At 39.9% G+C, this 62,102-nt stretch overlaps 2 protein-coding genes across 2 annotated transcripts; both read right to left on the bottom strand.

Annotated features, from left to right (window-relative positions):
* Positions 1-8,529: 8,529 nt before the first annotated feature.
* On the bottom strand, positions 8,530-11,102 carry LOC130712499 (uncharacterized). Its single transcript, XM_057562331.1, has 10 exons — positions 11,076-11,102; positions 10,719-10,977; positions 10,536-10,605; positions 10,203-10,256; positions 9,974-10,109; positions 9,729-9,883; positions 9,511-9,628; positions 9,322-9,402; positions 8,946-9,020; positions 8,530-8,820 (listed from the first exon to the last, which is right to left on the bottom strand). Exons 1-10 carry the CDS (start codon positions 11,100-11,102, stop codon positions 8,530-8,532), a joined length of 1,266 nt encoding a protein of 421 aa, XP_057418314.1.
* Positions 11,103-43,026: 31,924 nt separating this feature from the next.
* On the bottom strand, positions 43,027-46,291 carry LOC130712498 (uncharacterized). Its single transcript, XM_057562330.1, has 7 exons — positions 46,148-46,291; positions 45,939-46,062; positions 44,442-44,500; positions 43,641-43,751; positions 43,425-43,556; positions 43,211-43,315; positions 43,027-43,092 (listed from the first exon to the last, which is right to left on the bottom strand). The coding sequence occupies exons 1-7, from the start codon at positions 46,289-46,291 to the stop codon at positions 43,027-43,029; spliced, it is 741 nt and encodes a 246-aa protein (XP_057418313.1).
* Positions 46,292-62,102: the final 15,811 nt, after the last annotated feature.

The raw sequence follows: 62,102 nt of genomic DNA, 5'->3' as shown, positions 1-62,102 counted from the left end.
ACTGAAACATTTGCTCCAGTAGCAAGACTGGAGGCAATCAGACTATTGATTTCTTTTTCAGTAAATCACAACATAGTTCTACATCAGATGGACGTAAAGAGTGCCTTCCTAAATGGTTATATCTCAGAGGAAGTCTATGTTCATCAACCCCCAGGTTTTGAAGATGAAAAGAAACCAGACCATTGTGTTCAAATTGAAGAAATCACTCTACGGTCTGAAGCAAGCTCCCAGAGCATGGTATGAGAGACTTAGCTCATTCCTTCTGGAGAATGAGTTTTGTAAGGGTAAGTAGATACAACTCTCTTTTGCAAGACTTATAAAGATGATATCTTAATTGTGCAAATTTATGTTGATGATATTATATTTGGTTCTGCTAATCAATCTCTATGCAAAGAATTTTCTGAGATGATGCAGGCTGAATTTGAGATGAGTATGATGGGAGAATTAAAGTACTTTCTGGGAATACAAGTTGATCAAACACCAGAAGGAACATATATCCATCAGAGCAAGTACACTAAGGAACTTCTGAAGAAGTTCAATATGCTGGAATCCACAGTGGCCAAGACTCCAATGCATCCAACATGCATTCTGGAAAAAGAAGATATAAGTGGTAAAGTATGTCAGAAGCTCTATCGTGGCATGATAGGTTCACTTCTGTACTTAACTGCATCTAGGCCAGACATATTATTTAGTGTTCATTTATGTGCTCGTTTCCAATCAGATCCAAGGGAAACCCACTTAACTGCTGTTAAGAGGATCCTAAGGTATCTGAAAGGCACCACTAACCTTGGCTTGATGTATAAGAAAACATCAGAGTATAAGCTTTCAGGTTATTGTGATGCTGATTATGCTGGAGATAGAACAGAGAGAAAAAGTACTTCTGGAAATTGTCAATTTCTGGGAAGCAATCTAGTCTCATGGGCAAGCAAGAGGCAATCAACCATTGCTCTATCAACTGCAGAGGCAGAATATATCTCAGCAGCAATATGCAGCACTCAGATGCTCTGGATGAAACATCAGCTGGAGGATTATCAGATCCTTGAGAGCAATATCCCAATCTATTGTGATAACACTGCTGCAATTTCGTTGAGCAAGAATCCTATCTTGCATTCAAGGGCAAAGCACATTGAGGTAAAGTATCACTTCATTAGAGATTATGTGCAGAAGGGCGTACTTCTTCTGAAGTTTGTTGATACTGACCATCAATGGGCAGATATCTTTACAAAGCCCCTAGCTGAAGATAGATTTAATTTTATTCTGAAAAATCTAAACATGGACTTTTGTCCAGAGTGAAGATAGATCAGAACCTCTGACTATGATACTTCTTGATCAGAAGATGTCTAGTCCAGAAGGTAACTCAATCAGAGTGTGTGTGCCCACTGGTACTGACTCTGAAGCTGAGACAACAACACGTGCGTCAGAATTTCTGATGCATAGTTCCTTGTGCCCGTGTGACAGTCTGTTGTGATTGCGTGTAGATATGCTTATCTTCTGTGTGTGATTGTGTATTTTACTGTTACTGTCTATCTTTAATTTTCAACCGTTGATCTTAAAGTGCTTTTTGAATCAACAACGGTTATTTGATAAAACCCACTATACACACACGTTCTCTCTCACTTCCGGTTTTCACTCTCGCAATCTCTGTTTTTCAAACCGCCTTTCTCTCGAATTCTCTCTCGATCTCTCTTCATCCTTCAAACCTCATCTTCTACCTCAAACCTTCAACCTCTTCAAGATGGTGAGACAAACCAGAAGAGATGCACCTCAGTTCCCTCACATGGTAGTCGGTTTGGCAACGGGTCAACGGGGTCCTGAGAACCCAGCACAAGAACAAGCTCAAGCTCAAGAGGAGATTGTTCCTATTGCAGAACGGGGCTGTGCCGTTCACTGTGTCTTTCCTCCTGAGGAACTCCAAGTCCTGGCAGAATGGAGATTCAACCTCGACAACTTGGCTGCAAATGGGTTTGATCTCCGTCCTGAAGTCCAAGCTCAAGGTTGGGGAAACTACTTCAATCGACTTCGAGGACCGGTGTTTGAGAAGCTAGTAAAGGAATTCTGGAAGCACGCTGATTGTGATGACACTCAGGTGGTTTCTTACATCCTGGGTAGGAAGATCATCATCACGGAGAAGTCCTTCGTGAATCTGCTAGGTGCAGAAACTGCTCATGGGTATCGGTTCTCACTGACGGAATCGAAGCTGAAACCCAGAACCAAGGACATCGTCAACAAGGCCCTGTACACCACCTTCAAACCGGGCAAGACGAGCTACAAAGTGATGGATCTTCACCCCAAACTGAGAATCTGGCACAAGATCTTGCTCCACTGCATCAATCAACGACCAAAGGGCAGTTCTCCAGACTACATCAACTTCAATCAGAAGGCGATGCTGTTCTTCATTCAAGACAAGGAGAAGATCTGCCTTCCCTACTTCCTGTTCTCCTATTTGAAGGAATGCATCCGGAAGTCTCGCACCACCTCCTCCATCAAGTCAGCCATCAAATATATCCCTTTTGGGAGGCTGCTCTCAGACTTTCTCATTGAAAGCAACCTGGTGCAAGATTTGATCGAGACTGGTTGCACAGAGGACCTGAGCACAATCGTCAGCGATGTCTTCACTGCCAACTCTCTGAAGAAGATGGGTTTGGTCCAGAAGAAGATTGCTCCTGCTCATGAGGACACATCTTCTGAGATCAGAGGAAGAAGAATGCCTCTGAATGACTACCCTCTGTGGACTCAAGCAGACCATCCTGAAGCCATCAGATGCTATGTTGAAGACCTCAGGGCTCAAGGATTCGAGATTGACCTTGATGATTTCGTCAGCAGACTTCCACCAGCTCCAGAGTTTCCTTCTCCTCCCAAGAAGAAAACCAAGAGGAAGATGGTTCTGGACGAATCCTCAGAGGAATCTGATGTCCCTCTGGTCAAGAAGGCGAAGAGCAAGCCTGATGATGATGATGGTGATGATAGTGAGGATGGTCCTCCAAAGAAGAAGCAGAAGAAAGTCAGAATTGTGGTGAAGCCTACTCGGGTGGAACCAGCTGCTGCAGAGGTCAGAAGGACTGAACCTCCTGCCAGAGTGACTCGATCATCAGCACATACAAGTAAGCCTGCACTTACCTCTGATGATGATTTGAATTTATTTGATGCACTCCCAATTTCTGCCTTACTCCAACACTCTTCAAATCCCCTCACTCCTATTCATGAATCCCAGCCAGCCGCACAAACCACCACTCCACCACATTCCCCAAGATCTTCATTCTTTCAACCTTCTCCTACTGAAGCACCACTCTGGAATTTGCTTCAGAACCAACCCTCTAGGTCAGAAGATCCAACCTCTCTCCTCACCATTCCATACGACCCATTACTTTCTGAACCCATCATCCAAAACCAACCAGAACCCAAACCAACAGAATCACAACCCAGAACGTCTGATCACTCTGCTCCCAGAGCATCAGCACGTCCTGCTGTCAGACCCACGGATACAGACTCTTCATCAGCCTTCACACCTGTATCCTTCCCCACCAATGTCTTTGACTCTCCTCCCTCCAATACCTCTGAATCACTTAGAAAATTCATGGAGGTTAGGAAAGAGAAGGTATCTGCCTTGGAAGAACATTACCTTACCTGTCCAAGCCCTAGGCAATATCCTGGCCCTAGACCTGAACGTCTAGTTGACCCAGATGAACCTATCTTGGCCAATCCTATCCAAGAGGCAGACCCCTTAGTCCAACAGGCTCACCCTGTCCCTGACCAACAAGAGCCAATTCAACCAGACCCTGAACCTGAACAATCAGTATCTAACCAATCCTCGGTTAGATCACCTCACCCTCTGGTTGAAACTTCAGACCCTCACCGTGGAACCTCTGAACCCAATGCTCCCATAATTAACATTGGTTCTCCACAAGGTGCCTCTGAAGCTCATAGCAGCAATCACCCAGCCTCTCCTGCACCCAACCTCTCCATCGTTCCCTATACTCACCTTCAACCCACATCTCTCTCTGAGTGCATCAATATTTTCAATCATGAAGCCTCCTTGAGGCTCCGCAATGTGCACGGTCAGACTGACCTCAGTGAGAATGCTGAAAATGTGGCTGATGAGTGGAACAATTTGAGCACTTGGCTGGTGGCTCAGTTTCCCGTTATGCTGCAGCTCCTGCATGCAGAGGGAAGTCAGAGCATTGAGGCTGCAAAGCAAAGGTTTGCTAGGAGGGTGGCTCTTCATGAACTCGAACAGAGAACCAAGCTTCTTGAAGCCATTGAAGAAGCCAAGCGACAGAAAGAACAAGAAGAAGAAGCTGCCCGTCAAGCAGCAGCTCAGGCTGAACAAGCCAGACTTGAGGCAGAACGTCTTGAAGCTGAAGCTGAGGCAGAGCGACTTGCACCAGTTCCATATACTCCTGCTGCTTCTGCTTCCATTCCAGAACCTCAAGCTGCTCAGAACGTTCCTTCCAGCTCTACTCCGACAAGCTCATCCAGACTCGACATCATGGAACAACGTCTTGACACTCATGAATCCATGCTGATTGAGATGAAGCACATGATGATGGAACTTTTGCGCCGTACTGACAAACCTTAGTTTTTAGGATCTCTTTTTTTTCTTCCTTTTCCTTTTTATTTAACGTTGTTTTATTTAAACTCTACTTATTTACTTACTTTAATTTGTTCATTTGTGATTCTATATGCATATATCTATATATAATTGTGTCACATATGTTTGCAAAACCTGTTTTATTCATAATTGATCTATGTTTACATCATAATTCTTTCCATCATACATTATTCCCTATATCTAGAATGGAGGATCCTTCCTCATTCTTCTGCATTCTTGGCGCTGCTCCACTCTTTCCTTCTCCAGACGATCCAATGCATACTCTATGTTTCCAAGTTTGATGCTCAGATCATCTTTTTCTAGACTCTCTTCTGTCGTCTTGAGTCTATTTTCCACAGTCTCCTTCTCTTCCAGCAGATTCAGCTCCCGCTGGCAAAGCTCCTGAATCTCTTCCACGAAGCAGAGGAACTCCTTCAGATCTTTCTCCATCTCTGGACCAAGATCTTCTTCAAGCAGTGTCTTCGTCAGCTCTTGTATGGTCTTTGTACCATCGGGATGCCTAATATTGAGGAACATATCTTCCTCAAACGCCTTCCTTCTGAGCTCTTCTAATGCCATTCTGTATGATGCCATTTTTCTTACTGAAAATTATTCGAGATGTGAAGCTTACCTTTCTCTCCAACGCTTTATATAGGTTTCACTTTCTCTCTGAAAGTTAATGCTCTTACAGTTTCTCGAGGTTAAGTTCTTGGTAACTGACCCTTCTATTTACTCACTTGACCGGTGGTAAACGTTCATCCCTTGCATTAACTCTTCTATTTTTTATCGCCTCACTCTGATTCTTACATCGTCTTCATTTTCTTTAAACTTAGACCTTCTCTAAGGGGGAGTACCTTGTACTTCAAGCTAAGTTTTTCACACCCCGAGCTTTTTGCTTATGACAAAAAGGGGGAGTAAAACCCAGTTTTTGATGTGTAAGATGTGTTAGTGTGACTTATTTTTCTTTTGGAGATTTTAAGAGTTCCACCTTCATGACCATAGATGTGTCACTGGGCAAATACAAGGAATACATTTCACTTCTTCTGAAGTGATTCTAAGTTGACTCTGATACCCAAGACTCTGATACCTTGTCCATGACTCTGATCACTTATGCGCTCTGATTATTCGTTTTTCATCTATGTCATAAGCTTTTCACTCTGAACTCTTATATGATTTAGCTCAGAATCTAGACTTTACTAACGTTTTCATCAAGTATTAGATTCAGGGGGAGCTAAGCTCAGAATCAAGCAGTGACTTGAATTCAGAATGAGCAAGATAAACTATTCACATCAGGATAAGTCTTATTCTATATCTCTAAACTCTGAGTGAATTCAGTTTAATGTTTAAGAATTGTTCATCAAAAATCTTAGTTTTGTCATCATCAAAAAGGGGGAGATTGTAAGATCAAGTTTTGATCTAGTAGTACAACTCTATGTTTTGATGATTACAAGTTAACCTTTTTATATGAACAATTGTGGTACTCTAACGTGTTTTTCTGAGTGTGATATTTACAGGCTCTGACCCTGACTCAATTTCACACAAATCAGAAGCACTGTGTATAAAGGGTAACCCAAGCAACGCTTTCGCATTCACCATGTTCAGCATGAACAGTGGAAAAGCTTCAGAAGATCTGAAGCTATACAAACTCTGATGAGGACTCAGTCGCTAGAAGCTCTGAAGATCCAGAAGTTCTGACAACCAAGAAACACTGAAGGTTCAGATGTTCTGATGGTGTAGAAGACTCTGAAGATCCAGAAGCTGAATAGTGGAAACTCTGAAGTCCAGAAGCAAGAAACTCTGAAGGCCATGTTCTTCCCTCTGAGTTCAGAATCAGAAGATACAATGGTCAGAGGATCTGTGCTTTCCCTCTGACTCTGATCAACCGGCTTCACAAGTTCCAATATGAAGTATTCCTCTGATCAGAAGTCTCCTAGGTTAAAAGGTCAAGTCGCTATCCAAGTACAAAAGCAGTGTACCTTCCTGACGACCTACCTAACGTTCTCAGCCACAGCAGAAGCTGGATTTTCCAGAACTGCCCTCCAACGGTAGCATTTCCCATGCAACGCTCAACCCTAATCCTTGGAGTATATATAGAGGCTGAAGATTGAAAGAAGCGGCTAAGAAACTAAGAAGAAGCAACACGCGCAAGATATTCAAAACATTCTAAGCTTTCTTTCATCTTGTAATTTATTTAGTTTACACTCAGCTTATTCAGAAGCAAACCCTTGTAAACACCAACCTCAAACAGTTGTTTGATTTTCCTTTAGGAGATCAAGGTTGATCGGATCTTAGAGAAGACTAAGAGAGTGAATCTTAGTGATAGCTAAGTCAGTGTATTGTTAGTCACTTGTAGGTTTCAAGTGCAGTTGTAACAATTATCTGATTAGTGGATTGCCTTCATTCTAAGAAGGAAGAAATCACCTTAACGGGTGGACTGGAGTAGCTTGAGTGATTTATCAAGTGAACCAGGATAAAATCCTTGTGTGCTTTTCTATCTCTATCTTTTGCACTTAGTTCTCGAAAAGATTTGTTAAAATCTTTAAGGTGGTAGTTTTGTACTGAAAACGTTATTCAAACCCCCCCTTTCTACCGTTTTTCATACCTTCACTATATATTGATGTGGCTGAGCAATGGAATAGGGATAGTGGTAGTCTAGACCTCTAAATACTATTATATTTAGTGTTGATATAGCTATGGTTACATAGATGTAGTACAACCCATTTTATGCAAAGATATCAAGTACCAAATTTTGTTGCCAAAAGTAAAATACCCTAGCATATATTTATAATAAAGTTTCTCTAATAGAGAAGATATTGATTTTAAAAACAGTAGCTTTGATTACATGTCAAAATATAGATGATTTAAAACCAAAATAAAATAATATAACTCAAGGAGCTAAATATGATATATATCATAACAAAAATCTTCTGTATCTTATAATTTTAAATGATGAATCAAACTCCAAATTTTACAATAGTTGGTCCCAAACCTATTAACAAACTCGTCCATACCTAGTCAAACAAATATATCAAGACGATTTCAAAAGAAAGTAAATTTAAATCCATAAGGATCAGATTAACAACATAACATTTGAAAAACAGCAAACACTTCTCTCTATATCTCTCTAAAAAAAAATTGACTTATTTCAATTCATACCACTTAAAGCATTGGAGCCTTTATTTATGAAGTGTGTATGGAATGTATAGTCAATGATTTTAAGAGTTAATGATTAGATAAAGAGCATCTAGATGACATATATCTAAAGTATTATAGTAACATTAACTGAATGTTAGAATGGTGTGTAAATCTATCAATACAAAAGATGTGTAGAAATTGTGCTTTTGTTGAAGTTGTATCAACCATTAGATACATATCTCAGTTCAATAAAAAAAAGAACCTAAATGCTTCAAGACAGAATGATAAAGAATGAAAACATCTATATAATAAAGAAACCATTGCATAGATAGATAGGTTCACAATACAGCATCTACTGGATATACCAGTTACACCATAAAGATGCATATGGATTACAATAATAGATAAAAATAAAAGCATTGCATTGGAATGTGTAACTGTGGTCATAGTACAGTGACCAATTCCAATTCATGCATCAAAAAGGAAGGACTGAAGTTGACACCATTACTAATCCTACTAATATTATACGCAAAAAGATTTTTGGCTGTTGTCATGGAAGACAATCTGCATCCTTTGTCAGCACAGCAGACTACATATAGTCTGAAACTTCCTAGTAATAAGTAGAGCGAAGCTTAGGGAGCAATTTCATCATCTGAGATTACAACCACCTCATCATCATCTGATATTACAATCACATCATCATCCTCAACAACTTTCTTCAGCAGTTTATCATTATCATCATCAACAGGTTCAATCTTCACCTTATATTTAAGACCACATTCATCCAAGTTATCAACCATGTCTTCTCATTCAGAAGAATCGTTGTCTTCCATGATTTCTTCTTCAAACACTATGCGAGTAATGTCTTCATCATCAAATCCTAAATCAATCAGCTCCTTCCCAGCAAAAGGGACTCCAGATTTAGGTACTTCACATTCAACAGAATTAGGAGAACCATCATTGGTGACATCTCTGCCTCCATCTGCAGATAAAGATTTGGTCTCGCCAACATCTTTAGTTTCAATTTCAGCAATTTGTGCTTTGGTATCATCATTTAGATCAATCACACTATCAACAAGATGTTTCTTTCTAAGTTTCTATCAATCTCAGCAGCAGCTACCTCAGCAGCATCAACATCCTCATCTTCTGACTCAAAATCTATCAACAACTTCCTTCGCAGGTGACGATCACCTCTTTCAATAGTATGAGATTCAGATAATACATGACCCTTGTCACTCAATGTCAAACAACTCCCCTCAGCATTTCCCATCTTAGTGAAAGATGGTATGAACTTTGCCTGTTTTGCAGCCACATAAATGAGTACAAATAATATGAATTTTTTATAGAAAAAAGAGGATGAATTACTCCAAATAATTACCATGCTATTCTATTGGGAATGCTAGTGTGAAAATAAATAAAATAAGTCATGTGTTAAGTTTAAAAGACAGTAAAACATCATTTATTTAACAATTAACCTTTTGGGTGTAACTATGGCATCATGGTAATGGAACATAGTAATGATGTCTAAATCAGTGCATATCCTCATAATCTCAAAGCAACCATCCTTTCCATACAACATCCCAACTTTTTTTCTGGACCTTAAAAAGCATCTCTAACCCAGCTATATGGTCTTCAATACCATCAGGACACTCTCCTTCTAGAATCACTTTCTTCTCAAGCTAAAATGTAAAGGAAAATGTTTTGTTATAAATTTTAGAACAGTTGTACAGATTGTGTAAATAAGAGAGGAAACACTAATTTAAAATCAAGAATTAAGAAGAGAATACTTCAATGAAATTCATCAATTCTTCACAGGATAAACCAGTAAGTAACTCTGCCTCAGGATCATATAGAACAAAAACAGCGCTGTCAACACCTTTGAATACTTTGACTTTGAACCGAAACCTGTAAAAAGTATAAGTACCAACGTGTAAAATCATTAGGTAACTAAAGCATAAGGTTAACAATTGAATAAGTTTATAAAATTTGAAGTCTTACTACATACCTGTTAATCATTTTATCAGTGATGCGTCCACACTTCAGACAATCATATTTAACACCATTGATTCTAAGTTCACTATAACATCTGCATGATGGGTAAAACCATTGTCCATCCCTAAGGACTCCAACCATTGAAGCATAAAATATCAATATCCTTCCCTGAATATTGAAGTAGTTAAAGTAGATACAAAACCAATGATCTAAAACACAAATAATGGAGCAAAGTTACAGAAATGTGAAGTTGATCACCTCTTTGTTGTCCAATAGCTGAGTTAATGTTTTCCTAAGGTGAGCATTCAGCATATCATCCCTAAGACTCAGATTAGAGTCATTGGGTCGAATAAAACCAACAAGTCCATGGTAATTAAAACCAAGAACATCCATTCTGCATATAGAATAGTCAAATAAAGGTAAAAGATAGTGCTATAAGAGTTGTTGTAAAAAAAAGATTAATCATGATGTAGTAAATCATTTATACCTTTGAGTTAACTCAACATCTTCTTCAATATCTGGGTTGAAGTGAACTTTGGAACTGTGGGTAGAAGAATTGTGAATACTATTCAAAAGAGTTTGAACAAACCTCTGAAGCTCTTGACCTTAACAAACTGTAATAGAATTACAGGTCTCAAAATCCAGTTGGAAGCCAAATACTCAACAACAATGTTTACCAGACTCCCAATCAGTGTACATCTAATTTCCCCCCTAAGATATGAGGTGGTTGAGGTGTAAGTTCATCATAATGAATTTACTAAATGTAAGCCATAAATTAATTTGACAAAAATACATTTAGTCTTGCATATCAATAAATAACATCTTAGTGAGCTGACTGTCTTTTATGAAAAGCTTTTCATGAGAGGCAACAGAAATAACTCCCAAACAATCTGAAGAGAAATTATAAGAATTAGAGTTGTGTTAGTTCTTTAAATAATATGAAACTTCTAAGACATAAATGATTGAACTGGAGGATGTTTAATGAAATATGGCTTCTGCATACCAATCAAGTGGGTAAATTCATCACTCATGTTACGAATTATCTGAGTGTTGTAAAAGGACCAGCCATTTCGAGGGATGCGGACATCAAAACTTTCAACAATGATGGTGCAGGTATGGAAGATCAATCTGAATTCATGTGGGGTTAGTCGAATATCATCATTCAAAACAACCTTGAAATTAAAGATCCTGTACACTCTGCCATCCAGCATAGCACAAATAGTTGGATGCTTTCTGCACACAGAACCTTGTATCTTGGTCCCCTAACAAAATAGAGAAAACTTATAAGTGAAGAAAACAACACAATATTTACTTTTGTAAACTGTCCATAAATGGTGAAGATGGAGGGATTTCAACTTACAAATTTGTCCATCAAGATCATGTCCATGCAGGAGGGTTTTCGTGTAACACGATCAAATGGAATTCTCCACACAGCAATAGCACAAACCTTGATGCTCCAGGATCGACCCTGTTGATGAATGTAGGAAACATGGTCAATGGTTGACAACCGAGTATCAATTAGACGTTAAGCAAATTGATCACATAAGCAAATTTGAAAGAAAATGAGTTTTGAGAACTCAGACAAGTATGAATGAATTGGAAACATATGTATGGTATTTATAGCAAATGAGAATGACAATTCAATTTACTTGAGTAGTAAATTAAACAAACAAATACACCTCAAACTTGTTCAAAACTGTCAAAAGTTGAGGTCAATGAGTTGTCGGTTCTGGAGGGCTTCTTGCATCACAAAGGACATGAAGATCTTCCGAAACGTTGGCAAGATCAAATTCCAACCCTTACTGATTCCAGAAAATGGGGGATGAAAGTATAAAAAATGTACATAAAATCGAGAATTGGAGTAGAGGTAATGATGCTTCAGCAATAGACTCTAGTGTTAAGCAGAAAAAAAAATAAGAAGATACGCAAACAGTGATTGATTCAGGAATTATCTGCTACATCTGGTTACGACATCGTCGGAAACATCGTTAGGAAACATTCTATTTGTACCCAGAAAGATGATGATCTTCCAACCTTATAACCAACCAAGAGAAGTAGACGAACATCCGGCAACTAAGTCTGCCTTTAAGTAACAGTGATTGTGAACAAAAGATCTTTCTCATTAAGGAGTACAGGCGTCGAATTAGGAGAATGGAAGAGGATAGTAGGTCAATAGATGTCAACAGATAGGGGAGGTTGAAGGTATGAAAAACGGTAGAAAGGGGGGGTTTGAATAACGTTTTCAGTACAAAACTTCCACCTTAAAGATTTTGACAAATCTTTCGAGAACTTAAGTGCAAAAGATAAGAGATAGAAAAGCACACAAGGATTTTATCCTGGTTCACTTGATAAATCACTCAAGCTACTCCATTCCACCCGTTAAGGTGATTTCTTCCTTCTTAGAATGAAGGCAATCCACTAATCAGGTAAGAGTTACAACTGCACTTGAAACCTACAAGTGACTAACAATTACACTGACTTAGCTCACACTAAGATTCACTCTCTTAGTCTTCTCTAGGATCCGATCAACCTTGATCTCCTAAAGGAACTAAACAAACTGTTTATCAAAGAATTGTTTACAAGAGATTTGCTTCTAAAAAGCTAATAGTAAACTCAATGAATTTCAGATGAAAGAAAGCTTAGAATAATTTGAATATGTCTTGCGCGTATGTATTGCTTTCTGGCCGCTTCTTTCAATCTTCAGCCTCTATATATACTCCAAGGATTAGGGTTGAGCAATGCATGGGAAATGCTACCGTTGGAGGGCAGTTCTGGAAAATCCAGCTTCTGCTGTGGCTGAGAACGTTAGGTAGGTCGTCAGGAAGGTACACTTGCTTTTGTACTTGGATAGCGACTTGACCTTTTAACCTAGGAGACTTCTGATCAGAGGAATGCTTCGTATTGGAACTTGTGAAGCCGGTTGATCAGAGTTAGAGGGAAAGCACAAATCCTCTGACCATTGTTTCTTCTGATTCTGAACTCAGAGGAAAGAACATGGCCTTCAGAGTTTCTTGCTTTTGGACTTCAGAGTTTCCACTATTCAGCTTCTGGATCTTCAGAGTCTTCTACACCATCAGAACATCTGAACCTTCAGTGTTTCTTGGTTATCAGAACTTCTGGATCTTCAGAGCTTCTAGTGACTGAGTCCTCATCAGAGTTTGTATAACTTCAGAACTTCTGAAGCTTTTCCACTGTTCATACTGAACATGGTGAATGCGAAAGCGTTGCTTGGGTCACTCTTTATACACAGTGCTTCTGATTTGTGTGAGATTGAGTTGAGATCAGAGCCTGTAAATGGCACACTCAGAAAAACACGTTAGAGTACCACAATTGTTCATATCAAAATGTTAACTTGTAATCATCAAAACATAGAGTTGTACTACTAGATCAAAACTTGATCTTACAATCTCCCCCTTTTTGATGATGACAAAACTAAGATTTTTGATGAACAATTCTTAAACATTAAACTGAATTCACTCAGAGTTTAGAGATATAGAATAATACTTATCCTGATGTGAATAGTTTATCTTGCTCATTCTGCATTCAAGTCACTGCTTGATTCTGAGCTTAGCTCCCCCTGAATCTAATACTTGATGAAAACGTTAGTAAAGTCTAGATTCTGAGCTAAATAATATAAGAGTTCAGAGTGAAAAACTTATGACATAGATGAAAATCGAGTAATCAGAGCGCATAAGTAATCAGAGTCATGGACAAGGTATCAGAGTCTTGGGTATCAGAGTCAACTTATAATCACTTCAGAAGAAGTGAAATGTATTCCTTGTATTTGCCCAGTGACGCATCTATGGTCATGAAGGTGGAACTCTTAAAATCTCCAAAAGAAAAATAAATCACACTAACACATCTTACACATCAAAAACTGGGTTTACTCCCCCTTTTTGTCATAAGCAAAAAGCTTGGGGTGTGAAAAACTTAGCTTGAAGTACAAGGTACTCCCCCTTAGAGAAGGTCTAAGTTTAAAGAAAATGAAAACGATGCAAGAATCAGAGTTAGGCGAAATAAATAGAAGAGTTAATGCGAGAGAAGAACGTTTACCACCGGCCAAGGGAGTAAATAGAAGGGTCAGTTACCAAGAACTTAACCTCGAGAAACTGTAGGAGCATTAACTTTCAGAGAGAAAGTGAAGCCTATATAAAGCGTTGGAGAGAAAGGTAAGCTTCACACCTCGAACAATTTTCAGTTAAAAAAAATGGCATCATACAACGTAGCACTAGAAGAGCTGAGGAAGAAGGCCTTTGAAGAGGACTTGTTCCTGAACATCAGGCATCCAGAGGGTACAACGACCATCTCGGAGCTAACACGGACACTGCTGGAAGAGGACCTGCGTCCAGAGTTGGAGAGAGACCTGAAGGAATTTCTTGCCTTCGTGGAGGAGGTGCAAGAACTCAGCCGGCTTGAACTCAAGCTGATGGAAGAAAAAGAGATCTTGGAAGAGAAGCTCAAGACTTCAGAAGAGAGTCTGGAGAGGGATGAGCTAAAGGTCAGCCTCAACAACATCCAGCATGGACTGGAGCGTCTGGAGAAAGATAGGTCAGAGCAGCGCCAGGAGTGTAGAAGAATGAGGAGGGATCCTCCATTCTATATATTATGATGTAAAGAAATATGATGTAAACATAGAAATATGATGAATAAAAAAGATTTTTGCAAACATATGTGATACAAATATATATATAGATATGCATATAGAATCACAAACGAATAAAATAGAATAAGTAAATAAAAAGAAACAGAGTTTAAATAAAACAACGTTAAATAAAAAGAAAGAAAAAGAAGAGATCCTAAAACTAAGGTTTGTCAGATCGTCGCAGAAGTTCCATCATCATTTGCTTCATCTCAATCAGCATGGATTCATGAATGTCAAGACGCTGTTCCATGATGTCGAGTCTGGATGAGCTTGTCTGAGTAGAGCTGGAAGGAACATTCTGAGCAGCTTGAGGATCTGGAATGGAAGCAGAAGCAGCAGGAGTAAACACAACTGGTGCAAGTGCTTGGCATCGAAGAGCTTCAGCCTCAGCTTCAAGTCGCTCGGCCTCAAGTCTGGCTTGTTCAGCTTGAGCTGCTGCAAGACGTGCAGCTTCTTCTGCTTGAGCCTTCTTTCTCTTGGCTTCTTCAATGGCTTCAAGAAGCTTATTTCTCTGTTCTTGTTCATGAAGAGCCACCCTTCGAGCAAACCTTTGCTTTGCAGCCTCAATGCTCTGACTTCCCTCTGCATGCAGGAGCTGCATCATAATTGGAACTTGAGCCATTAGCCAAGTGCTCAGATTGTTCCACTCATCAGCCACACTTTCAGCATTCTCACTGAGGTCAGTCTGACCGTGCACATTGCGGAGCCTCAAAGAGGCTTCATGATAGAAAATATTGATGCACTCAGAGAGAGATGTGGGTTGGAGATGAGTATAGGGAATTATGGAGAGGGTGGTTTCAGGAGAGGCTGGGTGATTGCTGTTATGAGCTTCAGAGGCACCTTGTGGAGAACCAATGTTAATCATTTGATCATTGGGGTCAGAGGTTCCAAGGTGAGGGTCTGAAGTTTCAACCAGAGGATGAGGTGATCTAACTGAGGATTGGTTAGACACTGAATGTTCGGTTTCAGGTTCTGGTTGAATAGGCTCTTGTTGGTCAGGGACAGGGTGAGCTGGTTGAGCCAAAGGGTCTGCCTCTTGTAAAGGATTAGCCAAGATAGGTTCATCTGGGTCTACTAGACGTTCAGGTCTAGGGCCAGGATATCTCCTAGGGCTTGGACAAGTTAGGTAATATTCCTCTAAGGTAGACACCTTTTCTTTTCTAACCTCCATGAATTTTCTAATGGATTCAGAGTTATTGGAGGGAGAAGAATCAGCAACATTGGTTGGGAAGGATACAGGTGTAAAGGCTGTTGAAGAGTCTGTATCCGTGGTTCTGGCAGCAGGACGTTCTGATGCTCTGGGAACAGAGTGATCAGACGTTCTGGGTTGTGGTTCTGTTTGGTGTGGCTCTGGTTGTTCATGGATGATTGGTTCAGAAAGTAATGGGTCGTACGGAATGGTGAGGAGAGAGGTTGGTTCTTCTGACCTAGAGGGTTGATTCTGAAGCAAATTCCAGAGAGGTGCTTCAGTAGGGGAAGGTTGAAAGAAGGAAGATCTTGGGGAATGTGGTGGAGTGGTGGTTTGTGCGGCTGGTTGGGATTCAGGAATAGGAGTGAGGGGATTTGAGGAGTGTTTGAGCATAGCAGAAATAGGGAGTGCATCAAATAAATTCAAATCATCATCAGAAGCAAGTGCAGGCTTACTTGAATGTGCTGATGATCGAGTCACTCTGGCAGGAGGTTCAGTCCTTCTGACCACTTCAGCAGCTGGTTCCACCCGAGTAGGCTTCACCACGATTCTGACCTTCTTCTGCTTCTTCTTAGGAGGACCATCCTCACTATCACTATTATCACCATCATCAGGCTTTCTCTTCGTCTTCTTGACCAGAGGGACATCAAAGTCCTCAGAGGATTCTTCCAGAACCATCTTCCTCTGAGCTTTCTTCTTGGGAGGAGAAGGAAACTCTGGAGCTGGCGGCAGTCTGCTGACGAAATCATCAAGGTCAATTTCGAATCCTTGAGCCCTGAGGTCTTCAACATAGCATCTGATGGCGTCAGGATTGTCTGCCTGAGTCCACAGAGGGTAGTCATTCAGAGGCATCCTTCTACCTCTGATCTCAGAAGATGTGTCTTCATGAGCAGGAGCAATCTTCTTCTGGACCAAACCCATCTTCTTCAGAGAGTTTGCAGTGAAGACATCACTGACAATTGTGCTCAGATCTTCGACACATCCAGCATTAACCAGATCTTGCACCAGGTTGCTTTCAATGAGAAAGTCTGAGAGCAGCCTCCCAAAAGGGATATATTTGATTGCAGACTTGATGGAGGCGGTGGTGCGAGACTTCCGGATGCATTCCTTCAAGTAGGAGAACAGGAAGTAGGGAAGGAAGATCTTCTTCTGATCTTGGATGAAGAACAACATCACCTTCTGGTTGAAGTTGATGTAGTCTGGAGAACTGCCCTTCGGTCTCTGGTTTATGCAGTGAAGCAGGATCTTGTGCCAGATCCTGAGTTTGGGGTGAAGATCCATCACCTTGTAACTCGTCTTGCCCGGTTTGAAAGTGGTGTACAGGGCTTGGTTGATTGTGTCCTTGGTGCTGGGTTTCAGCTTCGATTCCGTGAGTTGGAAACGAAACCCATAAGCAGTGTCTGCACCTAGCAGATTCGCGAATGACTTCTCAGTGATGATGATCTTTCTTCCAAGAATGTGAGAGACCACCTGAGTATCATCGCAGTCGGCGTGCTTCCAGAATTCCTTTACCAGTTTCTCATACATCGGTCCTCGAAGTCGGTTGAAGTAATTTCCCCAACCTTGAGCTTGGACTTCAAGACGAAGATCAAACCCATTTGTAGCCAGGTTGTCGAGGTCGAATCTCCATTCTGCCAGGACTTGAAGTTCCTCAGGAGCAAATACGCAGTGAACGGCACAGCCCCGTTCTGCAATTGGAACACTCTGTTCTTGAGTTTGAACTTGATCTTGAGTTGGATTCTCAGGGCCCCTTTGACCCGTTGCCAGACCAACTACCATGTGAGGGAACTGAGGTGCATCTGCAGTAGATCTTCTGGTTTGTCTCACCATTTTGAAGTGGTTGAAAGTTTGAGGTAGAAGATGAAGGTTGGAAGATGAAGTGAGATCGAGAGAGAAATCGAGAAGAGCGGTTTTGAAAAACAGAGAGATCGAGAGTAAAAACCGGAAGTGAAAGAGAACGTGTGTGTATAGTGGGTTTTATCAAATAACCGTTGTTGATTCAAAAAGCACTTTTAAGATCAACGGTTGAAAATTAAAGATAGATAGTAACAGTAAAATACACAATCACACACAAGAGAGAAGCACATCTACACGCAATCATAACAGACTGTCACACGGGCACAAGGAACTATGCATCAGAAATTCTGACACACGTGTTGTTGTCTCAGCTTCAGAGTCAGTACCAGTGGGTACACACACTCTGATTGAGTTACCTTCTGGACTAGACATCTTCTGATCAAGAAGTATCATAGTCAGAGGTTCTGATCCATCTTCACTCTGGACAAAAGTCCATGTTTAGATTTTTCAGAATAAAATTAAATCTATCTTCTGCTAAGGGCTTTGTAAAGATATCTGCCCATTGATGGTCAGTATCAACAAACTTCAGAAGAAGTACGCCCTTCTGTACATAATCTCTAATAAAGTGATACTTTAACTCAATGTGTTTTGCCCTTGAATGCAAGATAGGATTCTTACTCAATGAGATTGCAGCAGTGTTATCACAATAGATTGGGATATTGCTCTCAAGGATCTGATAATCCTCCAGCTGATGTTTCATCCAGAGCATCTGAGTGCTGCATATTGCTGCTGAGATATATTCTGCCTCTGCAGTTGATAGTGCAATGGTTGATTGCCTCTTGCTTGCCCATGAGACTAGATTGCTTCCCAGAAATTGACAATTTCCTGAAGTACTTTTTCTCTCTGTTTTATCTCCAGCATAATCAGCATCACAGTAACCTGAAAGCTTATACTCTGATGTTTTCTTATACATCAAGCCAAGGTTAGTGGTGCCTTTCAGATACCTTAGGATCCTCTTAACAGCAGTTAAGTGGGTTTCCCTTGGATCTGATTGGAAACGAGCACATAAGTGAACACTAAATAGTATGTCTGGCCTAGATGCAGTTAAGTAGAGAAGTGAACCTATCATGCCACGATAGAGCTTCTGACATACTTTACCACTTTTATCTTCTTTCTCCAGAATGCATGTAGGGTGCATTGGAGTCTTGGCCACTGTAGATTCCAGCATATTGAACTTCTTCAGAAGTTCTTTAGTGTACTTGCTCTGATGGATATATGTTCCTTCTGGTGTTTGATCAACTTGTATTCCCAGAAAGTACTTTAATTCTCCCATCATACTCATCTCAAATTCAGCCTGCATCATCTCGGAAAATTCTTTGCATAGAGATTGATTAGCAGAACCAAATATAATATCATCAACATAAATTTGCACAATTAAGATATCATCTTTATAAGTCTTGCAAAACAGAGTTGTATCTACTTTACCCCTTACAAACTCATTCTCCAGAAGGAATGAGCTAAGTCTCTCATACCATGCTCTTCAGAGGGTCTGAAGGCAGATCTGGTTCTGACTGGTTCGTCTTTGTTACCCAGAATCAATTCCTTAGGGTGAGCTGCAGTGATTCTGCTCTTCTTCAGAGTTTGTGAGTTAGAGGGACCAGCTTCTTCCTCTGGTTCATCTTCCTCTGGCTCAGCTTCCTCTAGAGCTTTGCCTTTGTCAGAAACATTAATGCTTAAATCTGCAAACTTTTCAACTAGCTTTGACTGGTCAGAGTCAAGCTTATCATTAAATCTAACATGAATAGATTCTTCAATAGTCTTAGCATCAGTATTATAAAATCTAAAACCTTTAGATCTATCAGAATAACCAAGTAATAGACACTTAGAAGACTTAGCATCAAATTTATGCAATCTATCCTTAGTATTGAGAACATAACAAACACAGCCAAAATGATGAAAATAAGAAATGTTAGGTTTTATGTTCTTCCACAATTCATAAGGAGTCTTATTCAGAATTGGTCTCACAGAGATTCTGTTCTGAATGTAACATGCTGTATTTACTGCCTCTGCCCAAAAGTGCTTAGCCATGCCAGTTTCTTGGAGCATGGTTCTAGCCATCTCCTGAAGAGTTCTGTTCTTCCTCTCAACAACACCATTTTGTTGAGGAGTTCTGGGACAAGAGAAATCATGTGCAATTCCATAGGAATCAAACAGACTCTCAAACTTATCATTCTCAAACTCTCCACCATGGTCACTTCTGACACGCACAATCCTACAAGCCTTCTCGTTTTGCACTTGAGCAATGAAGGTAGAGAACACAGCATGAGACTCATCCTTGCGGGTTAGAAACTTTACCCATATCCAGCGGCTATAGTCATCAACGATAACCATCCCATATCTCTTGCCACCTATAGACTCAGTTTTTACTGGTCCAAAAAGGTCGATATGCAGAAGTTCCAACGGCCTTGAGGTTGAGACAACATTCTTTGCCTTGAAAGGGACTTTTGTGAATTTGCCTTTCTGACATGCTTCACAAAGAGCGTCTGAAGCGAACTTCAGATTGGGTAAGCCCCTGACAAGGTTTAGCTTGCTCAGCTGAGAAATCTTTCTCATACTGGCATGCCCTAACCGTCTATGCCATACCCACTGCTCTTCATTAACAGACAGAAGGCACTTCACATTCTGAGCCTCCAACTCAGATAATCTGATCTTATAGATGTTGTTCTTCCTCTTGCTGTTAAATAGAACAGAGCCATCGATCTGACTTACAGCCCGGCAGGACTTTTGATTGAATATAACATCATAACCCTTGTCAGCTAATTGACTTATAGACAATAAGTTATGTGTTAAGCCGTCTACCAATAACACATTATCAATGCATGGACTACTCTCTACACAAATAGTACCAGTACCAACAATTTTACCCTTTTCATTTCCTCCAAAGCCAACTTCGCCTCCAGGCTTAAGTTTTAGCTCTCGGAACATACGCCTTTCTCCCGTCATGTGACGTGAGCATCCACTGTCCAGATACCATGATTGGTGTTTCAGTGGAGCTATCAAGGATATCTGCAACATAGATAATCTTGTCCTTAGGTACCCACTTTCTGGGTCCTCTCTTGTTAGTTACCCCAGAGGTTCTGATCACCTTGGGTGTCTCAACATGATATTTTAAAGGAATATTTGCATGATATCTAGTCATAGAGAAAGATCCCTTTTTAAGAGGGTGTTTAGCAACTTTAGCAGGTAAAGGATCAGGCAATATGGTACCAGAGGGAACAAAGCATTCATACAAGGATTTAGCTTTAGACATAGAAGGCTCATTTCTAATTGGTTTAGAATAGCCAATGCCATGCATTCCATTTCTGCTTACGCCATAGATCATTGAAGCCATTAAGCTTCTATCCACGCTTTTAGCTAGGAATCTTTGAAAAGACTTTTCATACTTAGATTCATTTCTACAATCAGAGGCATCACAGGCAACAATTTCTTCTAACTTAGCAATCTGGTTCTTAAGCACAGAGTTAGAATTTACCAAAGCATGATTTTCATTTTTCAAATCAGAAATAATTTTCTCATGTTCAGAAGGAGTCTTGGAAACAGCAGATAAGTTCTTTTTCAACTTTTTATGCTTAGACAATAAAGAGTTATACTTATCCATGATATCAGACAAAGCATGTTTCAGTTCAGAGGTAGAGAAGGAAGCGAATACCTCGTTTTCATCGTCTGAGTTAGGATCTCCTTCTGATTCTGAGTCAGAGTCAACAGCTTCCTTTGACTCTGCTTCCTTGTCTTTGACAATTGCCATGAGTCCTTGGACTTCACCATCAGAGTCAACATCCTCTGACTCTGATTCATCAAATGTCACCATCAGACTCTTCTTCGTCTTGAAGTGCTTCTTTGGCTTCTTGTCTTTCTTCAACTTTGGACAATCACTTTTGTAGTGCCCAGATTCTTTGCACTCAAAACATGTGACTTCCTTGATTGAAGACTTCTTCTGGCCTGAGGACTCATACTTTCCTTTTGCCTTTCCAGAGCCTTTGAACTTGCTCTGCCTGTGCTTCCAGATGCGGTTGAGTCTCTTGGAGATCAGAGTCAGCTCATCTTCATCAGAATCTTCTGATGCTTCTTCAGATTCCTCTTCTTTAGCTTGAAGAGCCTTTGACTTCTCAACCTTAGCCTTTTCAGATTTGGATTTCAAGGCTATGGACTTTTTCCTCAGATCTTGCATCTCTGAGCGCTTCAGCTCATGGCATTTCAAAATGCTGATGAGTTCTTCTAAACTCATATTCTCAACATCTCTCGTGAGCTCTATTGAAGTCACCAAAGGCATCCAACTTTCAGGAAGACACCTAATGACCCTTATGACATGATCTTTTGTTGTGTAGCTCTTGTTGAGAGGTCGTATGCCAGCTACAAGCAACTGAAATCTGGAGAACATTTCTTCAATGGACTCATTTGGCTCCATGATGAAGGATTCATACTTTTGGATCAAAGACAATGCCTTTGATTCTTTGACTTTCTTGTTTCCTTCATGAGACATCTTCAGAGATTCAAAAATGCCTTTAGCAAACTCACGATCTGTAATCTTCTGGTACTCTTCATAGGAAATAGCACTTAGAAGAATTGCTCTTGCTTTGTGATGTTGTGAGTACAGCTTCTTTTGATCTGCAGTCATCTCTGACCTTGGGATCTTCTTGCCATCTGCATCAACTGGACGCTCGTAGCCATCCACAATAATATCCCAGAGATCTGCATCGAAACCCAGAAAGAAACTTTCCAGTCTATCTTTCCAATATTCGAACCTTTGACCGTCGAACATAGGAGGCTTTGCATTGTAACCATCTCTTTGAGTTTCACTGGTGGTGGCAGCCATTGTTTTTCACACCGGCCCGGATCACTGAACACTGTTAGGTGTGGTAATCAGAACTTGCGCTCTGATACCAATTGAAGGTATGAAAAACGGTAGAAAGGGGGGGTTTGAATAACGTTTTCAGTACAAAACTTCCACCTTAAAGATTTTGACAAATCTTTCGAGAACTTAAGTGCAAAAGATAAGAGATAGAAAAGCACACAAGGATTTTATCCTGGTTCACTTGATAAATCACTCAAGCTACTCCAGTCCACCCGTTAAGGTGATTTCTGTAAGATCAAGTTTTGATCTAGTAGTACAACTCTATGTTTTGATGATTACAAGTTAACCTTTTGATATGAACAATTGTGGTACTCTAACGTGTTTTTCTGAGTGTGCTATTTACAGGCTCTGACCTCAACTCAATCTCACACAAATCAGAAGCACCGTGTACAAAGGGTAACCCAAGCAACGCTTTCGCATTCACCATGTTCAGTATGAACAGTGGAAAAGCTTCAGAAGTTCTGAAGCTATACAAACTCTGATGTGGACTCAGTCGCTAGAAGCTCTGAAGATCCAGAAGTTCTGATAACCAAGAAACACTGAAGGTTCAGATGTTCTGATGGTGTAGAAGACTCTGAAGATCCAGAAGCTGAATAGTGGAAACTCTGAAGTCCAGAAGCAAGAAACTCTGAAGGCCATGTTCTTCCCTCTGAGTTCAGAATCAGAAGATACAATGGTCAGAGGATCTGTGCTTTCCCTCTGACTCTGATCAACCGGCTTCACAAGTTCCAATATGAAGTATTCCCCTGATCAGAAGTCTCCTAGGTTAAAAGGTCAAGTCGCTATCCAAGTACAAAAGCAAGTGTACCTTCCTGACGACCTACCTAACGTTCTCAGCCACAGCAGAAGCTGGATTTTCCAGAACTGCCCTCCAACGGTAGCATTTCCCATGCAACGCTCAACCCTAATCCTTGGAGTATATATAGAGGCTGAAGATTGAAAGAAGCGGCTAGAGAAAGAAATACACACGCGCAAGACATATTCAAAATATTCTAAGCTTTCTTTCATCTGAAATTCATTGAGTTTACAATTAGCTTTTTAGAAGCAAATCTCTTGTAAACAATTCTTTGATAAACAGTTTGTTTAGTTCCTTTAGGAGATCAAGGTTGATCGGATCCTAGAGAAGACTAAGAGAGTGAATCTTAGTGTGAGCTAAGTCAGTGTAATTGTTAGTCACTTGTAGGTTTCAAGTGCAGTTGTAACTCTTACCTGATTAGTGGATTGCCTTCATTCTAAGAAGGAAGAAATCACCTTAACGGGTGGACTGGAGTAGCTTGAGTGATTTATCAAGTGAACCAGGATAAAATCCTTGTGTGCTTTTCTATCTCTTATCTTTAGCACTTAAGTTCTCGAAAGATTTGCCAAAATCTTTAAGGTGGAAGTTTTGTACTGAAAACGTTATTCAAACCCCCCCTTTCTACCTTTTTCATACCTTCAATTGGTATCAGAGCGCAAGTTCTGATTACCACACCTAACAGTGTTCAGTGATCCGGGCCGGTGTGAAAAACAATGGCTGCCACCACCAGTGAAACTCAAAGAGATGGTTACAATGCAAAGCCTCCTATGTTCGACGGTCAAAGGTTCGAATATTGGAAAGATAGACTGGAAAGTTTCTTTCTGGGTTTCGATGCAGATCTCTGGGATATTATTGTGGATGGCTACGAGCGTCCAGTTGATGCAGATGGCAAGAAGATCCCAAGGTCAGAGATGACTGCAGATCAAAAGAAGCTGTACTCACAACATCACAAAGCAAGAGCAATTCTTCTAAGTGCTATTTCCTATGAAGAGTACCAGAAGATTACAGATCGTGAGTTTGCTAAAGGCATTTTTGAATCTCTGAAGATGTCTCATGAAGGAAACAAGAAAGTCAAAGAATCAAAGGCATTGTCTTTGATCCAAAAGTATGAATCCTTCATCATGGAGCCAAATGAGTCCATTGAAGAAATGTTCTCCAGATTTCAGTTGCTTGTAGCTGGCATACGACCTCTCAACAAGAGCTACACAACAAAAGATCATGTCATAAGGGTCATTAGGTGTCTTCCTGAAAGTTGGATGCCTTTGGTGACTTCAATAGAGCTCACGAGAGATGTTGAGAATATGAGTTTAGAAGAACTCATCAGCATTTTGAAATGCCATGAGCTGAAGCGCTCAGAGATGCAAGATCTGAGGAAAAAGTCCATAGCCTTGAAATCCAAATCTGAAAAGGCTAAGGTTGAGAAGTCAAAGGCTCTTCAAGCTAAAGAAGAGGAATCTGAAGAAGCATCAGAAGATTCTGATGAAGATGAGCTGACTCTGATCTCCAAGAGACTCAACCGCATCTGGAAGCACAGGCAGAGCAAGTTCAAAGGCTCTGGAAAGGCAAAAGGAAAGTATGAGTCCTCAGGCCAGAAGAAGTCTTCAATCAAGGAAGTCACATGTTTTGAGTGCAAAGAATCTGGGCACTACAAAAGTGATTGTCCAAAGTTGAAGAAAGACAAGAAGCCAAAGAAGCACTTCAAGACCAAGAAGAGTCTGATGGTGACATTCGATGAATCAGAGTCAGAGGATGTTGACTCTGATGGTGAAGTCCAAGGACTCATGGCCATTGTCAAAGACAAAGGATCAGAGTCAAAGGAAGCTGTTGACTCTGACTCAGAATCAGAAGGAGATCCTAACTCAGACGATGAAAATGAGGTATTTGCTTCTTTCTCTACCTCTGAACTGAAACATGCTTTGTCTGATATCATGGATAAGTATAACTCTTTATTGTCTAAGCATAAAAAGTTGAAAAAGAACTTATCTGCTGTCTCCAAGACTCCTTCTGAACATGAGAAAATTATTTCAGATTTGAAAAATGAAAATCATGCTTTGGTAAATTCTAACTCTGTGCTTAAGAACCAGATTGCTAAGTTAGAAGAAATTGTTGCCTGTGATGCCTCTGATTGTAGGAATGAATCTAAGTATGAAAAGTCTTTTCAAAGATTCCTAGCTAAAAGCGTGGATAGAAGCTTAATGGCTTCAATGATCTATGGCGTAAGCAGAAATGGAATGCATGGCATTGGCTATTCTAAACCAATTAGAAATGAGCCTTCTGTGTCTAAAGCTAAATCCTTGTATGAATGCTTTGTTCCCTCTGGTACCATATTGCCTGATCCTGTACCTGCTAAAGTTGCTAAACATCCTCTTAAAAAGGGATCTTTCTCTATGACTAAATATCATGCAAATATTCCTTTAAAATATTATGTTGAGACACCCAAGGTGATCAGAACCTCTGGGGTAACTAACAAAAGAGGACCCAGAAAGTGGGTACCTAAGGACAAGATTATCTATGTTGCAGATATCCTTGATAGCTCCACTGAAACACCAATCATGGTATCTGGACAGTGGATGCTCGCGTCACATGACGGGAGAAAAGCGTATGTTCCGAGAGCTGAAACTTAAGCCTGGAGGCGAAGTTGGCTTCGGAGGAAATGAAAAGGGTAAAATTATTAGTACTGGTACTATTTGTGTAGATAGTAGTCCATGCATTGATAATGTTTTATTGGTAGACGGCTTAACACATAACTTATTGTCTATAAGTCAATTAGCTGACAAGGGTTATGATGTTATATTCAATCAAAAGTCCTGCCGGGCTGTAAGCCAGATCGATGGCTCGGTTCTATTTAACAGCAAGATGAAGAACAACATCTATAAGATCAGATTATCTGAGTTGGAGGCTCAGAATGTGAAGTGCCTTCTGTCTGTTAATGAAGAGCAGTGGGTATGGCATAGACGGTTAGGGCATGCCAGTATGAGAAAGATTTCTCAGCTGAGCAAGCTAAACCTTGTCAGGGGCTTACCCAATCTGAAGTTCGCTTCAGACACTCTTTGTGAAGCATGTCAGAAAGGCAAATTCACAAAAGTCCCTTTCAAGGCAAAGAATGTTGTCTCAACCTCAAGGCCGTTGGAACTTCTGCATATCGACCTTTTTGGACCAGTGAAAACTGAGTCTATAGGTGGCAAGAGATATGGGATGGTTATCGTTGATGACTATAGCCGCTGGACATGGGTAAAGTTTCTAACCCGCAAGGATGAGTCTCATGCTGTGTTCTCTACCTTCATTGCTCAAGTGCAAAACGAGAAGGCTTGTAGGATTGTGCGTGTCAGAAGTGACCATGGTGGAGAGTTTGAGAATGACAAGTTTGAGAGTCTGTTTGATTCCTATGGAATTGCACATGATTTCTCTTGTCCCAGAACTCCTCAACAAAATGGTGTTGTTGAGAGGAAGAACAGAACTCTTCAGGAGATGGCTAGAACCATGCTCCAAGAAACTGGCATGGCTAAGCACTTTTGGGCAGAGACAGTAAATACAGCATGTTACATTCAGAACAGAATCTCTGTGAGACCAATTCTGAATAAGACTCCTTATGAATTGTGGAAGAACATAAAACCCAACATTTCTTATTTTCATCCTTTTGGCTGTGTTTGTTATGTTCTCAATACTAAGGATAGATTGCATAAATTTGATGCTAAGTCTTCTAAGTGTCTATTACTTGGTTATTCTGATAGATCTAAAGGTTTTAGATTTTATAATACTGATGCTAAGACTATTGAAGAATCTATTCATGTTAGATTTGATGATAAGCTTGACTCTGACCAGTCAAAGCTAGTTGAAAAGTTTGCAGATTTAAGCATTAATGTTTCTGACAAAGGCAAAGCTCCAGAGGAAGTTGAGCCAGAGGAAGATGAACCAGAGGAAGAAGCTGGTCCCTCTAACTCACAAACTCTGAAGAAGAGCAGAATCACTGCAGCTCACCCTAAGGAATTGATTCTGGGCAACAAAGATGAACCAGTCAGAACCAGATCTGCCTTCAGACCCTCTGAAGAGACCTTGCTGAGTCTGAAAGGATTGGTGTCCTTAATTGAACCCAAGTCCATAGATGAAGCTCTTCAGGACAAGGAGTGGATTCTGGCCATGGAAGAAGAATTGAATCAATTTTCCAAGAACGATGTTTGGAGCTTAGTGAAGAAGCCTGAGAATGTTCATGTTATTGGAACGAAATGGGTATTCAGAAACAAGCTAAATGAGAAAGGAGAAGTAGTCAGAAACAAGGCAAGGCTAGTTGCTCAAGGCTACAGCCAGCAGGAAGGAATAGACTACACTGAAACATTTGCTCCGGTAGCAAGACTGGAGGCAATTAGACTGTTGATCTCCTTCTCAGTAAATCACAACATAGTTCTACATCAGATGGACGTAAAGAGTGCCTTCCTAAATGGTTATATCTCAGAGGAAGTCTATGTTCATCAACCCCCAGGTTTTGAAGATGAAAAGAAACCAGACCATGTGTTCAAATTGAAGAAATCACTCTACGGTCTGAAGCAAGCTCCCAGAGCATGGTATGAGAGACTTAGCTCATTCCTTCTGGAGAATGAGTTTGTAAGGGGTAAAGTAGATACAACTCTTTTTTGCAAGACTTATAAAGATGATATCTTAATTGTGCAAATTTATGTTGATGATATTATATTTGGTTCTGCTAATCAATCTCTATGCAAAGAATTTTCTGAGATGATGCAGGCTGAATTTGAGATGAGTATGATGGGAGAATTAAAGTACTTTCTGGGAATACAAGTTGATCAAACACCAGAAGGAACATATATCCATCAGAGCAAGTACACTAAAGAACTTCTGAAGAAGTTCAATATGCTGGAATCTACAGTGGCCAAGACTCCAATGCATCCTACATGCATTTTGGAGAAAGAAGATAAAAGTGGTAAAGTATGTCAGAAGCTCTATCGTGGAATGATAGGTTCACTTCTATACTTAACTGCATCTAGGCCAGACATATTATTTGTGTTCACTTATGTGCTCGTTTCCAATCAGATCCAAGGGAAACCCACTTAACTGCTGTTAAGAGGATCCTAAGGTATCTGAAAGGCACCACTAACCTTGGCTTGATGTATAAGAAAACATCAGAGTATAAGCTTTCAGGTTATTGTGATGCTGATTATGCTGGAGATAGAACAGAGAGAAAAAGTACTTCTGGAAATTGTCAATTTCTGGGAAGCAATCTAGTCTCATGGGCAAGCAAGAGGCAATCAACCATTGCACTATCAACTGCAGAGGCAGAATATATCTCAGCAGCAATATGCAGCACACAGATGCTCTGGATGAAACATCAGCTGGAGGATTATCAGATCCTTGAGAGCAATATCCCAATTTATTGTGATAACACTGCTGCAATCTCGTTGAGCAAGAATCCTATCTTGCATTCAAGGGCAAAGCACATTGAGGTAAAGTATCACTTCATTAGAGATTATGTGCAGAAGGGCGTACTTCTTCTGAAGTTTGTTGATACTGACCATCAATGGGCAGATATCTTTACAAAGCCCTTAGCAGAGGATAGATTTAATTTTATTCTGAAAAATCTAAACATGGACTTTTGTCCAGAGTGAAGATGGATCAGAACCTCTGACTATGATACTTCTTGATCAGAAGATGTCTAGTCCAGAAGGTAACTCAATCAGAGTGTGTGTGCCCACTGGTACTGACTCTGAAGCTGAGACAACAACACGTGTGTCAGAATTTCTGATGCATAATTCCTTGTGCCCGTGTGACAGTCTGTTATGATTGCGTGTAGATATGCTTATCTCCTGTGTGTGATTGTGTATTTTACTGTTACTATCTATCTTTAATTTTCAACCGTTGATCTTAAAGTGCTTTTTGAATCAACAACGGTTATTTGATAAAACCCACTATACACACACGTTCTCGTTCACTTCCGGTTTTCACTCTCGCACTCTCTGCTTTTCAAAACCGCCTCTTTCTTGATTTCTCTCTCGATCTCTCTTCATCCTTCAAACTTCATCTTCTACCTCAAACCTTCAACCTCTTCAAAATGGTGAGACAAACCAGAAGATCTACTGCAGATGCACCTCAGTTCCCTCACATGGTAGTTGGTTTGGCAACGGGTCAAAGGGGCTCTGAGAACCCGGCACAAGAACAAGTTCAAGCTCAAGAGCAGATTGTTCCAATTGCAGAACGGGGCTGTGCCGTTCACTGCGTATTTGCTCCTGAGGAACTCCAAGTCCTAGCAGAATGGAGATTCGACCTCGACAACCTGGCTGCAAATGGGTTTGATCTTCGTCCTGAAGTCCAAGCTCAAGGTTGGGGAAACTACTTCAATCGACTTCGAGGACCGGTGTATGAGAAACTGGTAAAGGAATTCTGGAAGCACGCAGACTGCGATGATACTCAAGTGGTCTCTCACATTCTTGGCAGGAAGATCATCATCACTGAGAAGTCATTCGTGAATCTGCTAGGAGCAGAAACTGCTTATGGGTATCGGTTCCAACTGACGGAATCCAAGCTGAAACCCAGCACCAAAGACAAAGTCAACAAGGCCCTGTACACCACCTTCAAACCGGGCAAGACGAGTTACAAGGTGATGGATCTTCATCCCAAACTCAGGATCTGGCACAAGATCCTGCTCAACTGCATAAACCAGAGACCGAAGGGCAGTTCTCCAGACTACATCAACTTCAACCAGAAGGCGATGTTGTTCTTCATCCAAGATCAGGAGAAGATCTGCCTTCCCTACTTCCTGTTCTCCTACTTGAAGGAATGCATCAGGAAGTCTCGCACCACCGCCTCCATCAAGTCTGCAATCAAATATATCCCTTTTGGGAGGCTGCTCTCAGACTTTCTCATTGAAAGCAACTTGGTGCAAGATTTGATCAATGCTGGTTGCACAGAGGATTTGAGCACAATTGTCAGTGATGTCTTCACTGCAAACTCCTTGAAGAAGATGGGCTTAATCCAGAAGAAGATTGCTCCTGCTCATGAAGACACATCTTCTGAGATCAGAGGAAGAAGAATGCCTCTGAATGACTACCCTCTGTGGACTCAAGCGGACAATCCTGACGCCATCAGATGCTATGTTGAAGACCTCAGGGCTCAAGGTTTCGAAATTGACCTTGATGATTTCGTCAGCAGACTACCGCCAGCTCCAGAGTTTCCTTCTCCTCCCAAGAAGAAAGCTCAGAGGAAGATGGTTCTGGAAGAATCCTCTGAAGAATCTGATGTCCCTCTGGTCAAGAAGACAAAGAGAAAGCCTGATGATGGTGATGATGATGATAGTGAGGATGGTCCTCCCCAGAAGAAGAAGAAGAAAGTCAGAATCGTGGTGAAGCCTACTCGGGTGGAACCAGCTGCTGCAGTGGTCAGAAGGACTGAACCTCCTGCCAGAGTGACTCGATCATCAGCACATTCAAGTAAGCCTGCACTTGCTTCTGATGATGATTTGAATTTATTTGATGCACTTCCTATTTCTGCCTTGCTTCAACACTCCTCAAATCCCCTCACTCCTATTCCTGAATCCCAACCAGCCGCACAAACCACCTCTCCACCACATTCCCCACGATCCTCCTTCTTTCAACCTTCTCCTACGAAGCACCTCTCTGGAATTTGCTTCAGAATCAACCCTCTAGGTCAGAAGAACCAACATCTCTCCTCACCATTCCATACGACCCATTATCTTCTGAACCAATCATCCATGAACAACCCGAGCCAATCCAAACAGAACCACAACCCAGAACGTCTGATCACTCTGCTCCCAGAGCATCAGAACGTCCTGCTGCCAGAACCACGGATACAGACTCATCAACAGCCTTTACACCTGTATCCTTCCCAATCAATACTGTTGACTCTTCTCCCTCCAATAACTCTGAATCCCTTAGAAAATTCATGGAGGTTAGAAAAGAGAAGGTGTCTGCCTTGGAAGAGTATTACCTTACCTGTCCAAGCCCTAGGAGATATCCTGGCCCTAGACCTGAACGTCTAGTTGACCCAGATGAACCTATCTTGGCCAATCCTATCCAAGAGGCAGACCCCTTAGTTCAACAAGCTCACCCTGTCCCTGACCAACAAGAGCCCATTCAACCAGACCCTGAACCCGAACAATCAGTGTCTAACCAATCCTCGGTTAGATCACCTCACCCTCTGGTTGAAACTTCAGACCCTCACCTTGGAACCTCTGAACCCAATGCTCCCATGATTAACATTGGTTCTCCACAAGGTGCCTCTGAAGCTCATAGCAGCAATCACCCAGCCTCTCCTGCACCCAACCTCTCCATAATTCCCTATACTCACCTTCAACCCACATCTCTCTCTGAGTGCATCAATATCTTCTATCATGAAGCCTCCTTGAGGCTCCGCAATGTGCACGGTCAGACTGATCTCAGTGAGAATGCTGAAAATGTGGCTGATGAGTGGAACAATCTGAGCACTTGGCTAGTGGCTCAAGTTCCGATTATGATGCAGCTCCTGCATGCAGAGGGCAGTCAGAGCATTGAGGCTGCAAAGCAAAGGTTTGCTAGAAGGGTGGCTCTTCATGAACTAGAACAGAGAAATAAGCTTCTTGAAGCTATTGAAGAAGCCAAGAGAAAGAAAGAACAAGCAGAAGAAGCTGCACGTCAAGCAGCAGCTCACGCTGAACAAGCCAGACTTGAGGCAGAGCGACTTGAAGCTGAGGCTGAGGCAGAGCGACTTGCACCAGTTGTGTTTACTCCTGCTGCTTCTGCTTCCATTCCAGATCCTCAAGCTGCTCAGAATGTTCCTTCCAGCTCTACTCAGACAAGCTCATCCAGACTCGACATCATGGAACAACGTCTTGATACTCATGAATCCATGCTGATTGAGATGAAGCAAATGATGATGGAACTTCTGCGACGCACTGACAAACCTTAGTTTTAGGATCTCTTCTTTTTCTTCTTTTTCGTTAACTTTGTTTCTTTTTGTTCAACTCTGTTTCTTTTTACTTATTTATGCTAATTTGTTCGTTTGTGATTATATATGCCTATCTATATATTTATGTCACATATGTTTGCAAAAGTCTTTTTTATTCATAATTCTATGTTTACATCATATTTCTTTACATCATATAATCTACAATGGAGGATCCCTCCTCATTCTTCTGCACTCCTGGCGCTGCTCTGACCTATCCTTCTCCAGACGCTCCAGTACATGCTGGATGTTGCTGAGCCTGATCTTTAGCTCATCCCTCTCCAGAATCTCTTCTGAAGTCTTGAGCTTCTCTTCCAAACTCTCTTTCTCTTCCAGCAACTTGAGTTCAAGCCGGCTGAGTTCTTGCACCTCCTCCACGAAGGCAAGAAATTCCTTCAGGTCTCTCTCCAACTCTGGACGCAGGTCCTCTTCCAGCAGTGTCCGTGTCAGCTCCGCGATGGTAGTTGCACCCTCTGGATGCCTGATATTCAGGAACAAGTCCTCTTCAAAGGCCTTCTTCCTCAGCTCTTCTAGTGCTACGTTGTATGATGCCATTTTTTTCTTACTGAAAATTATTCGAGGTGTGAAGCTTACCTTTCTCTCCAACGCTTTTTATAGGCTTCACTTTCTCTCTGAAAGTTAATGCTCTTACAGTTTCTCGAGGTTAAGTTCTTGGTAACTGACCCTTCTATTTACTCACTTGACCGGTGGTAAACGTTCATCCCTTGCATTAACTCTTCTATTTATTTTCGCCTAACTCTGATTCTTACATCGTTTTCATTTTCTTTTAAACTTAGACCTTCTCTAAGGGGGAGTACCTTGTACTTCAAGCTAAGTTTTTCACACCCCAAGCTTTTTGCTTATGACAAAAAGGGGGAGTAAACCCAGTTTTTGATTTGTAAGATGTGCTAGTGTGACTTATTTTTCTTTTGGAGATTTTAAGAGTTCCACCTTCATGACCATAGATGTGTCACTGGGCAAATACAAGGAATACATTTCACTTCTTCTGAAGTGATTCTAAGTTGACTCTAATACCCAAGACTCTGATACCTTGTCCCTGACTCTGATCACTTATGCGCTCTGATTATTCGTTTTTCATCTATGTCATAAGCTTTTCACTCTGAACTCTTATATTTTTTAGCTCAGAATCTAGACTTTACTAACGTTTTCATCAAGTATTAGATTCAGGGGGAGCTAAGCTCAGAATCAAGCAGTGACTTGAATTCAGAATGAGCAAGATAAACTATTCACATCAGGATAAGTCTTATTCTATATCTCTAAACTCTGAGTGAATTCAGTTTAATGTTTAAGAATTGTTCATCAAAAATCTTAGTTTTGTCATCATCAAAAAGGGGGAGATTGTAAGATCAAGTTTTGATCTAGTAGTACAACTCTATGTTTTGATGATTACAAGTTAACCTTTTGATATGAACAATTGTGGTACTCTAACGTGTTTTTTTGAGTGTGCTATTTACAGGCTCTGACCTCAACTCAATCTCACACAAATCAGAAGCACCGTGTATAAAGGGTAACCCAAGCAACGCTTTCGCATTCACCATGTTCAGTATGAACAGTGGAAAAGCTTCAGAAGTTCTGAAGCTATACAAACTCTGATGTGGACTCAGTCGCTAGAAGCTCTGAAGATCCAGAAGTTCTGATAACCAAGAAACACTGAAGGTTCAGATGTTCTGATGGTGTAGAAGACTCTGAAGATCCAGAAGCTGAATAGTGGAAACTCTGAAGTCCAGAAGCAAGAAACTCTGAAGGCCATGTTCTTCCCTCTGAGTTCAGAATCAGAAGATACAATGGTCAGAGGATCTGTGCTTTCCCTCTGACTCTGATCAACCGGCTTCACAAGTTCCAATATGAAGTATTCCCCTGATCAGAAGTCTCCTAGGTTAAAAGGTCAAGTCGCTATCCAAGTACAAAAGCAAGTGTACCTTCCTGACGACCTACCTAACGTTCTCAGCCACAGCAGAAGCTGGATTTTCCAGAACTGCCCTCCAACGGTAGCATTTCCCATGCAACGCTCAACCCTAATCCTTGGAGTATATATAGAGGCTGAAGATTGAAAGAAGCGGCTAGAGAAAGAAATACACACGCGCAAGACATATTCAAAATATTCTAAGCTTTCTTTCATCTGAAATTCATTGAGTTTACAATTAGCTTTTTAGAAGCAAATCTCTTGTAAACAATTCTTTGATAAACAGTTTGTTTAGTTCCTTTAGGAGATCAAGGTTGATCGGATCCTAGAGAAGACTAAGAGAGTGAATCTTAGTGTGAGCTAAGTCAGTGTAATTGTTAGTCACTTGTAGGTTTCAAGTGCAGTTGTAACTCTTACCTGATTAGTGGATTGCCTTCATTCTAAGAAGGAAGAAATCACCTTAACGGGTGGACTGGAGTAGCTTGAGTGATTTATCAAGTGAACCAGGATAAAATCCTTGTGTGCTTTTCTATCTCTTATCTTTAGCACTTAAGTTCTCGAAAGATTTGCCAAAATCTTTAAGGTGGAAGTTTTGTACTGAAAACGTTATTCAAACCCCCCCTTTCTACCGTTTTTCATACCTTCATAGGAAATAGCACTTAGAAGAATTGCTCTTGCTTTGTGATGTTGTGAGTACAGCTTCTTTTGATCTGCAGTCATCTCTGACCTTGGGATCTTCTTGCCATCTGCATCAACTGGACGCTCGAAGTCATCCACAATAATATCCCAGAGATCTGCATCGAAACCCAGAAAGAAACTTTCCAGTCTATCTTTCCAATATTCGAACCTTTGACCGTCGAACATAGGAGGCTTTGCATTGTAACCATCTCTTTGAGTTTCACTGGTGGTGGCAGCCATTGTTTTTCACACCGGCCCGGATCACTGAACACTGTTAGGTGTGGTAATCAGAACTTGCGCTCTGATACCAATTGAAGGTATGAAAAACGGTAGAAAGGGGGGGTTTGAATAACGTTTTCAGTACAAAACTTCCACCTTAAAGATTTTGACAAATCTTTCGAGAACTTAAGTGCAAAAGATAAGAGATAGAAAAGCACACAAGGATTTTATCCTGGTTCACTTGATAAATCACTCAAGCTACTCCAGTCCACCCGTTAAGGTGATTTCTTCCTTCTTAGAATGAAGGCAATCCACTAATCAGGTAAGAGTTACAACTGCACTTGAAACCTACAAGTGACTAACAATTACACTGACTTAGCTCACACTAAGATTCACTCTCTTAGTCTTCTCTAGGATCCGATCAACCTTGATCTCCTAAAGGAACTAAACAAACTGTTTATCAAAGAATTGTTTACAAGAGATTTGCTTCTAAAAAGCTAATAGTAAACTCAATGAATTTCAGATGAAAGAAAGCTTAGAATAATTTGAATATGTCTTGCGCGTATGTATTGCTTTCTGGCCGCTTCTTTCAATCTTCAGCCTCTATATATACTCCAAGGATTAGGGTTGAGCAATGCATGGGAAATGCTACCGTTGGAGGGCAGTTCTGGAAAATCCAGCTTCTGCTGTGGCTGAGAACGTTAGGTAGGTCGTCAGGAAGGTACACTTGCTTTTGTACTTGGATAGCGACTTGACCTTTTAACCTAGGAGACTTCTGATCAGAGGAATGCTTCGTATTGGAACTTGTGAAGCCGGTTGATCAGAGTCAGAGGGAAAGCACAGATCCTCTGACCATTGTTTCTTCTGATTCTGAACTCAGAGGGAAGAACATGGCCTTCAGAGTTTCTTGCTTCTGGACTTCAGAGTTTCCACTATTCAGCTTCTGGATCTTCAGAGTCTTCTACACCATCAGAACATCTGAACCTTCAGTGTTTCTTGGTTATCAGAACTTCTGGATCTTCAGAGTTTCTAGTGACTGAGTCCTCATCAGAGTTTGTATAACTTCAGAACTTCTGAAGTTTTTCCACTGTTCATACTGAACATGGTGAATGCGAAAGCGTTGCTTGGGTCACTCTTTATACACAGTGCTTCTGATTTGTGTGAGATTGAGTTGAGGTCAGAGCCTGTAAATGGCACACTCAGAAAAACACGTTAGAGTACCACAATTGTTCATATCAAAAGGTTAACTTGTAATCATCAAAACATAGAGTTGTAGTACTAGATCAAAACTTGATCTTACAGAGGTTAGTTGTCCTCATAAGAAGGACGCAAGAATTGGTGAAAGAATGGTCTTATTTTAATCAACAAAGTACATTGGAGAGCAGATATTATAAATCTAAATTTTAAAGAAAAAATGGGTAGTAATGGTATGGCTATCGGTGTTTTTTGTACATGTATAGCTGTGAGTGTGTATATGTATGAAGAAAGTAAAACGAAACAGAATTCCACCGTTTCAGATATTTTTTTTAAGAACTAACATGTTATTCTTATTGATTTAAAAACAAAATACTTTAAAGATAGATTCTTTTTACAGGATGTTTGTTACCATTAAATCAAAAATTAACAAAAAAAAGATATAATCCTAAATAAGAAAACAAATTTTATAAAAATAACAGTTAACAACTACTTTTATTGTTGTTTATTTAGATCAATTTAATAAATTTGTAAATGCTCTAAATAAAAATAATAGTTAATTTGTCATTCAGAAACAAACTTTTGTTTTTTAGTTATACAAAGTAGTTAAAATTCGTTACCTGAATTAAAAACAATATAAATTTGCAAAGATTTTTATCTTTATCATCTTGTAGTTATTGAAAAATAATTTAGTATTTCACGTGTTTATCAGAGCAACAAAAAAGAATCACATTTTCCTGATATAATATTTATTACATAAATAATTATACAAAATACATGAATAGATGTATATTAAACATTGGAATGCAAGTTAAATTTATTTTAGTTTAAAATGAGCATTTTGCTAAATAAGTTGAGATAAGTGTCTTATAAAAGGTACAAGGGGAGATGTTTTTTAAAGATGAAAAAAAGATAAAAACATGGATTTTATCTAGAACATAGCAATGGAATAATTAAAATGGCAAAAATATATTATATGATAGTTCGTTCAATTGAAAATAAAATAATATGAGATAGTTTCTAAAACATTAATCTAAATAACAACCTTATTGTTGCCCATCTACCAAAAAATCTCAACAAACTTATGGTACAAACATACAACGAAACACTATTAAACTATGATAATAAAAACTATATATATAAAGATGCTAAATAAAACAATTATCGACAACAAATCTTAAATTATTAGCAGTGGATAACAGACTAACCTAAGAGTTAGAACAATACAAAGAATACCATTTTAGTCAAGTAGTTGAATGACAATTGAATATATTGAATCAATGGAAGATAACTCACAAACACCACTATGCATCTGGGAGGAAGAAGAAGCAGAATATGGAGAGTAAGAGGTTGAGAGAGAGAATGGTTGGATGAATAAGAGGCATGGAAGGAAGCAATGGGGGACTGATAACTTTATATAATTTAAAACAATATACATTAAATGTTGTACAAAATGTTAGATGAGAAGAAGAGTAAGTTATTTGGTAGTTGCCAACGACAATGAATGTATACCTTAATGAAGGTTACTATTTGAATAAGTTTACAAAGAAACATCCAATTGAAATGTAAGAAACAATTAAGATCAAAGTTGGTGGCTTGATAATAGACAATGTTTAGACTAAATATCTTTCACAAAAGTAGATTAAATAGAGTTCAACTCATTGTATGAAATAGGAGACTGTAACAACTGAGCTTACGAAGCATAGCATCTTGCATATATGATAACAAAATTAAATCCTAATAATATATTAAGGGTACAACTTAGCCAATAATCATTCAATAGATACATTACAAAAAGACTCCAATTAAGCATATTGTTGAAAATACAAACTCATGTTTCAATTATAACTATCTTATTCAGCTACAACGCGTAATCCTTCTCCAACTTCACAAGCCTGATCCTCAATCTCTTAGCAGGTTTGTTAAAACTCAGGTCACTACCAGCATTTTGAACCATGTTTTTAAAATCAGACCGGACCGGCCGGTTCGACAGGAAGGCTCGGGAACCGACCCTATCACCAGTCTGAAACACAACAGAAACTAGGGAACAAAAAAATCGGAAGAAAACCGTTGAAACCGGCCCTAAACCGGCTGGTTTTCAGTTGAACCGCTTTAGTATTTTGCTAGAAAAGAAATATTTGTCCACGCGCACAATTGCAAGTTGACCATACAATCGTTCACTGATTGGACAGTGTTAGTCACGTGCTGGAAAAGTGGCATTGTTGATGTTGTCTTGCACCTGAATTTCTCCTACAATTAGCTTTTTTACTTTTTGTCCTTTTCCAACACTACAATTAACTTACCACATGTTATCTCTCCTACTTTATCACATACACATACACAATGAATCCTCTCAAGTTTCAAAAATGGAAAATGGTACCTGGCAAGTTGCCATTGGCAAATGAATGATAACATGAGACATTCATCTTTTGATTTCTCAAGAGACATTAATTACCCAATATATAAACACGCTTAAAAAAACCCAATATATAAACACCATTATTACATGTTGAAATTAGTTAGAATTGTAATATTTTTAGTATCGAATTACACTATAGTAAAAATAAGTGATACATTTATGTTTCGATAATTTCTATAAAAATAAATTATTATTTTTTATACAATATTACCTTTCATATCATATATTTATTTTAAAATAGCTTTATTTAAATTCTAGCGATGAACCTTGAACCTTGAACCAGTGCCCTCACCGGTTTGATCACCGGTCCGGTTTTTAAAAACCTTGCTCTGAACAGAAGGACAGATAGCAGACCCATCACTAGGAGAAATTTCGTCCAGGGGGATAACATTGGGACCTATTTTGTAACACCCCGATTTCCAGGTGTCACTTTAGTAACCAAAAATAATCTTTACGCGGAAAACAGGTAATTTTTTTTTTCGTTTTCTTTCCTTTAAATCAAAACGATAAAGAAGTAAAGACAAAGCCCAACAACTAAACTAACCGATAAACAACATATACAAAGGTACAGCCTCTGCTGCACTATCCCGTCACGCGCACACGCAGTGACTCCAAGGTAGCGTGCCCGTAGGCGAATATATACAAACCAGAACTGTAAGTGAGAAAATTATAATTACAAACCACTAGGAGAAAGTCGGCCTCAAAATGGCCTAAGCAAAGACCCCTATGGTCCGACTGACTCACTGTGATCCCTCCGTAAGAGAACCACACAAAAAGCCATGCATCGGAAACCTACCCTGTCCCAAAAGCAAAACGAATCAGAGCTATTACAGTAACAACCAACTCCAAAAGACTCTAACCACCCATAACCCACACTACTATTATCGACTCTCCCTCGATCAGCCATGAAGTCCGGGTCCTCGTCGAAAGCTTCAGTAATAGACATTTCGCTCCGGGTCTTTCCCGCACAACGAATCATCACGAACCGGCTGACAGACGCCTGGCAGCAGGCCGACCGCCCAAACACAAACATACAAACAAAGCCAAGGCGCTAGGGTCAACTTACAGAATACAATAGATATACAATCAAATTGTGATAAAGGGGGTATATACATAGGTTGTATATATATACATATAAGTTATGTATTGCCTACTCTAAGGTATATACATAGCATGTTCTCGAATCTCCTACACAGTTCAATCATTAATACCTAACGATGTTCATCAACATCAAATCATCATAATCTCAACATATGAAGTTAGGTGATAAGGTTAGTCAAACAATGTATCGTCCTCCCAACACACACGTATCCAACTAAACCAATGTTCCCTGTCGTTGCCCTAGGGTAAACGACGATGAAATCTCACGCTTCCATGAAGTCTCACGCTTCAATGGGGTCTTACGCTTTCACGAAGTCTCACGCTTCAGTGAAATCTCACACATTCACGAAGTCTCACGCTTCAGTGAAGTTTCGCGCCTTCACGAAGTCTCACGCTTCAGTGAAGTTGCACGCCTCCGCAAAGTCTCCCGCTTCAGCAAAGGTTCCCGTCTCCACGAGGTCTCCCGCCTCAGTGAAGTTTCTGCTTTCACGAAGTCTCACGCCTCAGTGAAGCTTACTCACTTTCACGAAGTCTCACGCTTCAGTGAAGTTCCATGCTTTCACGAAGTCTCACGCCTCAGTGAAGCTCCGAAGGTATATACTGTACCCGAAGGTATATACTGTACCCGAAGGTATATAGATATACTGTACCCGAAGGCATATACTGTACCCGAAGGTATATACTGTACCCGAAGGTATATACTGTACCCGAAGGTATATACTGTACCCGAAGGTATATACTGTACCCGAAGGTATATACTGTACCCGAAGGTATATAGATATACTGTACCCGAAGGCATATGTCGATTCGGCGACAAAAGACAGTTAATTATGAAAGGAGTGCGATCACCCTTGATGACTTCTTGAGTCATCTGACTCATCAAATCTCGATGGTCAAAAACTGCTCCGACCCAAACTCAACAACCCAAGAGTTAGTGTCGGTCAATACAACACAACTCCACCAACAAGAATACACGAGGGTCTAGTGTCGGACAATACAACACAGCCCAAACAAAACCCCGAGTCTGTGCCGGTCAATACAGCACGACTCGAACAACACTCCCAAGAGTACTAGAGTACTCGGTGACTTTCAATCATCACCATAGCTCACCTTAGTGGCTTTCCCCAATTCCAAAACTCTCCAAACCCACAACAAAAGCCGACTTTTCCCCGTCTTTCGTAAATATTTTCCCCTTTAGTTCTCCTATGATTATTCGTTTAGTAAAAACGTTTCGAATTGAATTAGTCAAGTTATGAGTTTACTTCTCAAAGTCTAAGTCTCCCAGAGTCTCTAGTTTTCGAAATTCTAATCATTCTAAGTTTTCCAAAAACCCTCCAAAAGAAGTTTCCCGGGGAAAGTCTAAGTATTCAAACGAATCCCAACAAATGGCTAAGCCTCAAACCCCTCGTTTGGACTTGCCTAGGGTTGTTCATCCAACCCGAAATGTCAAAGATCACCAGATCAATGAATCTCCACTCCGAAGTCGCGTCAAAACGCTCAATCCAACACAACATCAACATCATAAGTTATGAAAACATTCATAACAATAAACCATCATCATAATCAATATCATAGCAAAGCATAAGTCGAATTTATCGACGCCTATTATGAAATCATAGCTAATATATATGTAAGTTGCCCTAACCTCGAGCTGTTCCAGCTTCGCAAACAAAGTTCTCCTCAAACAATTGCTCTGAGTATTCCAAAGTTCCTTCAACTGAACCTCGGAGGAAAACAAAGCAGAAACCAAACAAAATCGATTAGTTCGATCGCAAAACAATACATAAACGATAGACAAAGCATTAAAGCTTCAGAATAGGACAATCAGGTACGAAAAGACAAGTTTTCGAAACCGAAAAACTCCCCCTAAAGGAAATAGTCCACGGCCTCAAAGGAAAAAGGGCTTCGGCTCTTTTTCTTTGATCAAATCAATTCACAAGGTAGTTTTAGGGTAAAACTAAGGCAAAGAAACTGTCAGAACAATTTTCGGACAATCGGGCCGAAATACGACTACGCAGGGGCATTTTGGTCCAAAATAAAGGCTCAAAACTTCAAAGTTATCCGTTCTGAAAACAGATTTGACAGCAACGATCCTCATGACATCCGTGACAACAAATCCTAAAGGCACGAAGTCAGATTATAGCTTTACGACAATAAAGTTTCGAAATGTGAGACAAAAAGAGTTTTGAGTCAATTTTTCAGATCCTGGACAACTGAATCGCAATCAGAGTTTACTGACAGAGGTTTTAGACTCAGGGGAACATAAGGAACATAACCCAAGCGAGAAATCAGAGAAATCGGACAATTTTAGAAAAAGCTCAAAACTTAGAGCACAGAAACGACTTCAGAAACGCAACAGAAACAACAATCAGAGGTAGGAATCGTGTTAGTTACCTTGATACCTAGAACTAGGGACGAACTGCACGAAGATTGGTCAAGTTTTCGCGAAAATCTCCTCCCCCCTTGCTCTCCACGAATTTGGGCCTCCAATGGTGAAAATGAGAGGATTTTTGCTTTTTCGCGCTATTTATAGGCGGGTGAAATCGCGGGAAAATGAAAATTTCGCGATTCCGATTTTTGCAGCACGATCACCGAGAAATTCTAAGAGAGATTCTGGCGTCAGAAATCCAGAACTCAAAACAAATATCTATGATATGGGAAAAACGATATCAAAAATCTCAAAAGTGGTGTAAGTTAAATCTGTCCCGAAAAACTACTTTTTGCTGTGATCGCCGGACGACAAAACTTCCTTCTGAAGAAAGATTGGAAACGTCGAAACAAATCTGGCAACGGGGACGGAATCTTCGTTAGAAGTCCCGAATAGAAAAAGTCTTCATCCATTGCTCGAAAATAGGGTTTCGAAGCAAAGAAATTAGCGTCGGCGGACATCCGAAAAGTGAAACCTATCGTGCGTATAGTCCAGAGTTCCGAAATGAAACGCTGGTCGATGGAAAAATAAAGAGAAACTTTAAATTTTCCGAGAGTTCGAAATCTCACTCAAAACGTTGCTTTAAGAGCGAAATAGCCTATTCTGGACACGCTCGCCATAAGGCAGGTGTGCAGACGACTCGCACTAGCTCCGAAAGAAACAACGCCACATTCCTCGAGCAATTCCTGAACTTTATTTTTCATTAATCTTTCTCAAATATCAAACTCCTGTCACGCTTACACTGATTCTACGTTTGAGTCGGAAACTTAACTTGTTCTGAAAATCCAGGTCTTACATATTTCAGATAGGTCTGCAGAACAATCACCATTGTTATCAGGATCCCCACTAGACGATTTAGAAAATTTGGGACTGCTGATCATCTAGTCAAGGAAAAAAAAATCTTAATATGTATAGTCTATAGTCTATAACATTAAAAGTAATAATTATATACCTTGGTGGGAGTTTGAACTTTAGAATTGTCCTTGAAAGTCTCAACCAGAACAAAATCAGTACATATTTTATTAACTTTGTAGGAATCATCAAATGTGGCACCACAGTCACTTGATTTCTACACCTTAAATAAAATATGTCTGCCAATGATGGACTTGATCTCATTTGGATAATCCTTTGCAGCCTTCTCAAGTAAACAGAGTTTTAAGAAACAAAAAAAAATTAGTACACAAAGAAAAACATCTATATACTTTAATTTAGATAATGTAAAACATAGTTAGCAAATTAACTACATTATTCACCTTGGAAGCCATGATCAGTTCCTTGCATGTCTTGATCAACAATTGTTGGCAATATGTGTCAAAAACAACAAATACACCGCAGCCAAGTCCATCGTCAAATTCTAACTTGATTAGAAACAACAAGATGCCATGAAATTAGAAACAAAAGCTTCAAAGCAATACATTATATTCCAAATGGGCATAACAGCTACCTGGGAGTAACACTTAGAACAACTTTGGAACAATCGCCACAATAAGAGAGTCCATCTTCAACAGTCACAACCTTGTGACAACTACAGACATAGTACCACCACTTTTCCCCTTCAACCAGACCAGAGATATTTGCCATAACAATAAAAATACCATCCTACCAAATTATAGATGGGGTCATATTGAATAGTAGTCAATACATAAGATCAATGAAGTATATAAGAAATGGTTTAAGGAATACCTCAACAGTATCATTGAGTTCCCTGATGTCTTTCCTAGGATACAGCTTTAGAAAATATTCATCCTCTAAGGTGATCACTCGTACGTATGTCATCATCATCAACAACTTCAGCTAGAGGCAAATCAGCATCAACTCAATGAAGAGCCAACCTTGAAGTGGAATAGTTAACATAAAAAAATAAATGAGAGATAACATATCATTATGCAATATCATAATAAGTTAAGCTAATTCTATGAAGTCATCAATAAGTACAAAATTATTCAATGTAAAAAATGGCATGGTATAAGTTCAAATATCACACCCATCATGAAATGAGACAGCTTCAGGAATAGCTGGATTCCATAGTAGGATAGTGGCATTCATAACATTATGAATTACAACATCGCCTAAAAAAATGAAAGAAGTATGATTTCAACACAAATACAACATGAAAAGAAATAATTAACACTAAGAGGCTGACCTATTTTACTTAATGAGCATTGTTAAAAAGAATGAAATGTGAATGACAGATGATAGCAACAAAATTGAAAGGTCAACCTACCCTTGAATGTCTTGATCTTCATAAAATGAAGAACTACAACAGACATACGGAGACCATCAACAACAACATGTTGTTTTACAACATCAATATAGTTGCCAAATAAAGCACAATTAATCTTTCCTCTACAAAAAAAGGAGAGACAATATAACTATGGAGCCACCAAACTTCAATTACCTAAATAAGTAAAAAGTTAAATAATAAATAAACAGTCAAGATAGGAATATACTTATAATCAGCTCCAGCTCTATCATCCTTGTTACCTTGCCAGCCTTAGGATATTTCTTCTCACTTGATATATTGGTAACTAATTCAATCACATCTACGAAACATGATTCGTTCAAAAAATAAGAATTCAAGATTCTAAACTGAACAATAAACATCTTAACATATGAGATCAAGTTTTGATCGAGTAGTACAACTCTATGTTTTGATGATTACAAGTTAACATTTTAGTATGAACAATTTTGATACTCTAACGTGTTTTTCTGAGTGTGCTTTTATAGGCTCTGACCTTAATCCAATCTCACACAAATCAGAAGCACTATGCTAAAAGAGTGTCCCAAGCAACGCTTTCGCAATCTCTATGTTCACTCTGAACAGTAGAAAAGCTTCAGAAGATCTGAAGTCAAACAAGCTCTGATATGGACTCAGTCACTTGAAGTTCTGAAGATCCAGAAGTTCTGACAACCCAGACACTCTAAAGGTTCAGATGTTCTGATGGTGTAGAAGACTCTGAAGATCCAGAAGCTGAAAAGTGGAGACTCTGAAGTCCAGAAGCAAGATGGCTCTGAAGACCAAGTACTTCGCTCTGAGTTCAGAATCAGAAGATACAATGGTCAGAGGATCCATGCTTCCCTCTGACTCTGATCAACGAGCTTCACAAGTTCCAACATGAAGCATTCCTCTTATCAGAAGTCTACTAGGTTAAAGGTCAAGTCACTATCCAAAGTACAAAAGCAAATGTACTATCCTGACGACCTACCTAACATTCTCAGCCACAGCAGAAGCTGGAAATTCCAGAACTGCCCTCCAACGGTAGCATTCCCATGCAGCGTTCAAACCCTAATCCTTGGAGTATAAATAGAGGCTGAAGATTGAAAGATGCGGTAGGAAGAATCTCACACGCGCAAGCTACATTCAAACTTTCTAAGCATTCTTTCATCTTGAATTCATTGTGTTTACTATAAGCTTTTTAGAAGCAATCTCTTTGTAAACATTCTTTCTTAAACAGTTGTTTAGTTACCTTTAGGAGATCAAGGTTGATCGGATCCTAGAGAAGACTAAGAGAGTGAATCTTAGTGTGAGCTAAGTCAGTGTATTGTTAGTCACTTGTAGGTTTCAAGTGCAGTTGTAACAATTACCTGATTAGTGGATTGCCTTCATTCTAAGAAGGAAGAAATCACCTTAACGGGTAGACTGGATTAACTTGAGTGATTCATACCAGGATAAAATCCTTGTGTGCTTTCCTATCTCTTATCTTAAGCACTTTATTCTCGAAAGATTTGTTAAAATCTTTAAGGTGGAAGTTTTATTCTGAAAATGTTATTCAAACCCCCCCCCCCCTTTCTACCGTTTTTCATACCTTCAATAATCACATCCAGTAGCCAATATTTCATCAGTATCCTTGAAGGAGTAAACATTCATTGGTATGTCAGGTGCTTCTTCAACTGCAACCCTTGTTTTTTCATTGAAAATAAGCTTCTAATCATGATGAGAAGCCATAAAATTTCCATCGTTGGACAAAACTGAGAAATAACATATGTTGTAAACTTTTCCTTCATAGAGCTCGCTCTTGAATTTGGACATCAGAGGCTTCCGAGCAATGGCTTCAATTTTGTTACCCTCGAAATCAAAACAATAATACTCAGAACATGAATAAACCTACATTTCAGTCAATTAAAAAAGAATAACTACAATTTAAACAACCACTGCAATATAGTAAAGATTATGAAGGACAGTTATAAACCTCAGCATCAATTAGAACTATATGCAGAGCATAGGGACTCAAGGGATTGTTCACAGGGCACACTTCCCACGTAACCCTAGTCCTAATTTTCAAAAAATTCTTCCCAGGGCAAAGACTCCTGACTGGAATCATACGACCACCCATGACTTAGACCAAAATTCGAATAAATGGATCAAATTGAAGCAAAATAAGGGTTTGGGGCAGGACAGGGGACATGAACAAAATGTGGAAATTTCAGGAGAATACGGTTCAATTTATAGCAAAAATCTCATAATTCGAGTTCCATTTCAAATTCAAATTCAAATTCGAATTCCAAAAGAGAATTTTACAAATCAAATCAATGCAGTTGTAAAGGAATTACGACATGTAAGAGGGTATAGGAAAAAAGCCTATAAGGTGATATCCATAGCAATCTGAAAGTTTGATAGATGTAAAAAACACCATGCTTTATGGATCTGAATAAGGGGAAATAGATAATAGATATGCTCAATAGCTTAGTAGCATAATACAATGGCAGGAAGTCCAGCTCATAAGAGTACAACATCATCCTGAACAACTATCGATGAGGCTAAGAAGGGAGGATAGCACAACGCATAGATAAGAGCTCCTCAGCTTCACAACTATGGCCTCTACGGAGAAGCGACACGCCGACGCTGACAGGATAGACATGAGAGAGGGTGTAGGGTTCACATATGCTAAACCTACCTAAACAGTAAACTATCTTTGAACAATAGGAGCCCAAATACGAAATAGGCCCAACAATTTGGAATGCGCAACCCAAAAAAAGGTGCGCATGAACAATGCAATTGAACCTTGCATTTTAAGTTAGTAGATAAGGATTCTCTTAATATGCACATTTTTTTTCCTTGCGCAACCTTGCACAAGTACGGTCTGACCACATTGGTTTGCCCCATGGTAAATGAAATTAAACTGAACATACTTACTCCCCTGTTGGGTGAATTAAATTTGCTGTTGGAGATTTGTGTTCCATTCGCGTATATGGTCCAACCTCTCATTTTCCTTCATAGGATGTTCTCTCATTTGTTGCTCATATTGGCTAGAACTAGTTGAAATTTTTCTTTCCTCTTATTGTCCACCCAATGTCCACGCCGTGACACCGACGTCATCACATGCTACTCCATTTTTCTAGGTCAAGTCACCTTGGGTGGGTCTTACAAGCTTTGTGGGTTTTCATTGTTTGGGTGATGGGTCTTACAAGGTCTCAGTTTTTAGGGATTGGAGATTTAGGGATTTCAAGTTTGGATTATGAGAATTAGAGGTTAGTTAAGGGTTTCCATCGATTTTTCTTTCATTGGGATTTAGATATTTGGGATGAGGGGTAACGGTTTTCCATCGATTTTGGGATTTGATGTTGGGATTTAGAGATATGGGTTGGGGTTAGGGCTGGTATTTAGATTTAGAGATTTGGGGTAAGGGTTTTCCGTCGATTTTGAGATCAAGGTCAGGGTTATTTGTTGATTGGGGGTTCTTTGGATGGAATTTTGGGATATGGGATTTAGGATTTGAGTTTTTTGTCGATTTGGGGCATTTGAGGATATGTTTGGATGAGTTCAGCTTCTCCTTCAATTTCTGAAGCAGCGTAGTCGAGAAAGTAGCGACAATCATGTTGGATCAGTTCCTTACATCCATCATTGGTAAGCAATAAGATTTTAGTCTGTTTATGTTGATTGATAGATTTTAGTTCATCGTTTCTGTTACTAGGGGATCTGGACTTATGGCCGAAAGATTTTTTTTGAATTATCTGGGCATTTGGTCTCTATAACTCAAACCTAGAATTTTGTAATATGGAAATGCGGCAGCTTTAAATTATGCTTTGTGCGATTAGCCTTTATGTGGTTGTATTCATAATGAATTTTTATTATTGGTACATTTGGGTAAATCACATTTGAATGTTCATTATGTGAGAGTGATGCTGTTGTTTATGGGTTGAGTAGCGAGTTTTGCATGATCTACAGGAGAAAGCTATTAGGTAACCCAGCTTAACATCTTGAACATGAACACATGATAAAGATTCTGCCACTATGCATATGGGTCTTACGATCACATGACCTGGTGTTTCATTTGGATGGATTTGAATTAGGAATAATTTTTTTGGTCAAATAGAGATTATTTAATTTGAACGTGTAATGTATTTTGTTGTTGAGTCGATATTTTTTGAGTGGGCCCTCCATTGCAGTTTATTGAAAAATAAATGCTCACTGTTTGAACAAATCATAACACGCTATTTGTGTATATGTTAATGGGCTGTCGTTTTGGGCAATCGTTTTTTCAGTAGCCCATCATTTTTTTAAAATTGTGTATCATTTATTTAAAAATAAAAAATAAAGAGAAAATTTTACTATATTTTACTATATAATTTTTTTATTATATTATTGAATATAATTAATATATTAAATTATATTGTAATAAATTAAATAATTTAATAAAGTTATTCTTATCCTGTTCAGCTAACATGCATCTATTGTGTTCAGTTGTCAAGTGAAGTGTGTATTGTGGACCGAGACAATTGTCCTACTCATTTGACAATTCAATGGTAGGTCAAAAAGCCTACCCTTCCGTTGTGTGTTGCAGAGAAATAGTAATGGTAATTCAAGTAAAACATGTGGATATGTACAGAAACTAAACACAATTCTTTATACTATGCACGATATATACACATAGATAGAGTCAGATCTACACTAGAAAAAACAAATTCAGCGACTTGAAGCTGGAGCTAGTGGTGGACATGTTTTTGGTCGATAGGTGGTGTTTGTTGGAAGACAACCAAGGAATTACAAGACTTGGGGGGAATGCAACCGCGAGGTTAACAACTATTTTGGGGTAGTGTTTGAGAAATTGGTGATCATATTAATCTCAAATTCACCTAGGACCCATGTATAACCTAAACTCAAGTGTGTATTAGGGTTAAAACTTAAAATAAGGGTTGTGATTGTGAGGTCCAATGTTTATAGTTAAAATATTGTAAGATCAAGTTTTGATCTAGTAGTACAACTCTATGTTTTGATGATTACAAGTTAACCTTTTGATATGAACAATTGTGGTACTCTAACGTGTTTTTCTGAGTGTGCTATTTACAGGCTCTGACCTCAACTCAATCTCACACAAATCAGAAGCACTGTGTTAAAGAGCGACCCAAGCAACGCTTTCGCATTCACCATGTTCAGTATGAACAGTGGAAAAGCTTCAGAAGTTCTGAAGTTATACAAACTCTGATGTGGACTCAGTCACTAGAAGTTCTGAAGATCCAGAAAGTCTGATAACCAAGAAACACTGAAGGCTCAGATATTCTGATGGTGTAGAAGACTCTGAAGATCCAGAAGCTGATTAGTGAAATTCTGATGTCCAGAAGCAAGATACTCTGAAGACCATGTACTTCCCTCTGAGTTCAGAATCAGAAGAAAGAATGGTCAGAGGATCTGGGCTTTCCCTCTGACTCTGATCAACCGGCTTCACAAGTTCCAACATGAAGCTTTCTCCTGATCAGAAGTCTCCTAGGTTTAAAGGTCAAGTCGCTATCCAAGTACAAAAGCAACTGTACCTTCCTGACGACCTACCTAACAGTCTCAGACACAGCAGAAGCTGGATTTTCCAGAACTGCCCTCCAACGGTAGCATTTCCCATGCAACGCTCAACCCTAATCCTTGGAGTATATAAAGAGGCTGAAGACTGAAAGAAGCGGCCAGAAGCATTCACATACGCGCAAGACAAATTCAAATTCTTCTAAGCTTTCTTTCATCTGAAATTCATTGAGTTTACTATTAGCTTTTTAGAAGCAAATCTCTTGTAAACAATTCTTTGATAAACAGTTTGTTTAGTTCCTTTAGGAGATCAAGGTTGATCGGATCCTAGAGAAGACTAAGAGAGTGAATCTTAGTGTGAGCTAAGTCAGTGTAATTGTTAGTCACTTGTAGGTTTCAAGTGCAGTTGTAACTCTTACCTGATTAGTGGATTGCCTTCATTCTAAGAAGGAAGAAATCACCTTAACGGGTGGACTGGAGTAGCTTGAGTGATTTATCAAGTGAACCAGGATAAAATCATTGTGTGCTTTTCTATCTCTTATCTTTAGCACTTAAGTTCTCGAAAGATTTGTCAAAATCTTGAAGGTGGAAGCTTTATCTTGAAAACGTTATTCAAACCCCCCCCCTTTCTACCGTTTTTCATACCTTCAAATATAACCTAAACCCAATGTTTATAGTCCCATGTATAACCTATGTGTAACTAGTTAATTGGTCATGATTTATCTGGTTGGGATTATTCATGTCACATCATTAAAGGTTACACCAATTATATTGGGGTCAACCACACATGTGATAGTGACATGTCTTCGCAGGTTATTCACAGTGCATTGGGCTGTAGAAAAGTGTAACAACTCGTGTGTGTGGACCAAGGTTTCTCTTTCACTTTACAGAATACCGAAACCATTTCAAGTGTGGACAAACACATCTCTTTGAAGAAATGCCTGGAATTACTAAGCATGGAAATATAGGTGTAGAAGAATCAAGTCTGAACACTCCATTGGATGGAAGGGAACCAAGGTATGAATTTATTTCTTATGTTTTGGCAATTTGTGGGTAGTCATTATGGCGTTCGGTACAAATACTTATGTAACATTTATGTTTGGCTAAAAATGGCAGCATGAAAACTCTAACAGATGTGGGTCTCGAAGATAGGGTCAATTATTTTATTGCTAGTTTTCTATGTTATGAGGTTAAAGAGATGAAATTTGCTTTGAATGCACTTATATGTATTGTGGATTATGTGGTGCACAAGGTTCGCGATGTTGAAACTCGTCTACAACACCTTCATAAAGTTCAAATAGGGCTGAGTGGTAAGATGAAAATGGTTGATAAGTTTTTATCATTGTGTGACAAAACTGGTCATGAACAAATAGATTCAAAGACTGGAAGTAGGACTGTTGCTGGATCTTTTGACCCTAAAACAAAAGTAGAAGGACTAAGAAAACATGTTCTACAATGGGAAATAATATCATGAACATTGATTTTGAATTTGGTATTGATGATGTCAGGTCACAAATTGGTGCATCCAACACTGGTCTTGGTAAACATGCACAACAACAAAGTGGGCAGTATGGTTCAAGTTCTGCCACTCTAAAGACCTTTACAGGAAAGAATCCAGCTAATCCCACGTTTAATCCATGGTTTTCAAAAAGCTTGCGCAACATTTAATCAACACATGTAAATTGACCGATTTTATCTGAAGTTGAGCCATTCATGTTCAACATAGTTTGTTATAATGTTTGGTCTCTTGTAGGGCCTTGTTGAGGAATTTGTAAGGCAAGAGATTGGACAAACATGCAAAAGGTTGTTCACCACCCCACCTTCAAGAACAAGGAATACAAAGGTTTCAACCACACATGGAGGTGATTCCAATTCAACTAATGACAATAGTTCCAACTCCTTTGGCCGTAGAGCAAACACAAACACAAACACTTCAATGACACATCATAGGCTCTTCATTCATCTTGCACCTTCTCTGGTTGTTCCTAAGGTAACCAAATTTACCTTTTTTTTGAAACTTGAAATTATGAAATTGTTGTCACTAACATGTACACATTGTATTTGGGCATAACACCCCTTTTGTTACTATATATACAAATGTTATCTTATAAAAAAAATCATGTGCACATTGTATAGAGTGCTAGCACAAATAATAAGTCTCCCTTAGAGCTGTTGTTGACAATGGTTGAGACTTAGGTGGCTTCTTATTTTACGAGGATAAAGACCCTGAGTAAGTACATGTAAAAAGATTCTTTAAAGAAACAATATATGTTTTTTCAGTTGTCATGGTCAGTGACAAAGGTTCTGGAGCAATGAGCTTTTAGTACAGATGAGTAGTTACTTCACTACTATTAGGAACCAATTTGATCGCTTTTTGTCTAGTTGTGTTGTCAGTGAGCACGTAGTTCCACTCCAATATGTGTGTTTGTTTTTAGTCTAAGATATGTTGAATAAAAATCTTGACCGAGTTTGTATATGTGTTTTGACATTTAGATTATGAATCTAGTTGCCAAGAAGATAAAAAACAACCAAACTTATGAAATATCCGATATTGCCCGGTGTCTACCTCTGTTTTTTGTGGTATGATACTTGTTATTTGTTGTTGCAAGAGTTTTAATGACAAATGAACATGAAAGAAATTGTTTGAATGTGATGCTATTTATTCCCACTTGGAAAATGATGTTTACAAATGTCTAACCATTGAGAAGTTGTGCAGGGAGTACATTACATACTTCATATATCCATTTAATACTCAAAGATTTTAGTTACAAACATATCTATTTTATCCATTTAATACTCAAAGATATGTAAGTTGCAATATTTACTTACCAATAAATATGAGGTGTTAACGTAGTTATTGTATGCCTAGATATACATACACATAATGAATGAGTCTGGTCATTGATTTCTCATGGTTATATCAATAGTAGATCGTGTTGTGTACCACTTCGACCCACACCTCAATGTTGAAGACATTTCTATCAGAAGTGCAACAATGAAGACATTGGTACTCGTTTACTTTGACATAAAATTAGTCCATCATTTGATTAATTGAGCATATTGATGAATTTTTTTATTATGTTCATTATTTATCGTAAGTCTGTAAGATCAAGTTTTGATCTAGTAGTACAACTCTATGTTTTGATGATTACAAGTTAACCTTTTTATATGAACAATTGTGGTACTCTAACGTGTTTTTCTGAGTGTGATATTTACAGGCTCTGACCCTGACTCAATTTCACACAAATCAGAAGCACTGTGTATAAAGGGTAACCCAAGCAACGCTTTCGCATTCACCATGTTCAGTATGAACAGTGGAAAAGCTTCAGAAGATCTGAAGCCAGACAAACTCTGATGAGGACTCAGTCGCTAGAAGCTCTGATGATCCAGAAGTTCTGACAACCAAGAAACACTGAAGGTTCAGATGTTCCGATGGTGTAGAAGACTCTGAAGATCCAGAAGCTGAATAGTGGAAACTCTGAAGTCCAGAAGCAAGAAACTCTGAAGGCCATGTTCTTCCCTCTGAGTTCAGAATCAGAAGATACAATGGTCAGAGGATCTGTGCTTTCCCTCTGACTCTGATCAACCGGCTTCACAAGTTCCAATACGAAGCATTCCTCTGATCAGAAGTCTCCTAGGTTAAAAGGTCAAGTCGCTATCCAAGTACAAAAGCAAGTGTACCTTCCTGACGACCTACCTAACGTTCTCAGCCACAGCAGAAGCTGGATTTTCCAGAACTGCCCTCCAACGGTAGCATTTCCCATGCAACGCTCAACCCTAATCCTTGGAGTATATATAGAGGCTGAAGATTGAAAGAAGCGGCTAGAAAAAACTAAGTTGAAGCAATACACGCGCAAGACATATTCTAAGCTTTCTTTCATCTTGTAATTTATTTTAGTTTACACTCAGCTTATTCAGAAGCAAACCCTTGTAAACACCAACCTCAAACAGTTGTTTGATTTTCCTTTAGGAGATCAAGGTTGATCGGATCCTAGAGAAGACTAAGAGAGTGAATCTTAGTGTGAGCTAAGTCAGTGTAATTGTTAGTCACTTGTAGGTTTCAAGTGCAGTTGTAACTCTTACCTGATTAGTGGATTGCCTTCATTCTAAGAAGGAAGAAATCACCTTAACGGGTGGACTGGAGTAGCTTGAGTGATTTATCAAGTGAACCAGGATAAAATCCTTGTGTGCTTTTCTATCTCTATCTTTTGCACTTAGTTCTCGAAAAGATTTGTTAAAATCTTTAAGGTGGTAGTTTTTGTACTGAAAACGTTATTCAAACCCCCCTTTCTACCGTTTTTCATACCTTCAATTGGTATCAGAGCGCAAGTTCTGATTACCACACCTAACAGTGTTCAGTGATCCGGGCCGGTGTGAAAAACAATGGCTGCCACCACCAGTGAAACTCAAAGAGATGGTTACAACGCAAAGCCTCCTATGTTCGATGGTCAAAGGTTCGAATATTGGAAAGATAGACTGGAAAGTTTCTTTCTGGGTTTCGATGCAGATCTCTGGGATATTATTGTGGATGGCTATGAGCGTCCAGTTGATGCAGATGGCAAAAAGATCCCAAGGTCAGAGATGTCTGCAGATCAAAAGAAGCTGTACTCACAACATCATAAAGCAAGAGCAATTCTTCTAAGTGCTATCTCCTATGAGGAGTACCAGAAGATTACAGATCGTGAGTTTGCTAAAGGCATTTTTGATTCTCTGAAGATGTCTCATGAAGGAAACAAGAAAGTCAAAGAATCAAAGGCATTGTCTTTGATCCAAAAATATGAATCCTTCATCATGGAGCCAAATGAGTCCATTGAAGAAATGTTCTCCAGATTTCAACTGCTTGTAGCTGGCATACGTCCTCTCAACAAGAGCTACACAACAAAAGATCACGTCATAAGGGTCATCAGGTGTCTTCCTGAAAGTTGGATGCCCTTGGTGACTTCAATAGAGCTCACGAGAGATGTTGAGAATATGAGTTTAGAAGAACTCATCAGCATTTTGAAATGCCATGAGCTGAAGCGCTCAGAGATGCAAGATCTGAGGAAAAAGTCCATAGCCTTGAAATCCAAATCTGAAAAGGCTAAGGTTGAGAAGTCAAAGGCTCTTCAAGCGGAAGAAGAAGAGTCTGAAGAAGCATCAGAAGATTCTGATGAAGATGAGCTGACTCTGATCTCCAAGAGACTCAACCGCATCTGGAAGCACAGGCAGAGCAAGTTCAAAGGCTCTGGAAAGGCAAGAGGAAAGTCTGAATCCTCAGGTCAGAAGAAGTCATCAATCAAGGAAGTCACTTGCTTTGAGTGCAAAGAATCAGGGCACTACAAAAGTGACTGTCCAAAATTGAAGAAGGACAAGAAGCCAAAGAAGCACTTCAAGACCAAGAAGAGTCTGATGGTGACATTCGATGAATCAGAGTCAGAGGATGTTGACTCTGATGGTGAAGTCCAAGGACTCATGGCTATTGTCAAAGACAAAGGAACAGAGTCAAAGGAAGCTGTTGACTCTGACTCAGAATCAGAAAGAGATCCAGACTCTGACGATGAAAATGAGGTATTTGCTTCCTTCTCTACCTCTGAACTGAAACATGCTTTGTCTGATATCATGGATAAGTATAACTCCTTGTTGTCTAAGCATAAGAAGCTGAAAAAGAACTTATCTGCTGTTTCTAAAACTCCTTCTGAACATGAGAAAATCATATCTGATTTGAAAAATGATAACCATGCTTTAGTTAATTCTAACTCTGTGCTTAAGAATCAAATTGCAAAGTTAGAAGAAGTTATTGCCTGCGATGCCTCTGATAGTAAGCATGAATCTGAGTATGAAAAATCTTTTCAAAGATTCCTGGCTAAAAGCGTAGATAGAAGCTTAATGGCTTCAATGATCTATGGTGTAAGCAGAAATGGAATGCATGGCATTGGCTATTCTAAATCAATTAGAAATGAGCCTTCGGTGTCTAAAGCTAAATCCTTGTATGAATGCTCTGTTCCCTCTGGTACCATATTGCCTGATCCTGTACCTGCTGAAAGTGCTAAAAACCCTCTTAAAAAGGGATCTTTCTCTATGACTAAATATCATGCAAATATTCCTTTAAAATATCATGTTGAGACACCCAAGGTGATCAGAACCTTTGGGGTAACTAACAAAAGAGGACCCAGAAAGTGGGTACCTAAGGACAAGATTATCTATGTTGCAGATATCCTTGATAGCTCCACTGAAACACCAATCATGGTATCTGGACAGTGGATGCTCGCGTCACATGACGGGAGAAAAGCGTATGTTCCGAGAGCTGAAACTTAAGCCTGGAGGCGAAGTTGGCTTTGGAGGAAATGAAAAGGGTAAAATTATTGGTACTGGTACTATTTGTGTAGATAGTAGTCCATGCATTGATAATGTTTTATTGGTAGACGGCTTAACACATAACTTATTGTCTATAAGTCAATTAGCTGACAAGGGTTATGATGTTATATTCAATCAAAAGTCCTGCCGGGCTGTAAGTCAGATCGATGGCTCTGTTCTGTTTAACAGCAAGAGGAAGAACAACATTTATAAGATCAGATTATCTGAGTTGGAGGCTCAGAATGTGAAGTGCCTTCTGTCTGTTAATGAAGAGCAGTGGGTATGGCATAGACGGTTAGGGCATGCCAGTATGAGAAAGATTTCTCAGCTGAGCAAGCTAAACCTTGTCAGGGGCTTACCCAATCTGAAGTTCGCTTCAGACGCTCTTTGTGAAGCATGTCAGAAAGGCAAATTCACAAAAGTCCCTTTCAAGGCAAAGAATGTTGTCTCAACCTCAAGGCCGTTAGAACTTCTGCATATCGACCTGTTTGGACCAGTGAAAACTGAGTCTATAGGTGGCAAGAGATATGGGATGGTTATCGTTGATGACTATAGCCGCTGGACATGGGTAAAGTTTCTAACCCGCAAGGATGAGTCTCATGCTGTGTTCTCTACCTTCATTGCTCAAGTGCAAAACGAGAAGGCTTGTAGAATTGTGCGTGTCAGAAGTGACCATGGTGGAGAGTTTGAGAATGACAAGTTTGAGAGTCTGTTTGATTCCTATGGAATTACACATGATTTCTCTTGTCCCAGAACTCCTCAACAAAATGGTGTTGTTGAGAGGAAGAACAGAACTCTTCAGGAGATGGCTAGAACCATGCTCCAAGAAACTGGCATGGCTAAACACTTTTGGGCAGAGGCAGTAAATACAGCATGTTACATTCAGAACAGAATCTCTGTGAGACCAATTCTGAATAAGACTCCTTATGAATTGTGGAAGAACATAAAACCCAACATTTCTTATTTTCATCCTTTTGGCTGTGTTTGTTATGTTCTCAATACTAAGGATAGATTGCATAAATTTGATGCTAAATCTTCTAAGTGTCTATTACTTGGTTATTCTGATAGATCCAAAGGTTTTAGATTTTATAATGCTGATGCTAAGACTATTGAAGAATCTATTCATGTTAGATTTGATGATAAGCTTGACTCTGACCAGTCAAAGCTAGTTGAAAAGTTTGCAGATTTAAGCATTAATGTTTCTGACAAAGGCAAAGCTCCAGAGGAAGTTGAGCCAGAGGAAGATGAACCAGAGGAAGAAGCTGGTCCCTCTAACTCACAAACTCTGAAGAAGAGCAGAATCACTGCAGCTCATCCTAAGGAATTGATTCTGGGCAACAAAGATGAACCAGTCAGAACCAGATCTGCCTTCAGACCCTCTGAAGAGACCTTGCTGAGTCTGAAAGGATTGGTGTCCTTAATTGAACCCAAGTCCATAGATGAAGCTCTTCAGGACAAGGATTGGATTCTGGCCATGGAAGAAGAATTGAATCAATTCTCCAAGAACGATGTTTGGAGCTTAGTGAAGAAGCCTGAGAATGTCCATGTTATTGGAACGAAATGGGTATTCAGAAACAAGCTAAATGAGAAAGGAGATGTAGTCAGAAACAAGGCAAGGCTAGTTGCTCAAGGCTACAGCCAGCAGGAAGGAATAGACTACACTGAAACATTTGCTCCAGTAGCAAGACTGGAGGCAATCAGACTATTGATTTCTTTTTCAGTAAATCACAACATAGTTCTACATCAGATGGACGTAAAGAGTGCCTTCCTAAATGGTTATATCTCAGAGGAAGTCTATGTTCATCAACCCCCAGGTTTTGAAGATGAAAAGAAACCAGACCATGTGTTCAAATTGAAGAAATCACTCTACGGTCTGAAGCAAGCTCCCAGAGCATGGTATGAGAGACTTAGCTCATTCCTTCTGGAGAATGAGTTTGTAAGGGGTAAAGTAGATACAACTCTCTTTTGCAAGACTTATAAAGATGATATCTTAATTGTGCAAATTTATGTTGATGATATTATATTTGGTTCTGCTAATCAATCTCTATGCAAAGAATTTTCTGAGATGATGCAGGCTGAATTTGAGATGAGTATGATGGGAGAATTAAAGTACTTTCTGGGAATACAAGTTGATCAAACACCAGAAGGAACATATATCCATCAGAGCAAGTACACTAAGGAACTTCTGAAGAAGTTCAATATGCTGGAATCCACAGTGGCCAAGACTCCAATGCATCCAACATGCATTCTGGAAAAAGAAGATATAAGTGGTAAAGTATGTCAGAAGCTCTATCGTGGCATGATAGGTTCACTTCTGTACTTAACTGCATCTAGGCCAGACATATTATTTAGTGTTCATTTATGTGCTCGTTTCCAATCAGATCCAAGGGAAACCCACTTAACTGCTGTTAAGAGGATCCTAAGGTATCTGAAAGGCACCACTAACCTTGGCTTGATGTATAAGAAAACATCAGAGTATAAGCTTTCAGGTTATTGTGATGCTGATTATGCTGGAGATAGAACAGAGAGAAAAAGTACTTCTGGAAATTGTCAATTTCTGGGAAGCAATCTAGTCTCATGGGCAAGCAAGAGGCAATCAACCATTGCTCTATCAACTGCAGAGGCAGAATATATCTCAGCAGCAATATGCAGCACTCAGATGCTCTGGATGAAACATCAGCTGGAGGATTATCAGATCCTTGAGAGCAATATCCCAATCTATTGTGATAACACTGCTGCAATTTCGTTGAGCAAGAATCCTATCTTGCATTCAAGGGCAAAGCACATTGAGGTAAAGTATCACTTCATTAGAGATTATGTGCAGAAGGGCGTACTTCTTCTGAAGTTTGTTGATACTGACCATCAATGGGCAGATATCTTTACAAAGCCCCTAGCTGAAGATAGATTTAATTTTATTCTGAAAAATCTAAACATGGACTTTTGTCCAGAGTGAAGATAGATCAGAACCTCTGACTATGATACTTCTTGATCAGAAGATGTCTAGTCCAGAAGGTAACTCAATCAGAGTGTGTGTGCCCACTGGTACTGACTCTGAAGCTGAGACAACAACACGTGCGTCAGAATTTCTGATGCATAGTTCCTTGTGCCCGTGTGACAGTCTGTTGTGATTGCGTGTAGATATGCTTATCTTCTGTGTGTGATTGTGTATTTTACTGTTACTGTCTATCTTTAATTTTCAACCGTTGATCTTAAAGTGCTTTTTGAATCAACAACGGTTATTTGATAAAACCCACTATACACACACGTTCTCTCTCACTTCCGGTTTTCACTCTCGCAATCTCTGTTTTTCAAACCGCCTTTCTCTCGAATTCTCTCTCGATCTCTCTTCATCCTTCAAACCTCATCTTCTACCTCAAACCTTCAACCTCTTCAAGATGGTGAGACAAACCAGAAGAGATGCACCTCAGTTCCCTCACATGGTAGTCGGTTTGGCAACGGGTCAACGGGGTCCTGAGAACCCAGCACAAGAACAAGCTCAAGCTCAAGAGGAGATTGTTCCTATTGCAGAACGGGGCTGTGCCGTTCACTGTGTCTTTCCTCCTGAGGAACTCCAAGTCCTGGCAGAATGGAGATTCAACCTCGACAACTTGGCTGCAAATGGGTTTGATCTCCGTCCTGAAGTCCAAGCTCAAGGTTGGGGAAACTACTTCAATCGACTTCGAGGACCGGTGTTTGAGAAGCTAGTAAAGGAATTCTGGAAGCACGCTGATTGTGATGACACTCAGGTGGTTTCTTACATCCTGGGTAGGAAGATCATCATCACGGAGAAGTCCTTCGTGAATCTGCTAGGTGCAGAAACTGCTCATGGGTATCGGTTCTCACTGACGGAATCGAAGCTGAAACCCAGAACCAAGGACATCGTCAACAAGGCCCTGTACACCACCTTCAAACCGGGCAAGACGAGCTACAAAGTGATGGATCTTCACCCCAAACTGAGAATCTGGCACAAGATCTTGCTCCACTGCATCAATCAACGACCAAAGGGCAGTTCTCCAGACTACATCAACTTCAATCAGAAGGCGATGCTGTTCTTCATTCAAGACAAGGAGAAGATCTGCCTTCCCTACTTCCTGTTCTCCTATTTGAAGGAATGCATCCGGAAGTCTCGCACCACCTCCTCCATCAAGTCAGCCATCAAATATATCCCTTTTGGGAGGCTGCTCTCAGACTTTCTCATTGAAAGCAACCTGGTGCAAGATTTGATCGAGACTGGTTGCACAGAGGACCTGAGCACAATCGTCAGCGATGTCTTCACTGCCAACTCTCTGAAGAAGATGGGCTTAGTCCAGAAGAAGATTGCTCCTGCTCATGAGGACACATCTTCTGAGATCAGAGGAAGAAGAATGCCTCTGAATGACTACCCTCTGTGGACTCAAGCAGATCATCCTGAAGCCATCAGATGCTATGTTGAAGACCTCAGGGCTCAAGGATTCGAGATTGACCTTGATGATTTCGTCAGCAGACTTCCACCAGCTCCAGAGTTTCCTTCTCCTCCCAAGAAGAAAACCAAGAGGAAGATGGTTCTGGACGAATCCTCAGAGGAATCTGATGTCCCTCTGGTCAAGAAGGCGAAGAGCAAGCCTGATGATGATGATGGTGATGATAGTGAGGATGGTCCTCCAAAGAAGAAGCAGAAGAAAGTCAGAATTGTGGTGAAGCCTACTCGGGTGGAACCAGCTGCTGCAGAGGTCAGAAGGACTGAACCTCCTGCCAGAGTGACTCGATCATCAGCACATACAAGTAAGCCTGCACTTACCTCTGATGATGATTTGAATTTATTTGATGCACTCCCAATTTCTGCCTTACTCCAACACTCTTCAAATCCCCTCACTCCTATTCATGAATCCCAGCCAGCCGCACAAACCACCACTCCACCACATTCCCCAAGATCTTCATTCTTTCAACCTTCTCCTACTGAAGCACCACTCTGGAATTTGCTTCAGAACCAACCCTCTAGGTCAGAAGATCCAACCTCTCTCCTCACCATTCCATACGACCCATTACTTTCTGAACCCATCATCCAAAACCAACCAGAACCCAAACCAACAGAATCACAACCCAGAACGTCTGATCACTCTGCTCCCAGAGCATCAGCACGTCCTGCTGTCAGACCCACGGATACAGACTCTTCATCAGCCTTCACACCTGTATCCTTCCCCACCAATGTCTTTGACTCTCCTCCCTCCAATACCTCTGAATCACTTAGAAAATTCATGGAGGTTAGGAAAGAGAAGGTATCTGCCTTGGAAGAACATTACCTTACCTGTCCAAGCCCTAGGCAATATCCTGGCCCTAGACCTGAACGTCTAGTTGACCCAGATGAACCTATCTTGGCCAATCCTATCCAAGAGGCAGACCCCTTAGTCCAACAGGCTCACCCTGTCCCTGACCAACAAGAGCCAATTCAACCAGACCCTGAACCTGAACAATCAGTATCTAACCAATCCTCGGTTAGATCACCTCACCCTCTGGTTGAAACTTCAGACCCTCACCGTGGAACCTCTGAACCCAATGCTCCCATAATTAACATTGGTTCTCCACAAGGTGCCTCTGAAGCTCATAGCAGCAATCACCCAGCCTCTCCTGCACCCAACCTCTCCATCGTTCCCTATACTCACCTTCAACCCACATCTCTCTCTGAGTGCATCAATATTTTCAATCATGAAGCCTCCTTGAGGCTCCGCAATGTGCACGGTCAGACTGACCTCAGTGAGAATGCTGAAAATGTGGCTGATGAGTGGAACAATTTGAGCACTTGGCTGGTGGCTCAGTTTCCCGTTATGCTGCAGCTCCTGCATGCAGAGGGCAGTCAGAGCATTGAGGCTGCAAAGCAAAGGTTTGCTAGGAGGGTGGCTCTTCATGAACTCGCACAGAGAACCAAGCTTCTTGAAGCCATTGAAGAAGCCAAGCGACAGAAAGAACAAGAAGAAGAAGCTGCCCGTCAAGCAGCAGCTCAGGCTGAACAAGCCAGACTTGAGGCAGAACGTCTTGAAGCTGAAGCTGAGGCAGAGCGACTTGCACCAGTTCCATATACTCCTGCTGCTTCTGCTTCCTTTCCAGAA

The sequence above is a fragment of the Lotus japonicus genome, chromosome 4 (assembly GCF_012489685.1).
Source record: "Lotus japonicus ecotype B-129 chromosome 4, LjGifu_v1.2".
NCBI classification, from domain to species: Eukaryota; Viridiplantae; Streptophyta; class Magnoliopsida; order Fabales; family Fabaceae; genus Lotus; species Lotus japonicus.
The sequence above is the reverse complement of the archived record's forward strand: the minus strand, read 5'-3'. Positions and strand labels throughout refer to the sequence as shown.

Bases quoted from the DNA above. Each gene is read 5' to 3' on its own strand.
- LOC130712498 (XM_057562330.1), bottom strand. From the start codon at position 46,291: ATGGGTGGTCGTATGATTCCAGTCAGGAGTCTTTGCCCTGGGAAGAAT. The intron at 43,557-43,640 runs GTATTCCTTAAA...ATAATTTGGTAG, and splicing joins AACTCAATGATACTGTTGAG to GATGGTATTTTTATTGTTAT. The intron at 43,316-43,424 runs GTTGTTCTAAGT...TTTCTAATCAAG, and splicing joins ATTGTGGCGATTGTTCCAAA to TTAGAATTTGACGATGGACT.
- LOC130712499 (XM_057562331.1), bottom strand. From the start codon at position 11,102: ATGGACATGATCTTGATGGACAAATTT. The intron at 9,403-9,510 runs GTATTCTCTTCT...TTTACATTTTAG, and splicing joins AATTGATGAATTTCATTGAA to CTTGAGAAGAAAGTGATTCT. The intron at 8,821-8,945 runs GTATTATCTGAA...TGAGATTGATAG, and splicing joins CATTGAGTGACAAGGGTCAT to AAACTTAGAAAGAAACATCT.